Below are 72,089 nucleotides of genomic sequence, written 5' to 3' on the forward strand. Positions count from 1 at the left end.
AAAAATTTGCTTGAGACAAGCAAATTACCTTAACTTTATTTTGTAGTAAGGCTTTTAATGGCCATAATAAAAATTGGAATTTGTAGAGTAAGAGTAAGTCTATTCTGGTTCACCATTCTTTCCCCAATCCTGAAAATTCTGGGATGGTTATGTCCACTCCACCTCTAATTGAGAGGTGACTTTAATCCAATGGGGTAAATGGAAGGGACTATCTTGCTTGGAATTGCAGTCTCCATTTGTTCCTTGGGATGGTCATTGTCCATCATCTCCTTGTCTGTTGTGCTGGGTGAGTCAAATGAACTGGAGAGAATGGGTTACAACAGTGTTGAGATTGAGGGTCCAACTGGCACATGGAAAGCCCAAAGTTTAAATATCTTGGACACACACCTATCAACTCTAGTACTGACTATAGGTTCAAATAGAAAGGGCAGGAGAACCACTGTTAGGGAAATCACAACCGAGTCCAACTCTGTTACACTGGGGTGCTTAAATTCCAAAGTAGGATCCACTGGCTGGGTACCAAACTTCTGAACTGTCTGCCCTGCCTATAGTGTCTGGGTGTCCCCAGAGCCCTCAGGAGCACTGCTAATTGAGGCAATATTTACTTTTGACAGTCAATGAGATCCTGCTCAGATGTGCATAAGCATAAACATTGGAATGCCCTCCCAAATCACTTCGAAGTCTCTTAGTTAAATAAAACTCATCTGTCTTTACCCTTCCCCCTTTTGGTAAAGGTCTTTTTCCAGTCGCACTGCTAGATGGTGCTTGGTAGTAATCCCTTGGTGCCAGGGAGGCTCATCCCAGGAGTCATGTCCCATACTGGGGGAAAGGTAATACATTTATATATTGAGTTTAGCTTAAAGAGAGGCCACATTTAAGCAGCAAGGAGGCTCTCAGAAGGTAACTCTTAGGCACCCTATAATACTAGGCTAAGTTTCAATTTCAAAAGTAAAGAGTCATAGTACTATGATCACAATCAAGGGCCTGTCAATGGTCCACCCTCCTTCACTCATCACTGCCCCTGTATTCAGGGGATTCTTGCTATCCCATTAGAGAATGTGGCAGAGCTAGAGATAGACTTATTGTGATTCTAGCAATAGTAGAACTGTTATCATTGATGTGGAGACAGTGGCCTCTGGAGGTTCTGAGGGGAGAGAGAAGGTTTAGAGTAAAGATTAAAAACACAAGGACCCACTTAATGAAGAAATTCAATAAAAGTGCTCTAAGTAAATTTAAAGCAACAACTGTAATTAGAGACCAGGTGTTTAGATTTTAAAAGAGTCTATTCCACAACTCAAGTAGTCATATTGATGTGCTTATTGAATTTGAAAGATACTCAATAATGACCATTACTATTTTTTGTAAGATTTTATTTATTTCTCTCCCCTTCTCCCCCACCCTCCCAGTTATCTGTTCTCTGTGTCCATTTGCTGTGTGTTCTTCTTTTGTCTGCTTCTGTTGTTGTCAGTGGCATGGGAATCTGTGTTTCTTTTTGTTGCATTGTCTTGCTGTGTCAGTTCTCCATGTGTGCGGCACCATTTCTGGGCAGGCTGCACCTTCTCTTGTGCTGGGCAGCTCTCCTTATGGGGTGCACTCCTTGTGCATAGGGTTCCCTTACGCGGGGGACACCCCTGCATGGCAGGGCACTCCATGCACGCATCAGCACTGCATATGGGCCAGCTCCACATGGGTCAAGGAGGCCTGGGGTTTGAACTGCAGACCTCGCATGTGGTAGACAGATGCCCTAACCACTGAGTCAAGTCCACTTCCTGACCATTACTATTAATAGCCCCCTTGTTATGGAAATTAAGAAATGGGATTAATATATTTAACTGAAAATTCCTTTCTTTCTCAAACAATTGGTTCGGGAAGAACTTTTTGAGAAATCATTTGTAATGTTTTTGAAGGTCTAAGTATAGTGACTGGGAGGATAGCTGTTTTCGTTTGACTACTTACATGAGGAGAACATTTTGTTTTTTTTTTTAATTTAAAAGCTGAGGAATAAGAAGGTGCAAAAGGCAGTCATGTGATAAAAGTGAAAGGTGATATTACAAACAAAGAAACAGAGCTCTAGGTCTTTTTCATTGAGTCATAGGGCTAAGATGAAGTAATTGTAAGTATCCATAAGTCTTCAGGTTTTATTATTTATTTTCAGTTAATTCTATTGACTCAAAGTTCTCTCCTTTAGATATTTGTTGATGTAACACCCACAATTCAAGATACACCTAACAAAGTTTCTGACAAACAGATTTTACAAAAGTGTAGGGGAGCAGTTTTAGCTCAGTGGATGAACTCCTGCTTCTCCTGCTTCCCATGTATGAGGTCTAGGTTTCAATCCCCAGTATCTCCTAAAAAAAAAAATGTGCACATGTTGGCCCAGTGGTTAGGGCATCTGTCTACCACATGGGAGGTCCGTGGTTCAAACCCCAGGCCTCCTTGACCCATGTGGAGCTGGCCCATGTGCAGTGCGGATGCATGCAAGGAGTGCCCTGCCACGCAGGGGTGTCCCCTGTGTAGGGGAGCCCCAAGTGCAAGTAGTGTGTCCTGTAAGGAGAGCAGCCCAACGTGAAAGAAAGTTCAGCCTGCCCAGGAATGGTGGGGCACACACGGAGAACTGACACAGCAAGATGATACAACAAAAAGAGACACAGATTCCCCTGCTGCTGACAACAACAGAAGCCGAAAAAGAAGAACACACAGAAAATGGACACAGAGAACAGACAACTGGGGCAGGTGGGGAGGGGGGGTAAGGGGAGAGAAATAATATAAATAAATAAATAAAAGAAAAAGAAAAAGAAAAAAGAAAAAGCATGTAAACTCTGAATGAGACTATTTTCTCACCACCATTGACAAAGCCCTTAATCACATAGTTGAATAAAATTAGACCTTTATTACCTAAGAATGATTGTTTACACCAAATCAGTAGTAAATCAAGTCTCTGCTCAAAGTCTGTGTAAATTTTCCTCTCTAATCTAAACACAAGATAGGAACATGCCATATTTTTAGCTGCAATTCATGCATAACCCTCAAAGCTGTATCTGTTCCCTTTCTCATTCTGATGATGTCTTATGATTTTATTTAATAATAATATTTATAATATTTATCAATAATAATCCTTGCTTCTGTATTGCACTAGATTCCTTAGAGCTGATGAACACATGTATGTAAAATATATCCATACATCTAGTAATAAAGAACATGCCAAACCATCTGAAATTAAATTAACATATTTTCCAAGCTTTCTTAATAAATATATCAATTTTAACAATTTGACATCATTTCTTTAGAATTTTGCCAATTATAAAACTCTTAAAATTTTGCTCTAGTTGTTAACCTACAAAGTTTCCAATAAAGGAAATTTTAAAAAATATTTCAGATACCTTAATATGCAATGCCATTACATTAAATCTGTTCAAATCATTTACTAAATCTGCATTTAACTAGAAAATTGAATAAAAGAATCCCTGCTAGGGAACAATAAATCCATTAAAATGTATAGAACTATAATGTTGATGAGACATATAGTTTTCATCTCACATATTCAGGGATTCAATCATATTTATAATAGTTCTGAGAGAAATTAAAACAGTCCTGAACTCTTAAAAGGTGTCTGATGAGCAAACATATAATAACCGTAACTTAAAAATAACTCTTTGGCCCAATTTTATTGAATATTTAATTGTCTAATCTGTTTTTGCAGTTAAAAAAATCACAAAGCATATTTTCATGAATCTGTACTCCATTTTCTTGTTTTCTCTAAAGATCTTCTTAATACAAAGTAGTTGTCACAGTATGAATCACTTCTAATAATTGGCAATTTGAGCAAATTGCTGACTATCCTGTAGCTGTTTCAGTATCAGCAGGAAGTTTCATATCCTTTCAACAAAATACAATCATTTTAATAGTTGTATTTTGGTACTCTCCTTATTCACATATTCTAAGTGGGATTAGAATGTTTTAACAATTAGTAGTAATGGATTCCTTTATAAATATCAAAGTTATTAATATCTAGGAAACTGTGGGGAAAAAGGTTAAAATACCTATCTGCTAACTGCTTTACTGTGATATTATTGTATTAATTTAAATAAACGTTATAAACTTTGAACTCATATAGGAAAAATGTTTAGAAAACACTTGAGCAAATTAATAAGAATAGTGAAAAATGTATTTGTACTTTCTTACAAACAATAAGGAATCGGCTTTGGGGAGGATATCAGTCTAAATTACGCATATTCACTTTTTTTTATTATGCATTTTCCCCTTATTTAAAAAACTCATTTGTCTATTCTGAAACTTCTTTATATCATAGGCAATTCCAACCATTTTAAAACACATTTTCAGAAAGTTTTTAAATGGCTGTTACTCCTTATTCCTGTTACACCACCAAAAGTGTAATGGGAATTTTTGTGAAGAAAAACAGAGGAGCTTATGACATTGGTTCCACATTCAAACATTTAGTTTACACATCCATGATATTTGTATCTCTGAATCAATCCTTTAATAGTATTTATTTATTTCTATTTGGAAATGGAATCTTGAAAATAAGTCCATTCTATAACATTTTATACTATCTTGCACACCTGAATTCCTAAATCATTTTAATGAACATTAAATAGTTGAATACAATAAAACTTATATACTTACTCTTCATATAATTGTATGTCTCAGGACATCATACTACTATCTAACTATATGGAACTTTGTTGTTATGTACCTACTTATTTTATTTAATTGTATTACTTTAAAATAGTTATCTGAACAACTGATCTTTTGTATCTTGCACTTCTTCCTATTTAAATTAGTAGGTCATTCATAAATGTCTTAACCATATGAAATGGCCTTTCTAACAATTAGATTATTATCAGCATAGCACCAAAATCGAACAAATACAAAAAAGTGCTAATCATATAATAATATTAATAAGTTTTACTCCACTACTAGTAAGTACTTCTGAGGTTACTGGGATAAATTTTAATATTCCCAAATCCCTCAACAACAAAATGCATATTTATACCCAATGGGAAAGGGGCACTGTCAGTGAGCAAAAAAACATATATAAAGCAACCTCAGCAGTTTTCTCTCTGACAAGCATGTGGGTCTGCTTGTTACCAGCTTTTGGGTTCAAAGTACTGATTTAGGGATGTTTCATTAGACCTAAAGTCTAGCAGAATGGAAACACATATAACATATGCACACAATAGAAAAGCAAGGAGTTAGGTGAGGGCTGGGAGATGGCTGCTGAGTGTGTCCATGCCTTCCTCAGCAGTAGCAAAGTTCTGGGATTGCGTGAGGGATGGTATGCACTGCTAGGAATATTTTTAAAAAGTAGAATCTGCCACACTTAACAACCAGAATAGAAAAAAAAAATTTACAGCAAGTCAAAGTGACAAGATGTCTCTATGCACCTCCAAATATGGCTAGAAATGTTTACTAACACTGAAAACACCCATGTGGTGCCTCTAACTGTATGCGAGAAAGCAGAGGGTGGGTGTTATTCATCTGATGAGTCTGAGAGCTGGAGTACTAAGAAATCAAGTTTGCAAAGATACAAATTCACAAATTGATTCTATACTTGATGAGGGAATTTCAGGAAAAGATGAAAATAGGATAGAAACTCTCAGGCCACAATTGCCTGCATGCAAAGGACTATAGAGAAGGTGGATGTGGTCTTGTTGAGAAACAAAAAGCATAATGTTACAGAAAAAAAAAAAAATGTCTAACAAGCCACTCCTGCCCCTGCTTCTGTAAATCAGCCCATGAGAACATGGCTTTACAGGAGAATATCAAATGAATGACTCCTATCCCCTGCTTCCGTAATCTAACAAACCACTCTGGCCTCCCACTTCTGTAAATCAGCCTACAACCTTGCACCTGCATTCTGCTTCTGTAACCCCGCTTGCAAAATTTTGCCTAGCAACACATTAGCCAATGACCAAATGTCATGCTGATCTCACATAAAATCCTATATAAACTTACGAAAACTGAAAAACAGGGCTCAGAATTTGGAGATTGACTCTCCTCCGGACGCATGCATAATAAATCTGTTCCTGCTCCTCTCTGAGTGCCGTCTTGGGTTTCTCTGCTGTTCAGAACTCCTGACTTTGCTGCAACAGTCTAGGACATCTGAACTTTTAAAATTAAATAACAGACTTGCTTCTAAGACACAGTATTGGCAAAGGAAGATGTGCTGAATGGAATCTAAATTTAATGGCACAGAAATACTAGAAGCAAAGGAGAGTTTCTAGATAAAAGTAGGAATGAGGGGCATAAAAGCAATCTTATAAGGCAAAAGACATATATATTTTTAGCACTTTATTTTAACAAAAGTTAAGGGAACCCAAGAGTCACAAAGCAAGGAAAGCTAGTCGAGCCTATTCTCATCTCTTGAGAATACATTTTTATAAAGAAAATTGTACCTAATAGGGTGGGCTAAAAAATGTATATTTTATTAGTGTAGGTTGCGATTCAAAATAGTAGAGAAATATTTCAAGCATTTTTGGGTCACTTATTACAAAGGTGATTGTTGTAGCCATAAGATTTTTTCCTATCTACAAACTAAAACTTTTATTAGATAATACTTAATTAGAAGGTTAGATTACTAATTACCTGAAAGGTACATTTTGACATTTCTTTGATTGAGACTTATAAACATTTCAAATCATTTAATTTCACCAATCAGATAAATGTCATTTTTTTTTCTATTCAGGGAAACTCATTTTCATGTGACTTAATTTTACATAGCCTTGCATATACCATATCATGCCACCTAAAGTTTATCTACTAAGGTTAATAACTGATATAATTATAGTTGTATTATCTTTAAAATAAATATTATAATGGACTTTGAACATTTTTGATTATTTAGTTTCATGTTGTCTAAAAATGCCTATGTTTTATCTTTCTACAAACACAACTGCTAATTTTGCCCTCTAATAGGGGAGAGGAGATGTTTATTGAAAAGTCATCATAATTTCTTAAGCAAAACAATTTACACTGTTTATAGGTACTCATCCCAGTGTTTACAGAAATTAATTTTAACATTTGATGATTCCCTTATCTGTAAAGAAATGTCAATTAGGCCTTATTTAAAGGAGCTTGAACCTTTACAAGGAAGTTGAAAGTTTAATTGATTTAGAACAGAGGATAGGTATTTGTTTATTTACTCTAGGAGAAAATGAGAACACAAACATTTATTTACTCTACTGATCAGCAGCCTCATTATCAATAAGATCTTGAAGATAGAGGATCAATGAAAGAAAGGGATACACAAGTCAGTGATGTTAGCAAGCCAAGAGGATACTAGCTTCTGCTTCATGTGGGGACATTGTCTAACATTGTGACAATTTTAAAAAGACAGGGAAAAAAGAGCAGTAATTAAAGTATAGTCATATAAATAGAACTGTGCATTTTGTTTACTTTTGGGTTTTCTTGACATATGCTCATATTTCAAATAAAATGAGCAGTTGTATATAATAAATATAGTAAAATGATAAATATTTGATTTGTGGAAGAATAATTTCCTCCAATAATTTTTTTGTGTAGCATGCATCAAACTATATTAAGTATAAAAGAAGTTTTGTGGCCAAATGGGTTATGGGATTTAATACACATTTGCTCTGATTTCTGCAGGTATGACTGTGAATGGACTAAGAATCAATTGACTACTGTCACTTATCCTTAATTATATACAGATATCCATGTTTCTTATCTTCCCTCCATTTTCTATATATCCTTCTAAGGACAACACTGGAATCCTGCTCTGCATTTCCCTAAGAATCATGAGATGGGCTTGCTCACTGCAATTGACTTTCTTAACTTTCTCTTCTCTGTTCAGGGAAAGCTTGTGGCAGATGTGTAGGGCTAGAAGGTATAGATGGAAGAACTGAAAGGCTTTTCTTTGAAACTGGAGGATTGTCCCCACAATGGGTTAAAATATGTTTTCCTTACTTATTTCTTTATAAATAAGAAATTGGGAAGTTCCTGGAAGAGGTCGATGAGAGTTGTTCAAAGTACAATATCTTGGGCTTACTTTTTCCTGATTGGTCTCCCAGAAGTCAAATCTGCTTCTCATACCTCCACAAAGCAGCTAAGGTGATCCTTCTGAGTTTGTGCATATCATTCCTCACTGAAAACCCCCTTCACTCAAAGCGTGGGTGGCCTATGATCTCTCTGTGATGTAACCACCACTATCTTCCCTCATTTACTGCTGCCCAAAAGGATGACTATTATTGAAAAATCAGAAATAACAAGTGTTGTAGAGGATATAAGGAAATTGGAACTCTAGAACATTGTTGATAGGGATGTAAAATGGTGCAGGCACGTGGAAAGCAATATGGCAGTTCCTTAAAAAGTTAAATATAAAATTACCATATGACCCTGCATTCTCACATCTAGGTATATTCTATTCAAAGAGAATAAAAACAGGGTCTAAAACATATACTTTTATACCAATGTTTATAGCAATATTATTCACACTAGTACAAAATCTGGAAACAATCCATTTCCATTAACCAATGAATGTATAAACAAAATGTGGTACATACCCACAATGGACTATCATTTGGCCAAAAGGAAGAATGAAGTTATGAGACATGCTGCAACATGGAAGAACCTTGAACACATGTCCAGTAAAATGAGCAAGTCACATAAGGAAAAAATTGTCCTATATCCCATATTAGGGATGTTAGAAATAGCAAATTTAAAGCAACAGAGAGCAAATTAGAGATTACATGGAGGTAAGGAGGGAACAAGGGAAAGTATTTGTAAAAATAAGAAAAATTTTAAAAGGCACATGTTTAATTTCCTAAGTACTCAAGCAGATAGCATGAAATGGGTTGACTTAAACAATGGGAACTTACTAGTTTACAATATGCAGCCAGAAAATGTCCAAAACAAGGCATCAAGGCAATGCTTTCTTCCTGAAGACTGGCTGCAGCAACCCATGGCTCTTCTGTCACATGACAAGGCATATGGCAGCAGCATCTGCTGTTCTCTCCATTCTCTTCTGGGTTCCGGTACTTTCAGCTCCTTTCTTCCATGCTTTCTCTCTCTGTATTCATTCCATTTATAAATGACTCCAGGAAGAGGATGAAGGGTTATCCTAAATGAGGTGTGTGATACCTTAACTGAAGTAGCCTCATCAAAATGTCCTTACCTACAGAAATGGATTAAATTTAAGAACATGTTTTTCTGGAATACATACAGCTTCAAACTACCACAGTGCATAAGATAGTTCTGACTCATTTAGTGGAAAATATAAATAGTCATTATCGACAGATTTTCCAAATGGTTATATGTTTATAAATCAAAGTTAAGTTTTCCTGACCAAATGCCAAAAAATAATGTCTCCTATAGAGAATAATTAATAAATGTGATTATGCTTTTGAAATTGACTATAATATTAAATAGAAGAGTTCATATCCAATGACAAAAGCATAAAACCCAATACATTTCTAACAGTGTAGATACTTTTATGATTAAAAGGAAACATCAAGGAAGTATTCATAATAAACATAAAGCACATGTATTTGCCAAAATACTGAAAGGAATAATGATTGCTGTGGTATTTTGGTGGGATTATGGGTACCTTTTCTCTTCTCATTCTCCCAAATTTTTCATAATATTGTAGTTTAGTAAAAGGACACACAGATTTTACAGAACAGAGAGTCCTGTTTCAACTCAGTTTTGAGGATTAATAGCAGGATAATACTTGGCAAGTTATTTAACCTTTTAGAGACTCAAATTTATTATCTGTAAAATGGGAGTTAAAAGCATTTACCTCACAGGGTTATTGTGAATACCAAAGATATAACCTTGAAAATTGACTGCTTAATTTATCAAAAACAATATAAATGGGGCTGAGTTAACAATAAGAATTTAAAAATAAAATTTAAATCCTTTCACTTTTAATTCAAACAGTTTAAAAAACATCTCTAAATTTACCAGTCAAGTGTACTTTTTAGCACACCATAACCGTCTTTTCCTGATGATGCTTTTCCTGATGATTCTGTGAGTTAGAATTATTTAAATCCACCTAAAAATGAGAAGAGTGACTCTCTGTATTAGTCAGCCAAAGTGGTGCTGATGCAAAATACCAGAAATCTGTTGACTTTTATATAGAGTATTTATTTGGAGTAGAAGCTTACAGTTAACAGGTCATAAAGCATAAGCTAATTCCCTCACCAGAGTCTATTGCCAAGTATTAGAGCAAGATGGCTGCCAATGTCTGCTAAGGGTTCAGACTTCTTGGGTCCCTCTCTTTCTGGGGCTCCGTTTTTCTCTAGGCTCAGCTTCTGTCTTCTCTTCACAAGACCAGCTGTAGACTATCAGGCAAACAGCTCTGTCTCTCTCCCCCGGGGTTCTGCCATGTCTAAGGAGACATCTCTATTCCTCTATATTCTTTCCCTGTGTGTTCACTTCTCAGGCTCCAGTTCAAAACTCCCAACTCTGTCCTTTATCATATTTTTTCTCTGCAAGGGGCAGGAACTCATCACCCTACTGAAATGACCCAATCAAAGTCCAAATCATATTAATCAATTGAAAGTAATACCTCTGACAGGCAGTTTACAAGCATAATCCAATATCTATTTTTGAAATTCATAAACAATGCCAAACTGCTACACTGTCTAACAGGTCAAGCAACTTGCCAATAGAAATCAGCTAATAAGTGGCTAATACTTTTTTAAACAAATCAATTTTATTGATACATATTAATAAAACACACAATTGATTCAAAGTTACAATCAATGGTATTTGGTATAATCACTTACTTGTGCATTCAACATCTCAATCATTACAGCATTTTCATTATTTCAATAATTATGATAATAAATAAAAACAGAAACAAACAAGAAAATTCTTCATCTCTCAAACTCTGTTTCCCCTACTGTACACAGCTGCTGTTTCTGGCTATTCTTACAAAATTATTTATTTGTTTTATTTATTTATTTATTTTAAAGATTTATTATTTATTTATTTAATTCCCCTCCCCTCCCCTGGTTGTCTGTTTTCTGTGTCTTTTTTGCTGCGTCTTGTTTCTTTGTCCACTTTTGTTGTCGTCAGCGGCACGGGAAGTGTGGACAGCGCCATTCCTCAGCAGGCTGCTCCCTCCTTCGCGCTGGGCGGCTCTCCTTATGGGTGCACTCCTTGTGCGTGGGGCTCCCCTACGCAGGGGACACCCCTGCGTGGCACGGCACTCCTTGCGCGCATCAGCACTGCGCATGGGCCAGCTCCACATGGGCCAAAGAGGCCCGGGGCTTGAACCGCGGGCCTCCCATGTGGTAGACGGACGCCCTAACCACTGGGCCAAAGTCCGTTTCCCTATTTATTTGTTTATTAAGCAATCTTATTGAGATATAGTCACATACTACATAATCTATCAAAAGTATATAGTCTATGGCTTTTTGGATCCTCACATTGTTGTATATTTGCATCTCAAAAATTTTAGAACCATTTCATTACTCCAAAAAGAAAGATTCCATACAACTTAGCATTAATTCCCCAGCCCTACAAAACCACTAATCTAATTTCATCTTTATAAATTGATTTATATTTATAGTTTATATAAAAGGAATCATACAATATGTAGTACTCTGAGTCTGGTCTCCTTCACTCAGTGTAATGTTTTCTTTTTTCTGATATTAAATTGTGTAGTATTAACTTATATTTGTTCAAAGAAAAACAGTCATAATGCAATTCTACTCATATTCATATTTTGCATTATATATAATTCAAATAATGTATTTAGTTCAAAATAGGGCAATCATATCATATTTGTCCTTTTGTGTTGACTTGCTTCATTCAACAAAATATCCTCCACATTCAACCATGTAGTCATATGTTTCACAACTTCATTCCTTTTTATTGCTGCATAATATTACGTTTCATGTATATGTCACAATTTGTTTATCCACTCCTCAGTTGATGGACACCTGGGTGGTCTCCAAATTTTGACTATTGTGAATAGCACTGCTATGAACATCAGTGTGCAGATGTCTATTTGTGTCACTACTCTCAGTTCTTCTGGGTATATCCTAACAAATTTATTGTTGGGTCCCACGGCAAGTCTATATTCAGCTTCCTTAGGAACTGCCAAACAGCCCTCCACAGGGGCTATACAATTCTAAATTCCCACCAACAGGGAATAAGTGTTCCTATCTTTCCACATCCTCCCAACATTTACAGTTTTCCAACTTTCTAATAGTGGCCAATATAATAGGTGTGAAATGATATCTCATTGTAGTTTTGATTTGCATTTCCAAATTGCTAGTGATATTGAAAATTTATTCATGTGTTTCTTTGCCAGTTGTACTTTTTTGGACAGTTGTCTTTTCAAGTCTTTTGCCTATTTTATTTTTATCCCCCCCCATGTGGCTTTTTGTGTGTGTGTTGAGGTGCCTGCTCTCTGTGTCCATTCACTGTGTGCTCTTCTGTGTTTTTGCTGGTTTCCTTTTTTTTGTTTTGTCACCTTGCTGAGTCAGTTCTCTGTGGCCTCTCATATTGTAGATGGGAGCCCAATTGATTGAGTCACAGCCGCCTCCCCTCTTGCCTATTTTTTAATCATATAGCTTGACTTTTTATTGTTGAGTTGCATGATCTCCTTATATATCATGGATATTAAACCCTTATCAGATATGTGATTGCCAAATATTTCTCCCATTGAGTCAGCTGACTTTTCATCCTTTTTACAAAGTCCTGTGAGGTGCAAAAGTGTTTAATTTTGAGGAGGTTCCATTTATCTATTTTTTCTTTTGTGGTTCGTGCTTTGGGTATAAGGTTTAAGAAACTACCTCCCACCACAAGATTGTGAAGATGTTTTCCTACATGTTTTTCCAGGAGTTTTATGGTTATTGTTTTTATATTTAGGTCCTTGATGCATTTTGTGTTAATTTTGTATAAGGTGTGAGATAGGGATCTTCTTTCTTTCTTTTGGATATAGCTATCCAGTTCTCCCAGAACCATTTGTTGAATAGACTGCTTTGGCCCATATGGGTGGGCTTAACAGCCTTGTCAAAACTCTCTTGACTGCATATGTGAGGGTAGATTTCTTAGTTCTCAATTTGGTTCCATTGGTCAATCTCTGTCCTTATGCCAGTACCATATATTTTTTATCACTGGAGCTAAGTGATACGCTTTAAAGCCAGGAAGTGAGAGCCCTCCAATTTTGTTCTTCTTTTTAAAGACACTTTTGACTATTCAGAGCACCTAACCCTCCCAAATAAATTTGATTACTGGTGCTACAGTTTCTGCAAAAGAAGGTGTTGGGATTTTTATTGGGATTGCATTGAATCTGTAAATTAGTTTGAGTAGAATTAACATCTTAATGATATTTACTCTTCTAATCCATGAACCTGGAAAGTCCTTCCATTTATTTGTCTTCTTCAGTTTCTTTTAACAATATTCTGTAGTTTTCTGAATACAGGTCCTTTATGTCCTCCATTAAGTTGAGTCCTAAGTATATGATTGTTTCAGTTGCTATTATAAATGGAATTTTTTTTTCTGATTTCCTCCTCAGAGTGCACATCAGTAGTATATAAAAATGCTATTGAGACGGCAGACTTGGCCCAGTGGTTAGGGAGTCCATTTGCCACATGGGAGGTCCGCGGTTCAAACCCCGGGCCTCCTTGACCCATGTGGAGCTGGCCCATGCGCATTGCTGATGCGCAGAAGGAGTGCCTGCCACACAGGGGTGTCCCCCATGTAGAGGAGCCCCACGCACAAGGAGTGCACCCCATAAGGATAGCCGCCCAGCACAAAAGAAAGTGCAGCCTGCCCAGGAATGGTGCCGCACACACGGAGAGCTGACACAACAAGATGATGCAACAAAAAGAAACACAGATTCCCATGCCACTGACAACAACAGAAGAGGACAAAGAAGACACATCAAATAGACACAGAGAACAGACAACTGGGGTGGGGGGGGAAGGGGAGAGAAACAAATAAAAATAAATAAATCTTAAAAAAAAAAACGTTATTGAGCAATGGACGTGTTCCACAAGATTATGCAAGGATGGATATAGGACATGTTAAATTGCACCAAAAATGTATAGGGACCTATAGGCTAAAATGTAAATCATAATGTAAAACATAAGATAACTAAAAATTTAGAAAATTGTATAGTCTAAAATATAAACCACAATGTAAACCCAAGTGTAACCTTGTTTGAAAGCTATTGTCTCAATATCTGTATATCAGTTGCAGTAAATATAGTATGAGCATTTAAAAAGATTATTACTGAGGAAGGGACAAAGTGTCTAATGTTGAATATGTGGGAATACTGTATATTGTATATTTGAATTACTGTGGTCTAAAACTTTTGTGAAGACAAGCTTAATAATTAGGAAAAAGAAGAAAAAGAAATGATGTAGACACTGAGGAAGAGATGGAAGAAGTTGCCTTGCCAATGTGCATACTGGGCAACACTTACTGCTGTGATGGAAGGCGAAACATCAAAAACAAAGCTTTTTAATTTTTTAATTTTTTAATACCCTAATTTATTTTTACCTTAATTTTTCTAAATTAGTATGTATTCTATATCTAACCTTTAAACCCATCACTATATTCCATTTTACTATTAATGAAAACTGGCAATATATTGGGCTTCATTTTCGGTGAGGTTTTAGACCACAGAGGGGTTCAATGGTGGTGAGGGAGGAATACTAGTGTGGGGTGCCATTGGTGGGGGGTGCATGGTTTGGAGGGAGTTCTCCAGGGCATATGTGTGGGGTGCATAAAAATGTTTGGATATTTTCATAGTGGTTACTGTTGGGAATGATGACTGGGGGAGTGCTGAGTTCCTGGCCGGGAGAGCTTTGTCACATTCCCTAATGGAAGAGAAACAATCTCCTGAGTGCAATGGCTAAGACTGATAAGGAAGGGTGGTCTACAAAGAGCCCTTGATGCTAATGACTATGCTGTGAGCCTGTGCACCTGTAATAAGAACTAAGCCTAGAGCTGCAGGGAGCCTAAGAGTTACCTCCTGGGAGCCTCTATGTTGCTCAAATGTGGCCAGTCTCAAAGCCAAACTCAGCTTTGCCTTCCCCTCAGTGTGGGACCTGACTCCTGGGGATGAGCTTCTCTGGCACCGAGGGATTACTGCTAAGTACCAGCTGATGATGTGGCTGGAGAATGACCTTGAATAAAAGGGCCAACTCAGACCAGCAGAACATCTCAACCTACATGTAATATCAGGAGTTAAAAATGCTTTTTGACCTTGAATAAAAGGGGGAAATGGAAAGGACAAATGAATTTATATGACAATGAGTCTCCAAAAAAGAGCCAGGAGGTCATCAGAGGGGTCACCCTTATGCATACCTCAGCAGAGTCCCAGAGACAGCTAAAGTAGATACAACTCCAGGTATTGGTTCTTCCGAGGGCTACAAAGACCCACAGGTTTTATGGTCATGGCAGATGGACTTCAGTGCCATGTCAGTTGGCCCTACTTTGGAGTTTGTGTTCCTGAGTGTGATGGAGTTGGACTCAGATGTGATCTTTGTTCACAAGTCTCTCCTGTTACTTTTATTGGACCTGCGGTTGGTGCTGGAGTTTAGTGTATAGTCAGGGGACCTGAAACTCTGGACTGTTCATGTGATAGCCGGGCCCTGAGCCTCAACAGAATTGTAACTCCTATACTCTGGTTTATTGGACTTACCCCAACCAGTTAACAGGGAGGTGAAGAAGGTCAACCACCACACCAGGGAGCCAAGAGTGCCTACAACTGCAAACAGGAGAATTGCATCCATCATCCAAGTGGAATCTAAGCACCCTCTCGATATAGAGGTGGAGTTTACATAACCATCCCAGGGTCCACAGAATAGAATAGAGTATGGATTAAAGTGGACTTATTGATATTCTATTCTGGAACTATTGTTATTAGTAATGGAGGTAAATGTAGCATTGAGATGGAGAAAGTGGCCATGGTAGCGGCTGAAGGTGGGGAGTGGGAAGAAGAGATGTGATGTGATGTGATGTGGGGACATTTTCAGGACTTGGAGTTGTCCTGGGTGGTACTGTGGGGACAGTTACTGGACATTGTGTGTCCTCCCATGGCCCTCTGGGTGGACTGGGGGAGAGTGTAAACTATAATGTGGACCATTGACCATGTGGTACAGGAGTGCTTAGAGTTGTATTCACCAAGTGCAATGAATGTCCCATGATGATGGAGGAGGTTGTTGTTATGGGAGGAGTGGGGTGAGGGGGGTGGGGAGGTATATGGGGACCTTATATTTTTTTGACTATAACAATAAAAAAAAACATAAAGACAAAGAAATTTTAAAAACACTATTGATTTTTGCTTATTAATTTTGTATCCCACCACTCTGATGAACTCGTCTAATAATCCTAGTAATTTTGTTGTTGAGTTTTCAGGGTTTTTTAGATATTATCATGTCATCAGTGAAGAGTGAAAGGTTTACTTCTTCCTTTTTTTTTTTAAGATTTATTTATTTATTTATTTATTTATTTCCCCTCCCCCCCTTGTCTATTCTCTGTATCTATTTGCTGCGTCGTCTTCTTTGTCCGCTTCTGTTGTTGTCAGCGGCATGGGAATCTGTGTCTCTTTTTGATGCATCATCTTGTTGTGTCAGCTCTCCATGTGTGCAGCACCATTCCTGGGCAGGCTGCACTTTCTTTCACACTGGGCGGCTCTCATTATGAGGTACACTCCTTGTGTGTGGGGCTCCCCCACGTGGGGTACACCCCTGCGTGGCACAGCACTCATTGCGTGCATCAGTACTGCACATGGGCCAGCTCCACATGGGTCTAGGAGGCCTGGGGTTTGAACTGTGGACCCCCCATGTGGTAGATGGACGCCCTAACCACTGGGTCAAGTCTACTCCCCACTTCTTCCTTTTCTATTTGGGTGCCTTTTATTTCTTTGTCTAACCTAATACAGATGCAAAAATTCTCAAAAAAAATACTTGCAAACAGAGTCCAAAAGCACATTGAAAGAATTATACACCACAATGAAGTGGATTTTATCCTAGGAATACAAGGGTATTTCAACACAGGAAAATCAATTAGTGTAACAAACCACATTGATAAACCGAAGAAGAAAATTCATATGGTTCTCTGGATTGATACAGAAACAGCATTTGACAAAATGCAGCACTCTATCTTGATTAAAAACAACAACAAAACACTCCAAAAGATAGAAATATAAGGAAGCTTTGTCAAAATGGTAAAGTGCATTTATTGAAAACCCACAGCTAGCATCATACTCAAGGTTTAAAGCTTGAGAGAGTTCCAGCTGAGATCAGGAGCAAGACAAGGATGCCCACTGTCACCATTATTATTTAGTGTTGTGCTAACAATTTCTAGCTAGAGTAGAAATGACTTGAATCCAGGGCTTTGAGATTTAACTCCTGCTATCCCAACAGCTTTTACCTAAACTACACAGTAATGGCATATTAAAGGAAGGCTTATTATTAGGGAAGCTCCTTGGCAAACCGACTGACTCAACTCAGGTGTCATCTGAATCTGCCTCAGAATTCATGTTAGAGGAATTCTGTTGCCCAAGAGGAGCTGGGAAAGGAGAATTCCAGCTCTCCTCTGCTCAATTATACTGTATTTTCTTTATTGCTTGCCATGTCCATTACCCAAAGTTGGGGTAGAAACAGCCTGTGAGGTAATATCCTTGTATATTCTGCATGCAAACATGAGCAAGAACCTCTTATCTTTCAGGTCACTCCCTTAAAGCTGAAGCCCAGAATCTATGTCTGACATTTTGTTTCTGTCTGTTAGTATTTATCCACAATGCACTAGAAACAGAAGGGCCTGGTTTTGTGTTTCACCTTCAGATCACCTTCATAAGCCAAAAACCTGTCCTATTACTATGCTATGAATGCCATACTTTGAGTTCTACTGTCCAGATTATTGTTATATAAAATCTCTTAGAACACCTTTGCTCACTCTTGTTCTCTACAAAGCCTAGCTTTCCATCATATTGCCTTGAAACAATGTCATATGGAATATTAGAAAATGAATATTATTTTTTCATTTTATACTTCTGTGACAATCTAAATCTCTTGTATCCTCACTCTTAGTTTGACTAGGAAAATGTCACATTCTGGAAAATTCAAATGAGAAATTCATATCAGTGTGTTTCAAAATATTAGTTCAATTAAAATAACTGTTCATTACATATTAATTTTCTAGGTTTAAATTTAGAACTACCATGTTCGGCTATAAGTTCCACTAAACTGATTAGTTTTCCCAGTTCAGACAGTCACAGTTTTCCTATGTAGGGGACCCTCATGAGTTTCCTGGGTTCTTATTACTCAGCACAAAGAATGGAATTCCATACCAAGATAGCTCAGACAAGGTAAAGAGCTTTATTAAGCCAGCAGAGGCCAGGAGAGTAAATCTCAAACCTGCTTTCCTGAATAATGGGAGTAGCAGCATTATATTGGCTTGTGTAAGGGAGGGATTTTGTGGTTTGGAAAGATGGACATGTAAGAGTTTTTGCAAGTGGATTCTTACTGTGTATACTCTCTGCTCTAGATTGCATGCTCAGAAAATGGTGTCTGAATCCCACACAGAAGAGAGAATTTGCTATCATAATGAACTTAGGTTTAGCTAAGGTCACTTAACTATGGTACCGAGTTTGTGCTAAATGCTGTAAAGTCCCAGCTTGTTGTTGACTAAGTTCTGAGGTCAGCTACTAACCACAGCTACAAAACATACTCTACCTTGACTGGCTGTTTCCTAAGTGGGTTATGAGTCAGGGAGGACAGGATACATATGGGCTACAGGCAGGAACAGGATGCAGGTAAGTAGAGTCTGGCACCATTTCTTATGCAAGACCCATGTTTATAAAAGAATTGGCAACACTTTCTTACAGGGAGGGAGGGGGCCCCTCCAATTATTGCACTATAGGGAATTCTCTTGTTTCTCCTCAGCACTAGGCATGGTTGACATTATTATTTTGAGAGGGGAAAATAGCTTATTGGAAGTAATAATTTCAAGCAGAAGGCTGATAGATAGACTACCCTTTTGTATATGTTATGGTCTCCTTTTATGGCTTCTTCCTGCTCCCTGAACCTAGAGCTGTATTCATGAAAAATGATGATTAGTTTCAAAACCTGCTTCCTACGTTCTAACTGCTCCCACACAATTAAACCATTTAACTCTCTTGATATAAATTGTTTACACTATGTTCTTTAATTGTTAGCATCATATTTTTTAGTACTCACTATGAAAATTAATCAGTTTGGTCAATGAAGTGCTCATTTATTGTCAGCTGTCTAACATTCATTATTATCCTCCCAGATGCTCAATTTGATATCCATTTTTATCTCATGCATTCATTTTCAATATAATGAATATGGGCAATAATAATCCCAGACAATTAGCATCTCTTAGCAGCTTCAAACAAATCACCCCACCACACTATAGTTTATATGTCACCACTGGTGCTTATTTTCAAGTATTCAGAAAAGATTCCTGAATATTCATGTCTTTTTTTTAACTTGGAAAAAATATAATATTTGGCACAATATTGGCATGAACTCTCATCTAGAAATTAAGAGATCTGAGTTTTCTTCTGTTTCTAACAATGAAATATGTTGCCTTGGTAAAGAAAGAAGCTTGAAGAAAATTTGTTTTCTTATTCCTAATGTGAGGAGGTTGAATTATATCATTGTAAAATCCTTTCCTGTTCTTTAATTCCATGATTCTATTTCTTGCAGTTATTTCTCCAATTATTTAAACCAAAATTATGATTGTGAGCAAAGTCTTTCAATAAGTGAAAGTGTAATTCATTGACCCATTTATTTACTTAACAAATACCTATTGAGCACCTATTGCATTGAAGAGAGATTTCTTCCTTGGTATAGAGGAGAATAATGAATGCCATACTGCTCATACCATGAAGAAGCCTGTGTATGTTTAGAGAATGCATCAAAAGAAGATTAACTTGATACTACATGGGGAATAAACTAAGCACCAAATTGACTTAAAATATTTTGAAGATGTTTTAGTCTGCAAAAGCAACACAGACTTCAAATTCTTATTTTGAAATGAGCTAAGAAAACTGTATTTTATCATTGTGTCTGATTGATTGACTAACCTATGTGTTCTAGAATTGTATATTGTTTGTGTATTATGTAACAAAACTACTCCAAATGATGCTAAACAGTAATAAACCAAATAGAAAATAAATCCTAATATCTGCACATGCATTTATACTTCCTGGGATACTATTTCCTGAATCTTTGCATCACTTTTTCCCTCAATTCATTCATCACTGGACTGTAATCTCCCTAAGGGCAGGATGTCTTAGTTTTCCAAAACTACTATAAAAAAAAATCACACAGTGCTTTGGCTCAAACAACAGGAATTAATTGACTCAGGGTTTTGAGATTTAGAAGAAGTCCAAAATCAAGATTTCAACAAGGGATTCTTTCTCTCCAAAGTCTATAGTGTTCTGTTGCTGACTATCAGCAATTTTTAGGGTTCCCTGGCTTGCATTTCTGCCTCCCATCTCATGGCAATGCCCTATTCTGTAGTCTCTTCATCCAATTTCTATTGACTTCCTGCTTCTCCTTTTATCCTTTTCTGACTCTGACTACTGGTTTCTTCTCTTTGTAAGGCCTCTAGGAATATGGATCAAGTTCCATCTTCATTCATTCAGGTCACATCTTAACTAAAATTGGCTTCTTCATTAAGTCTTATTTACAATGGGTTTACATCCATTGGAATGTGGCTTAAAGATCCAAAATGTATTCACCAAATGCAATGAATGTGGCACAATGATGAGATTGTTGATGTGGGGTGTGGAGTGTGGGGTATGGGGGAACCTCATATATTTTAATGTAACATTTTTTGTGATCCATGGATCTTAAAAAAAAAAGGAAAATTTAATAATAATAAAAAAAGAGCATGTCTCAATTGGGGAACATAAAGAAGGTGAGGAAAGAGAAAAGTCAAGGGTGACTCCGAGATTATTTACCTGAGTAAATTGGTGATGATAGTGCCAATTCCAAAAACACTGAATTTGAAAACCAAAATTTCTGTTTTTACATTTTACATTTTAGAATTCAGTTATGTATAAAAGTGAATGTATGGAATTAGCATTTGGATGTATGAAGCTGGGAACCTGTTGAGGTTGGAGATAAAAATTTAAGATTATTCAGTGTATAGATACCATGTAGAGTCATGACACTTTAGTGCAATCAATTGGGCACAGAAATTGAAAGAGAAAATAAGAAATGTTAGTTAGTCACTGTGTTATAAAGTAATAAAAAGTATACATTTCAAGAAACAAATTGATTTGTTTATACATTTGGGTTTAAATTAGAAACTAAAGCAGGAGGTTGCCATGTGGTAGGAAAGTCAAGGACAAAAGATCATTGGCAGCCAACCCTAGAATGCCACAGTCCTGGAGTAGAATGCATTGCTTAGATGACTCCTTGATTTTGGACATCTCTTAATCTTCAAAGAGGTTCAAGGAGATAGTACAGATTTCTGGCTGACTAGGATGATTGTGTTAGATGTTTCAAATTACTGTTCCCCCACAGGATCTTTGAATGACTACCAAAAATGGACAGTTATCTTCCTCAAAACTGCAACAAACAACTAAAGGTTTGTAGTAACTGGGCAAGTACCGAGTAAAGAAAACACAGCTCTAAAAGTAGTAAGAAGCAGAACACATCCTGCAGTTTGCCCACAATCCAAGCCTTGGACCATGTAGTTTTCTTGTTTTCTTGTTCCTTAATAAGCTCTTTGCTCCCTTGCCTACCAAAAAAAAAAAAAAAATTGAAGTGGTTGAAGAAACTCATGGTGCCCTTGTTGACCTTCTATCATCCCCTCCCTTGAACAGCATGGAATCAGTTTGAGCTCCCATTATAGGTCCCTGGCTTCAGAGGGAGCAGAGTAATACTTATGGGTACCCTAGTGCGCTTGTGTGTTGGTGGCAATCAATTGTGTTAGACCGAAAGAATAAACTAGGAACATCATCTCTGGCTTACCTTTGAAGAACTTGCCCTGTAGGCAAAAGCAATTTGCTGACAACTAAAGCAGGAAAAGAAACAAATTGAAGTTCCTTAGGACAAAGGATAACCTGTTTCAAGTCATATAATAAAGTGCCTTGGAGGGTGAGAAAATCTGTTTCATGTGAGTATAGGGGACAGTCACATTACTGTAGAGGTGAGAATTCCTAAATCCATGATCAATTGCAAAGCCAGGACAAGACACAGGCTCACAGAAGATGGAGAGGACCCTGAATTTCACATTAACTGTGGCTGATCTCTGATATGAGGGTTAAACTCTGAGTGAAAATACCAGTCAATGCTCAGCCTATTTGAAAAGACTCTGAAAGATGACTTTTGCTTGGGTTTGTTTATTTTGGTTAGCTCTTGGCTCTCAAGAAAATATCATATCCCTAAATGGATAGAAACATAAGGAACATACAGTTCAGAGACTAAATCCCAGAATTAACACTTTAAAATATTAAAATTTACAGAGTGCAATAAAAAATTACAAGACAAAAAGTGAGAGGGACTTCTGGGAAGATAACATCAAAGTAGGTAGGCAGAACTCAATCCTTTCACAAAGAACAACTGAGAAAAGGCAAAAAGCAACCCAAGGGAACTGTTTTGGGAATCTGCAGAACAGGAAATTGCTGCACATCATCCAGGAGGGAGTGGGACAGAGAGACAAAAAGGCCAAAGGAACCCTTGATTTACTCACCCCCATGGCTGGGAATGGCACATGTATCACACCCTCAAGGCAAATAAACTTGGTAAAATCCCTGGCTCACTGCGGTCAACTGAGTGGGAAAGAACTTTCCCTGGAGGGACAGGGGCCTGGCAGGGGGTTGCGAGTGGTTTCTTTACAGTGATTTTGATCAGCTGAGGCCACTTTGAATCTCATAAAAGACCACAGCTAGCACTGTAATGGCCCCAGGGAGAGGTGTATGGGGATCTGCTCAGGCAGCCTGTCATACCCAGCCCCTGAGAGAAAGGAACTAGTTTTGGGAGAGGGCAGAAACAGGCTCCTAACAAGCCCAGCACAGGCAAATTGTTAACAGTCTAACTTACCCAAGGAACAGGGGTGGGAAGAGCCAGATAAGCTTTCAAAAATCTACTTAACCTGTGGAACTGTTATAGTTAAGTGTAGGAATTCTTGCCTTGCATATATGAGGTAATTGATTCAATTCCTGGTACCTCCTAAGAGAATGTATCCAGAAAGTGATCTACAGGATTATCAGACAACCGGTTAGCACCTTATAACTGGGTACCTCGTGTGCAGACGTCAAGCTGCAGGGTGATTGATTAATGAGGACCAGAACCTGAGAAGCACTCTAGGGGTCTAAGAGGGAAGTCTGTTTTTCCTGGTTTTTTTGTTGTTGTTGTTATTGTTGCTGTTTTCTTGTTTGTTATCTTTTCTCTTTCTTTGTTTCCTTTCTACTTCACCTTTTTTTTCCCTACTTACATTATTTCTTCTCTTTCTTTCATGTTTCCTTCTTTGGTCTCCTTTTGTTTTTCTTTCATTCTACCTCTTCTTATTTGGCCTTCATTTTTTCTTTCTCTTTCTTCTCCCCCACCCCCTTCTTTGATTCTTATTCATATTTCTGACCTTTTAATTCATTCAATTTTTTTCTATTTTGTTTCTTGTTTCATTTTTTTATATTCCACCTTTTAAAATCTTATTCCTGTATTTTTTATGATTTTTTTTGCTCATATTATTTACTTTCCTAGCTCTTGTATGGTTCCTCTACTACCATTTTTATTATTACTATTATTCTTCTTCTCTTCTTATCTCTTTCCTTTTCTCTGGACCTAGTAATTTTTTCAAGGGAACACGGACAACTGAAAGGATTTAGAATAAGAGGAACCAAGTATCAAAAAGAAAACTTACCACACACATGCAAAACAAAATAAAACCTTAGAATAGAAAGAGAAGCTAACACACCGAATAAGCCCATCAAGATAAATAGATTTCTAGACACCAATAAAAAACTACAAGCCATACAAAGAAACAGGAAGACATGGCCCAACCTAATGATCAAACTAAAAAGTAGGAGGAGATGTGGAACATGGAAAAACTAATCAAGGCTGTCCAAACAAATATCATGAATCAACTCAATGCAGTGAAAGAAGAGATAACAGATATTAAGAAGACACTTAATAAACTGAAGAAATTGTAAACATACATAAAAGTTAACAGATATGGTAGTGATGAATGGCAAAATGCAAGAAATCAAAAATATACTGGAAGCATGTAACAGCAGACTTGATCAGGCAGAGGAATGCATCAATAATATTGATGAGAGTATATCTGAAATCAGATAGATAGTAGAAGAGATAGAAAAAGGACAGAAAAATCCAGCAGGACCCCAAAGATTTGAGTAACAGTGAAACACACAAAAACATAAACATTATAGGCATCCCAGAGAGAGAAGAGAAGGGAAAGAAGGCAAAAGGAGTGTTGGAGGAAATAAAGGCTGAAAATTTCCTAACCTTTTGCACCACATGGATGTACATGTTCAGAAAGCACAGTGCACCCCAGCAGTATATGTACTAACAAGTTTAATCCAAGACATATACTTACATATTGTTGAATGCTCAAGACAAAGAGAGAATCCTGAAAGCAGCAAGAGAAAAGAGATCCATCGCATAGAAGGGAAGCCCAATAAGACTAAGTGCTGATTTCTTATCTGAAACAATGGAGACAAGAAGACAGTGTTATGACATAGTTAAGATGCTAAAAGAAAAAAGCTGTCAGCCAAGAATTCTGTATCCAGCAAAGCTGGCATTCAAAAATGAGCGGGAGTTCAAAATATTCACAGATAAACAGAAATTAAGAGAATTTGTGGCCCTGCTTTCACCCACCGAGTGTACGGCAGCAGCTGAGGACACCCGGCCAGCAGCCCACAGCATGGATTCGGACTCGGGAGAGCCCAGCGATGGGAGTCCATAGGCACAGCGGTCCCGATGTCTTTAGTTCAAAGAGCCTTACCCTTCAAGCCCAGAAGAAGATTCTTAGCAAAATATCCAGCAAAACTGTGGCCAATATGTTGATAGATGACAGACACCAGCAGTGAGATCTTTGATGAGCTCTACAAAATCACCAGAGAGCACACCCACAGCAAGAAGGAAGCCCACAAGATCATGAAAGACTTAATCAAGGCGGCAATCAAAATTGGAATCCTCTACCAAAACAACCAGTTCAACCAGTAGGAGATTATTATCATGGAGAAGTTCAGGAAGAAGCTGAACCAGATCGCCATGACCGTCATCAGCTTCTATGAGGTGGAGTACATCTTCGACAGGAACGTGCTCTCCCAGCTTCTGCATGAGTGCAAGGACCTGGTGCATGCCCTGGTGCAGGGACACCTGATGCATAGGACCCACAGGTGCATCAGCCATGTCTTCAACCACCTGGCTGATGTGGAGTTCCTCTCCACCCTCTACAATCTGGATGGGGATGGTAGGACCAACCTCAAGAGGATTTGTGATGGAATACATAAATTGCTAGATGAGAAAGTCCTTTGAATGCCTTTCCTCCTTCTGGACTTGGCTACTTTAAAGGTACAGCACCCAGTGTGGTCCAGGTGAGAATCAGGAAAACCAGAGGAAGCCCATGTCAGAGATGTCAACATTCTGTTCTAGTCATTCTTCTGATGCTAATGCTGTCCTGAAATCAAGTATATGTATCCCTGGAATGCTCTGAAGAGGTCTGTACTTAAAATCACCTTTGTTTGCTAGCTCAAAAAATATTTAATCCATTCTAAGCAGTAAGGCTGCTCTGCTACATTAAGGTGAGGTCCATTTAATAGCTCACCTTTGGAATGGAAGGAGACCTGACCAGGAGTGAGGAACATGGATTTGGTTCCCAGCTCCACCAGTTATGACCCTGTCTTCTTTATCCTGGAACCATGATGCCTGCCTGCCTGCCTACCTCACAGGGCTGTTGTGAGGATCAAAAGAGATGATGTATATTCCTGCTTTCCAAAACTCTAATGCAAGGACTTACTATTTTCTTTCCTAGTATGAAAGAGATAAACCTTGACCTAGACTACTAAGCAGAGGAGAAGAAAAGAATAGTATCTAATAGGCTGGGTTTGCAATCTATCTCTAGATGCACTGTTTCAAACAAAATAAAGACAAACCCAAGGTGTGAAAAATTATAGCTTCAAATTAGGAATATACTTTCATAAAAGCCCTGTTTTTTAGGACTTAGATGTACAGGTCTGTGATCCTACAGAGGGAAACTTTCCATGGGGTAGGGTGGGCTGTGGTGGGGGAAAGAGTTTCTCATCCATAGTGCAGAAGCAGAAAAGCACTGTGCTACTGCAGAACTGGCCATGCCCCATCTGAGAGGCACCATCCATGAGGCACTGGGAGGGTTTATTTGGTATACGTGGGAGAATAGGACAAAATGAACACCTGTCCATCCTTCCTGGCCCTTCACAGTCCTTTTATGCTATTTTCTCTGGTTCATTAATAAATTGAAACTACTCTTCAAAAAAGAAAAAAAAAAAAGAGAGAGTTTGTCAGCAAGAAGCCTGCCATTCAAGAAATACTGAAGGAAATTCTGCAGTTTGAAAGGAAAAAACAGAAGAGAGTTGGAGGAGAGTGTAGGAAAGAAAATTATTGGTAAGAATAACTAAAAGATAAAAAGAGAAATAAAAACAACATACAACATATATAAACAAACCCAAAATATAGTTAATGTAACTAATGCCTTGACAGTAATAACATTGAATGTTAATGGATTAAACTCTCCAATCAAGAGACACAGATTGGCAAAATGGATAAGGAAACATGACCAAACTATATGTTGTTTACAAGAAACTCACCTTAGACCCAGGGATGCAAGGAGGTTTTAAGTGAATGGTTGGAAAAGGATTTTACATGCAAACAATAACCAAAAAGGGTTGGAAGTAGCTACACTAATATCAGACAAAATAGACTTTAAATGCAAAACTATTGTAAGGAAAAAAAAAAAGAATGTCACTGTATAGTAATAAAAGTGGTAATCTATCAAGAAAAAATAGTAATTATAAACATTTATGAACCTAACTAGGTGCCCAAAAATACAGAGGCAAACACTGAAAAAACTAAGTGGAGTAATGGATGCCTTTACAATTATACCGGGGGACTTTATTACACCATTTTAACCATTAGACAGAACTTCTTGGAGAGGGTCAATAAAGAAACAGAGACCTCAAATAATACGTTAGAAATTCCAGAACTAATAGACATATACAGAGCATACACCAAAATAAAGCAGAATATATATTCTTCTCAAGCACACAAAGATCATTCTCTGGGATAGACCATATGCTAAGCCACAGAACAACTCTCAGTGAATTCCAAAAGAATGAAATTATACAAAGTAATTTCTCTGACCACAATGGATCAGAAAGGACTGGAGAACCAGATTAGGCACAGAGATATGGAAGTTAAATAGCACACTCTTAGACAATCAGTGGGTCAAGGAAGAAATTGCAAAAGAAATTAGTAACTATGTTGAAACTAATAAAAATGACAACACAATGTATCAAAACCTATGGGATGCAACAAAAGCAGTGCTGAGAGGAAAATTTATAGCAATAAATGATTACATTAAAACAGAAGAAAGAACTAAAATCCAATACTTAACTGCAAACCTGGAAGAATTAGAAAAAGAACAATAAACTAATCCCAAAGCAAGTAGAAAGAAGGAAATAACAAAGAATAGAGCAGAGCTAAAAGAAAATGAAAATAAGAAAGCACTAGAAAGAATTTAAAAAATCAAACACTTTTTTTGGAGAAGATTAATAAAATTGACAAATGCTCAGCTAGGTTAACAAAGAAAAAAAGAGAGAAGAAGGGAATAGATAAAATAAGAAATGAAGAAGGCACTATCACTACTGATCCCACAGAAATAAAGAGTATCATAAGATAACTATATGTGAATTATACAACATGACCAAGTAAGTTTCATCCTTGGTATGAAAGGATGGTTCAACATAAGAAAAACAATAAATGTAACATTTTTTTTTCAAAAGAAAAAAAACACAATTATCTCTATTGATGCAGAAAAAGCATTTGACAACATACAGCACAATTTCTTGAATAAAAACACTTCAAAAGTAGGAATAGAAGAAAACTTCCTCAACATGATAAAAGGTATATATGAAAAACCCACAGCTAACATAAGTTTCAATGGTGAAATGCTAAAGTCTTTCTTTCTAAGATTTGGAGAAAGACAAGGATGCCCACTCTCACTGCTGCTATTTAACTTTGTGTTAGAAGTACTTGCTCAAGCACTTAGGCAAGTAAAAGCTATAAAAGGCATCCAAATTGGAAAGGAAGAAGTAAAAAATTTTCTATTTGCAAATGACAACAAAGCTATTTGCAACCTACAACAAAGTTTCTAGAGCTGATTAGTGAGTTCAGTAAAGTGGCAGGATATAAGATCAATGCACAAAATCAGTAGCATTCCCATACACCAATAATGAGCAATCTGAGAAGGAAATCAAGAAAAAAATCAATTTACAATAGCAACTATGGGAATTAAATACCTAGAAATAAACTTAACTAAAGATATAAAGGGCTTATTTGCAGGAAATTATACAACATTTTTAAAGGAAATCAAAGAAGATCTTAAATAATGGAAAAATATTACCTGCTCATGGATTGGAAGACTAAACATTGTTAAGGTATCTGTCCTACCCAAACTGATTTACAGATTTAACACAATCACAATTAAAATTACAACAGCATTTTTTTAATGAATTCCAAAATCTAATTATGAAATTTACTTGGAAGGGCAAGAGGACGTGAATAGCAAATATTAAAAGATATATTGAAAAAGAACAAAATTGAAGGAAACACACTACCTGATTAAACATAATACAAAGCTACAGTGGTCAAAACTGCATGGTATTGGCACAAGGATAGACATATTGACCAATGGAACAGAATTGAGATTTATGATATATATCCTCACATATACAGTCAACTGATATTCAACAAGGCCACCAAGATCACTCAAGTGGGAGGGAATGGCCTCTTCAACAAATTCTGCTTAGGGAACTGGATATCCATATCCAAAGGAATGAGAGAAAATCAACATTGCATGCCCAATTCAAAAATTAATTCAAGATGGATCAAAAATCTAAATATAAGATCCAAGTCCTTAAAGATCTTGGAAGATAATGTAAGAAAGCATCTATAGGTTCTTGAAGTAGGAAATTGTTTCATAAACTTTACACTCAAAGCACAAGCAATGAAAGAAAAAATAGGTAAATGTGACCTTCTCAAAATTAAAAATGTTTGCAGTTCACAGTAGATTGTTGATAAAGTGAAAAGGCAACCTATGCAATGGAATAAAGTATTTGGTAACAGTCTATTTAATAAGAGCCTAATATCCAGCATATATAAAAAAAACCCTATGTCTCAAAGATAAAAAAAGACAAACAACCCTATTAAAAAATGGGCAAGAATTTTGAATAGACACTTCAGCAAAGAAGAAATACAAATGGCTAAAAAGCATATGAAAACATGCTCAATATCATTAGCTATTAGGGAAATGCAAATAAAAATGGCTATGAGATATCATCTTATACTCTTTAGACTGGTGACTGTTAAAAAAACAGTGGATTGGACAACCAGCAAATGATGACAGAGTAAGGAGCTCCTAGAGTCAGCTTCTGCTGCAGGGCAGTTAGTAATTATCCAGAGCTATTTAGAACACCTGTTTGGGGGCTCCAGGAGACCAGAAGAACATCCTGCAATGTATTTGAAAGAATGGAAGTAGGAGACTGTCCATCTGCAGAGATTTGTAAGTAGAGCACTCCATGCCCTGGAGGCTGGTGCCAATCCCCCACTGGAGGCACAAGCCACCTCAGGAGCTATTCTGTGGCTGGAATTGGAAGCTCCACTTCTCTAAAACAGGGGAGAAAGAGTTGGCACCAACTTCAGCTACTGATTAGTAAATTCAGTTGGATAAAGTATAATCTTAATTACAACTAAAGTTTGACCCTGTCCAATTCAGAAAAGGTTGGTAGCTGCCATGTTACCTCCATCCCTGGCATGAGAGAAGCAGGGTGGACTGAAAAGCACAGTGCTGGTAGGGGCCAGCTGCTTTCCATCCATATCAGACTGCAGCTCTAAAATAAGGCCCAGCCCCACCTACATTAGGGAAGAAGCTGTGGGGTACTGCACCAGCCTCTCCAGGAAAATACAGACCATGCTGCAGAAGCCAGTGATCATCCTACTTTGGTGGTGCAGGCTGCTTCAGGATCTATTCTGAGGCTGAAGTTGGAAGAAGGAGATGATTGGCCACCAACATCAGCTACTTATTAGTAAATTTGTCTGGCTAAAGTATAACCCTAAGAACAGCTAAAGTTTGTACCTATCCAAGTCAGAAAGAGACTGGTAGCTGCCATTTTGACCCCACCCCCGCATGAGGGGAAGCCAGGTTAACTAAAAATCACAGTGATGGTAGAGATCATTTTTTCCCACTCAGACTGGCTTACAGCCTAGCCTAGGCATCAGCTCAACCTCTAGTAGGGAGGAAGAGGGAGGGCCCTGCAGCAGTCTATCCAGGTAACTGCAGATACATTTGGCTGGCACAGAGTGAATAATTGGAAGTCTACTGGGCACCTGCAGTCATTTTGGATGCATACTGCATAGACTGCTGCCCACACGTACAGCTCCATCTCCACCCCAAGAAAGGGGAGAAAAGAGTGTGAATCTTCATCAGTCTCTCTGGGCAACTAGAGTCTAGGCCTTCATGACTTGGATTATACAGCTGTGGCTCTGTCTCTACCTCTGGCAAAAGAGAAGGTGGGAAGAAGCTACATCAGTCCCTGGAGCAATTAGGGCAGTTTGAGCCTCCACAGCTTATAGCACCAACTACATCTTTGGTTCCTACACAACCAGCAGGAGGAAAGGGGCAGAAGCCCAAAAATAAAGAGAAAAACTGCATCCAGAAAAAATACTCTAGGAAGCCAGATACCAGGACACCAAGAAAAAATTACAATCCATGCCAAGAAACAAGAAGCTGTGGCCCAGTCAAAAGAAGAAGATAAGCCTCCAGAGGATATAAAAGAGGTGAGACAACTAATTATAGATGTTCAAACAAATCTCCTTAAAAAATTTGATGAGATGGTTAAAGAGATTAAGGATATTAAGAAGACATTGGATGAACACAAAGAAGAATTTGAAAGCAAACATAGAAAAATAGGAGAGCTTATGGGAATAAAAGGTACAATAAATGAAATAAAAATACACTGGAATCATATAATAGCAGATTTGAGAAGGCTTAAGAAATTATGGGTGAGCTTGAAGAAATGGCCTCTGAAAGTGAACATACAAAAGAACAGATGAAGAAAAGAATGGAAAAAAACTGAACAAGGACTCTGGCAACTAAATGACAGCAAAAGGCATGCAAACATACAGGTCATGGGTATCCCAGAAGGAGAAGAGAAGGGAAAAGGGGCAGAAGGAATATTTGAAGAAATAATGGTAGAAAATTTCCCAACCCTATTGAAGGACATAGATATCCCTATCCAAAAAGTACAACATATTCCCATCCAAGAAAGTCTAAACAGACCAACCATGAGACACAAACTAATCAGAATGTCAAAGGCCAAAGACAAGGAGAGAATTCTGAGAACAGCAAGACCAAAGCAAGCACAACATATAAGGGCTATCCAATAAGATTAAGTGCTGATTTCTCACCAGAAACCATGGAGGCAAGAAAACAGTGGTCTGATATGTTTAAGATACTACAAGAGATAAACTTCCAGCCAAGAATCTTATATCCAGCAAGGCTGTCTTTCAAAAATGAGGGTGAATCTAGAATATACACAGATAATCAAAAACTGAGAATTTCTAAACAAGTGACCTGATTTTCGGGAACTACTAAAGGGTATGCTAGAGCCTGAAAAGAAAAACAGGAGAGATGGGCCTGGAAGAAAGTCTAGAAATGAAGATTATATCAACAAAAGTAGCTAAAAGTCTCAAAAGAATGGTGAAAATAAAATATGACAGATAAAATTTAAATAGTCAGGAATAAACTTAACCAATGATGTAAAGCACTTGTATTCAGAAAACTGCAATTCAAGGTTAAAACAAATTTTAAAAGCCCTAAATAACTGGATCAACATTCCATACTCATGGATTGGAAGACTAAATAACATTAAGATGTCAATTCTTCTCAAATTAACATACAGATTTAAAGCAATCCTGATAAAAATTCCACCAGCATTAAAGAAAAAACTGAAAACACAATCATTAAATTTATTTGGAAGGGTAAGGGTTCTGAATAGCCATAAACATCATAAAAGGGAAAAGTGAACCCTCATCTCCAGGCTTTAAATCATAATACCAACCTATAGTGGTAAAAACAACATGGTACTGGCCTAAAGACAGACACAAGAGACCAATGGAACCAAAATATTTTGTTCATAAATGACCCTCACAGGTATGGTCAAGTAATTTTTGACTAGCTTGTCAAACTCACACAGCTTGGGCAGAACAATCCATGCAGCAAATGATGCTGAAAAATTGGACATCCATAGCTGCAAGAAGGAAAGAGGACCCCTATATCACACCTTATCCAAAAATTAACTCAAAATGGATCAAAAAAACTAAACATAAAAGCAAGAACCATAAAACTTCTAGAAAAAAGTTTGGGAAAATATCTGCAAGACCTGGTGGTAGGTGGTGGATTCTTAAAGGAGATAAGAGAAGTACTGAGTGGACTATTGATGTTTAATGTATGTAGAAGTTTTAATTAGCTTTACTATAAAAGTGTGGAAATTATAGAGTGGGTGGTAACACACAGTAACAGCTAGTTTATAAATGGGGATGTGACTGAAAATGGTAGTCTTGTTATGCTAGAGAATAATCTAGGAACTGGATATGACAGTAAAGCAAGGGTTGGATGAGAATTGTGGTTGATGATACAGATGCAATAGTGTCTTTTGTTAGCTAGAGCAAATGTACATCACTACTGCTGGGTGTTGGGAATGTGGAGAAGCATGGGAAAAATGCAGCTGGAGAGAGCTATGGACTGTGGTTAGTAGTAATAATATAATATTCTTGCATCTATGTGAAAGATGTACTGTGTTGATAGTGAGGCAGTATGGAAAATATGAGCCAAATGTACACTATGGACATGGTAACAATCAGATGATATTATTTTATCTGTAGCAAATGACACATCACATTGTGGTGTATGGATGGAGGGGTGTTGTTTGGGATTCTGCACATGTGCATGGTTGTTTTATAAGTTTACAACTTCTGTCATAAAAATATATTTAAAAATAATAATATTTAAAAAATAATAGTAGGGTGGGTGGGAGAAAAACACACCAAATGTAAGACAAGGACTAGGATTAGTAGTGTAAGATTTTGACAATATTCTTTCATAATTTGCAACAAACATCTCATGACAATGCAAGGTGTTGGTGGACGGTTGATGTATGGGACCCCAACTTTTACTATACATGTAATTATTTATGCTCATATATAAATGATATAAGATAATGATAAAAGGATTGGTTGGGGTAAAAATACTTTACTACTAATATTTTGACAATGTTCTTTAATCATTAGTTTAAAAGGTTTAACAACAATGCAAGTAATTGGTGGTAGGGTGAGTTATGAGAGTCCTCTATGATGTTATATATGTTTGTTTTGTAAGTTCACAACTATTATTATATACTTATTGTTTATGCATGTTTATATATGAGTGATATACTTTAATAAATCAAAAAACAAACAAAAAACCTTACTACTAATGATAGTCTTTATCTTAATTTGGTGTATTTTCCTCCAAACCACCTTATTATTATTTTTTAAATATATTTTTGAGAGAAATTGTAAACTTACAAAACAATCATGCATATGTGTAGAATTCCCAAACAATAGCCCTCTATCAACACTCTTCCCCATGGTGGAATATTTTTACAGATTATGAGATAATATTATCCAATTATTACCTGACCCATAGTGTACATTTGGCACACATTTTCAATATTCTCCCATTATCAACACAGTACATCTTTGGTATAGATTCAAAAATATTGAATTATTACTGTTAGTCACAGTACATACATCACTCCAGTTGTATTTTTACCATGCTTCTCCACATTCCCACTACACCATCCTTCAATAATCATGTACATTTGCTCTAGCTTACAAAGGCACTCTTGCATCTGTACCATCAACCACAATTCTCATCCATCTCTGGGTCTGCTGTGCTTTCCAGTCCTAGATTATTCTCTAGTATTCAGTCAATTGGCATTTATATCCCAAGACTATCATTTTCAGTTACATCCTGTATAAACCAGCTGTCACTCACTCTAATCTGTTACCATCAACTCTGTACATTTCCACTCTTATACAGTAAAGCTAACTAAAACTTCCACATACATTAAACATCTGTAGTCCTTCTCAGTCCTCCTTTTATGTTCTTTAAGAATCTACCACCTACCACCAAGGCTTGAAGACATTTCCCTACATTTTCTTCTAGAACTTTTATATTGACTTTGAGTTAACTTTTTTATAAGGTGTGAGATATGGCTCCTCTTTCCTTCTTTTGGCTCTGGGTATCCAGTTCTCTCAGCACCATTCATTGAATGGAATGTTCTGCTTGACATGGGTGGGTTTGACACACTGGTCAAAACCCACTTGACCAGACATGTGAGGGTCTGTTTCTGAACCATCAACTAGGTTCCACTGGTCTATGCATGTCTTTATGCCAGTTACCAGGCTGTTTTTACCACTATAATGTGATTTAAAGTCCAAAAAAGAAAGTCCTCCAACTTTACTTTTCCTTTTTAAGATGTTTCTGGTTATTCAGGACCCCTTTCGCTTCCAAATAAATTTGATAATCATGTTTTCCATGTATTTAAAAAAATGCTGATGGAATTTTTACCAGGAATGCATTCAATCTGTATATCAGTTTGAGTAGAATTGACATCTTAATGATATTCAATCTTCCAATCTGTGAGCGTAGAACATTAATCTAATTATTTAGGTCTTTCTTAATTTCTTTTGACAAAGAGTTGTATTTTCTGAATACAAGTAATTTACATCATTGTTCAAGTTTATTCCTGAATATTTGGGTTTTATCTGTCATATTTTATTTTCACCATTCTTTTGAGACTTTTAGCTACTTTTATTGATAAAATCTTCATTTCTAGACTTTCTTCCAGGCCCATCTCTCCTGTCTTTTCTTTTCAGGCTCTAGCATACCCTTTAGTAGTTCCCAAAAATAGGGTCACTTGCTTAGAAATTCTCAGTTTTTGTTTATCTGTGAATATTCTAGATTCACCCTCATTTTTGAAAGACAGCCTTGCTGGATATAAGATTCTTGGCTGGAAGTTTATCTCTTGTAGTATCTTAAACATATCAGACCACTGTTTTCTTGCCTCCATGGTTTCTGGTGAGAAATCAGCACTTAATCTTATTGGATAGCCCTTATATGTTGTGCTTGCTTTGGTCTTGCTGTTCTCAGAATTCTCTCCTTGTCTTTGGCCTTTGACATTCTGATTAGTTTGTGTCTCAGAGTTGGTCTGTTTAGACTTTCTTGGATGGGAATATGTTGTACTTTTTGGATAGGGATATCTATGTCCTTCAATAGGGTTGGGAAATTTTCTACCATTATTTCTTCAAATATTCCTTCTGCCCCTTTTCCCTTCTCTTCTCCTTCTGGGATACCCATGACCTGTATGTTTGCATGCCTTTTGCTGTCATTTAGTTGCCAGAGTCCTTGTTCAGTTTTTTCCATTCTTTTCTTCATCTGTTCTTTTGTATGTTCACTTTCAGAGGCCATTTCTTCAAGCTCACCCATAATTTCTTAAGCCTTCTCAAATCTGCTATTATATGATTCCAGTGTATTTTTATTTCATTTATTGTACCTTTTATTCCCATAAGCTCTCCTATTTTTCTATGTTTGCTTTCAAATTCTTCTTTGTGTTCATCCAATGTCTTCTTAATATCCTTAATCTCTTTAACCATCTCATCGAATTTTTTAAGGAGATTTGTTTGAACATCTATAATTAGTTGTCTCACCTCTTTTATATCCTCTGGAGGCTTATCTTCTTCCTTTAACTGAGATTTAGCTTCCTGTTTCTTAGTGTGGATTGTAATTTTTTTTGTTGGTGTCTTCGCATCTGGCTTACAAGAACATTTTTCTGGATGCAGTTTTTCTCTTTAGTTTAGGACTTCCTATCCTTTCTCCCTTGTTGGTTATGCAGTAGGAACCAAGCATGTAGTCTGTGCTATAATCTGTGACAGGGATCAATGAAGTGTCTTCCATCTTTCTCCCTTTCCAGGGGTAGGGACAGAGTCACAGCTGTGTGGAATAATCCAAGTGCAGGCCTAGACTGTAGTTGCCCAGAGAGACTGATGAAACTTCACATCCCTTTCTCCCCTTGCCTGGGGCAGGGATGGAGTTGCAGGTGTGGGCAGCAATCTATGTAGTACAGATCCAAGATGACTGCAGTTGCCCTGGTAGATTTCTGATTTTCAGTCTATGCCAGCCAAAGTTATCTGCAGTTAGGCTGGCACAATGCTCCTGAGTCTCCTCCTGCCAGAGGCAGAATTTAAGCTCAAGCTAGGACTGCAGGCTGATCTGCATGAAAGAAACTGGTTCCTGCCAACCCTGAGAGTTTCAGTCAGCCCAGCTTCCCCTCAGGCTGGAGGCAGAGTCAGAATTGGGGCTACTGTCTTCTTTCTGACTTGGGCTGGCTCACTCCCCAGCTGTTACCAGGGTTATATCTTAGGCAGCCGATTCTTCCCATCAGCAGCCAAAATCGGCAGCCAACCATCTCCTCCTCTCCTGTTTCTGGGAAATGGAGCTTCCAATTCCAGCCTCCACAGCTTGGCCAGTAATATCCCAGAGAGGCTGGTGCTGGTCCCCGTAGCTTCCTCCCTGCTGGAAGTGGCATTGGGACCTAGGCCAGAGCTGTAATATGATCTGGATGGAAAGAAGCCAGTCCCCACCAGCACTGGGGTTTTCAGTCTGTCCCACTTCCCCTCATGCCAGGCACAGAGTTAAGATGTCGGCCCAACCTCTTTCTGACTTAGACAGGCTCAAACTTTAGCTGTTCTCAGGATTATACTGTAGCCCACTGAATTTACTCATCAGTAGCTGAAATTGGTGCCCAAATGTCTCTTCCTCCCCTGTTTTGGTGAAGTGGAACTTTCAATTCCAGCTGTGGAACACTTCCCAAAGTGGCTTGTGTCTCCAGTGGAGGATGGGCACCGGCCTCTGGGGCGTGGAGTGCTCTACTTATGAGTGTGCTTTGCAGATGGGCAGTATCCTCCTTCCAATCCTTCAAGGATGTTGCAGAATGCTCTTCTGAACTCCTGGAGCCCCCAAACAGGTGCTTCAGCTATCTCCAGAGAGCCCTGGGTGTTTGTTAACTGCCCTGTAGCAGGACCTGACTGTAGGAGCTCCTTACTCTGTAGTCATCTTGCTGGTTCTCTTAGTAGTAAGGTTTTGACAATATTCTTTCATAATTTGTAACAAATGTCTCACAACAATGCAAGGTTTTGGTGGAGGGCTGATGCATGGTACCACTGTGTGATGTTATTCATGTTGCTTTGTAAATTCACAACTTTTACTATATACTTATTGTTTATGTCCATGTATAAATGATACAAATATAATAATAATAACAGGTTGGGTTTGGGGAAAATATTTTGGTTAATTATAATATTTTGAGGATGTTCTTTGATCATTAGTTAAAAATGTTTAACAACAATGTTAGGTATTGGTGGTAGGTGAAATATTAGAGCTCTGTATGATGTTATGTATGTTTGTTTTGTATGTTCACAACTATTTCTATACACTTACTGTCTATGTATGTTCTTATATGAGTGATATACTTTAATAAATTTTAAACAAAAAACAAAGAAACAGAGGACTACAAGTGTTGGAGAAGATGTGGAGGAAAGGGAACACTTATTCACTACTGGTGGGAACGTAGAATGGTGCAGCCATTGTGGAGGAAAATTTGGTCGTTTTTCAGGAAGCTCACTATAGAACTGTAATATGATCCAGCAATTCCACTGCTGGGTATATACCCAGTAGAATTGAAAGCAGGGACACAAAGAGATATATGCCAGCCAATGTTTATAATGGCATTACTCATTATGATAAAAGTTGGAAGCAACCCAAAGATCCATCAACAGATGTATGGATAAGCAAACTCTGGTATATATGTACAGCTTACTTAGCTGTAAGAAGGAATGTAGTATTACCACACAGGATTTCATGGATGGATCTTGAAAACCTTATGTTAAGTGAACTATGCCAGGCACTAAAGGACAAATATTACATGACCTCACGATATGACTTAAGACACTCACAGAGCTAGAGTCTGGAAGATAGGTTTACAGGAGACAAAATAAGTAGAGAGTGGTGAGCTAATGCCCTATGGACAATGTCTATAAGGCACAAGGGTGTGGTTGGGCAGTGGATGGGTGTGAGAGGGGTGCAGTGATGTGATTGGGTTCAGCAGTGCTGGTCTGTAATAGGATTTGGGGGCTGTTGGCCTATCCATGGAAGTGGGGGGAAGGTTGGAGGAAGTAGCAGGTAAACTCTGGTGATTTGTAGGCCTGTGGTTAAAACTACAATGTTGGGAAAGTTCTTTTGACAAGTATGGCAGGGGAGGGTAACTGGTGTAGGGTGTTGAGTGTGGGGGAATATACTGGACAGGGCAAACCTAGGTCATACTTCTATAGTATATATATGCCATAGTGTGTTTTCTCTGGGTGGAGACCCACACAGAAAACAAGAAAATATTAAACTCACATCCTGGGGACTCCCACTATGTTCTCAATTAGAGGGACAAGAATCCCTAGAGATCTTAGGCAGTGCCTAATAAAAAGAGAAAAAGACCAATGTTTCAAGCCCTCAATATTAATGAATATAAACATTCTTATTCTTCAAAAATTGAAACATTGGTAACCACAGGTCTGAGGTGAGGGGGAGGAAAGAATAAAATAGAACATAGGACATTTTTAAGGTATTAGATATTCTGCATTATCTTGCAATAGTGGTCACAGGTCATTTTAAATTTCATCAAAACCTATAAAAGTATACAGTCCAAAATGTAAAACATAATGTAAACCATTGACTGTGGTTAGTAACAATGCTTCAATATTTGTACATCATTTGTAACAAATGTACCATCTGCATGTAAAATGTTATTAATAGGTGAGAGTGGAAAAGGGGGAGGGCATGTTGTATATGGGAATCCTCTTTATTTTCTATGTACCTTTTCTGTAACATAAGGCTTTTCTGAAAATATAGTGGAAAAGAAGATATGGGGGCAATATATGGAAGAAATTGTCAGTGTATATGCAAGACAACAGAGCTTACAGTGATGAAAGACACAATGTATAAAAATGTTTATATTATTTCAATCAAAAATTTTTAATGGATTTTATTTCTAATTTTTTGAAACTTATTTTCTTATTGAATTTATTTGGTTATTTTGTTGGTTTCATTCTCGGAGAGGTGTTGGATCACAAAAGCGTCACAACTTTGTCAGGGGTGGATCACTAGTATGGGGTGTGAATGATGGCAGGAAGTGTGGGAAGCAGTACACTTGGGGCATGACTCTAAGACATATGAATATGTTCAATTGTTCAAGAGACATTGTCTTGGTTGGGTGGAGATCTGCACAGTAACTGAAAGAATTGGCATCCTGGGATGAGCCCTACTACTTTTCTAATGGCTTGGCAAGAATCTTCCAAATATAAGGGCAATTCCTAGGGAAGGAAGACAGACCAATATGCCAGTCCCTTAATATTGATGACTTTACCTATAAACCTTTTCCTGTGAAATTTTAACTTAGCCTAATATTATATATTGCCTAAGAGTTATCTCCTGAAAGCCTCCTTATTGCTCAAATGTGGCCTGTCTCTAAGCCAGACTCAGCATATAAGCACACTAGCTTTCCCCTAGCATGGGGCATGACTCCCAAGAATGAACCTCCCTGCCACTGAGGTTATTATCAAGGACCGACTAGTAAAGCATTTGCAAAAAGACCTTGACCAAAAGGGGGAAATATCAAATAAAAATGAATTTTTAGGTCAGATTTCAAAGTGAGTTGTGAGGTCATTCCAGAGGTTATGGTTATGCATATCTCGGCAGAATCTCATTGGCTGCCACAGTAAATTTTGCCTGACGTAGTGGGGCTTCTGAGGACTCTAGAGACATCCAGACACTACAAGCAGGACAGACAAGCTCAGGAATTCAACACCCTGTCAGTAGGCCTTACTGTGGAATTTATGCTCCCTAGTGTAACATAGTTAGACTCATTTATAGTTTCCCTACATATGGTTCTTCTGCCCCTTTTAATTGAACCTATAATTAGCACTAGAGTTGTTAACTATATGTCCAAGAGATTTAAATCTTTTTGTGTTCATATGCTTGTTGAGCCCTGAATCTCAGCAGAGTTGCAATACCTACTCTCCAGTTGATTGGACTCACCCAGGGCAACTAACAAGGAGCTGATAATGGAAAATGCCTATCCCAAGGAACAGAGAGTGTTTGCAACTGTAAGGAAGATAGTTTCATTCATTTGTTCCCCCCATGCATCTTAAGCCCCCTTGCAATTAGAAATAGAGTGGGCATAACTATTCCCAAATCCTCAAAATTGGGGATTAACAATTGGCTAAGTAGATTTATTATTATCCTATTATAGACTTATCATTATTCTAGCAATGGAAAAACTTTTATCATTGATATAAAGGTAGTGGCACCAGAGTTTCTGGGGAGGGAGAAGGAAGAATAGGAGTAACATGGGGGCATTTTCAGGACTTTGGAATCGCCTGCATGACATTGCAGTGACTGATACAGGCCATTGTATATTTTGTCATAACCTACAAAACTGTGCAGAAGACAGTGTAAGCTATACTGTAAACTATAGTCCATGGTTAGTAGCAATTCTTCAATATGTGTTCATCAATTTTAACAAAAGTACCACAGTAATTAAAGATGCTGTTAATGTAGGAAAATGTGTGAGCAGTAGGGAATGGGACATATGAGAAACCCCTATATTTTTTATGCAGCATTTATGTAATCTAAACTTCTTTAAAAATAATAAATAAAAATGAAAAATATAAATTACAAACAATGAATCAGGAAATGACCCATTCAAAGGAACAGGATAAAAATCTAGAAACTATCAATAAGAAGACCAGACTTTGGATGAACTAGTCAGAAACTTTGAAAAAATGATCCTCAGTATAATCAAGGAATTAAAGAAAAATACAGAGAAAAAAATAAAAAAAGATATTAGGAAAACAATGAATGAACAATATGAGGAGCTCCAAAGAGTTAGAAAATTTTAAAAGAACCCAGTTAAAAACAAAATAAGAAAAATATTATAAATATCCTTTATGAATATATATAAATCCTCAACAAATTAGAAACAAACTGAATCCAACAGCATATTAAAAGAATTGTACACCATGATCAAGTTGGAATTATCCCAGGTAGACTAGGGGGTTCCAACACAATAAAATCAATTGGTGTAATTGATTTTACACTAATTAGTGTAATTAGTGTAATAACCCACATTAATACATTGAAGAAGAAAAATCACATGATGCTTTCTATTATTATGGAAAAGGCATATGACAAAATCTAGTATTCCTTCTTGATAAAAAGTCTTAGAAATCTAGAAACAGAAGGAAATTTTCTCAACATGATAATGCTATAGCTAACATCATGCTCAATGATGACAGAATGAAAGGTTTCTCCTAAGATTAGGAACAAGAAAAGGGTGCCCACTGTCACTTCTAGCTAGAGTAAATGATTCAAGAAAAAGAAGTAAAAGGCATCCAAATTGACGTGTAAGAAGGAAAACTTTCTCTAATTACTGAAGAAATGATCCTATGTATAGAAATTCCACACAAAAGTTACTATAGCTAATAACCAAATTCAGCAAAGTAGTGTCATACAAAATAACTGCCAAATCAGCAGTGTTTATATACACTAGTAATTGACAATATGAAGAGGAAAATATTAAAAAGCCCAATGTAAAATAGCACCTAAAAGAATAAATTTATAACAAATTTAATCAAGGGCATATAGGATTTATATGCAGAAAATTATAAAACTTTGCAAAGAGAAATCAAAGGATACTAAACAGATTGAAAGACATTTCATGCTCATAGATTGCAAGCCTGAATATTTAGGGGTCTATTCTACCAAAAGCAATTTATAAATTCAATGCAATCCCAATGAAACTTCCAACAAACTTCTTTACAAAAATGGAAATCTAATCATCAAATTTATAGGAAATGGTAAAGGCCCTCAAATGGCCACAATCACATCAATTGTAACAAATATACTACAGTAATGAAAGATATTACTAATACAGGAAAATGTGTGTGCGGGGAAAACTAGGGTATATGGGAATTCTCTATATATTTTCACTGTAACTTTTTCTTTTTTTAAAAGATTTATTTTTTATTTCTCTCCCCTCCCCCCCCATTGTCTGCTCTCTGTGTCCATATGCTGTGTGTTCTTCTGTGACCACTTCTATCCTTATCAGAGGCACCGGCAATCTGTGTTTCTTTTTGTTGCATCATCTTGTTGTTTCAGCTCTCCATGTGTGTGGCACCATTCTTGGGCAGGCTACGCTTTCTTTCATGCTGGGCAGCTCTCCTTATGGGGCACACTCCTTTTGTGTGGGGATCCTCCATGCAGGGGGCATCCCTGTGTGGCATGGCACTCCTTGCACACATCAGCAATGCGCATGGTTCAGCTCCACATGGGTCAAGGAGGCCCGGGGTTGAACTATGGACTTCCCATGTGGTAGGCAGATGCCCTATCCACTGGGCTAAGTATGCTTCCCTGTAACTTTTTCATAATCCAAAACTCCTTTAAATATAAAGTTAAAAAAAAAATAGCCACAACCATTCCTTAAAAGTATGAATGAAGTTGGGGGACTCAATCTGGTTTTAAAATGTATTATGAAGCTACAGTAATCAAATCAATAATATATTGACTTTCAAGAAGATGGCTTCAGAATAGGTAAGCAGGACTCAACTCTCACAAAATTAATGGAAGAAAGACCTGCTTTGGGGTTCTTTAGACCAGGAGAATACTGCACACCCCCAAGAGGGTGAGGGACAGAGAGACAAAGAAGCTGAAATGAAAACCATGAGTAACTAACCTCCATGGTTAGAGAGCTCATTCATCCCCTCATCCTCATGGTGAACAGTTTGGATAAAAACTGTGACTTGCTGCAGTCAACTATCAGGGGAACGGATGTCCTCCTCCTGGGAAGTAGTAGGGAGCAATGGAAGATTGGAGAGTGATTTCTATTCAGTGAATTTGGCCAGAAGATCCTGTTTTAAATCTCAGCTACACAAGACCAGGATCACAGGCAAGTGGAGGTTAAAAGAGTCACCTCCGTGGAAAGATTCACCAAGCACCATATTCTCGATAGCTGGAAAGCTACAAGTAGAAAAATTGCTTTTAGATGCCTGTTGCCCCCTTGATCTGGTTCACATTCCATTAAGGAGGACTGACCCTATTTTGATAACTTTAGCTGGGCAATGTTAAATTCTTAAAATAGGTTGAACCAAAACCAAAAGAAGAGCCATGACACAAAACAACTAGGCATGAGAGAAATTGACTATCAGAGTAAACTCATCAACCTATTCAGGTGTTTAGACATCAGCAAAAAATTTCAAGCCATACTATGAAAAAGGAAGATATGTCCCAGCCAAAGGAACAAAACAAAAATCCAAATGAGACATGGGATTTGACAACTAATTAATGGTAATCATATAAGTCTCCTAAATCAATTCAAGGAATTGAAGGAAATATGATTAAAACCTAAAGGATATTAAGATTGCACTGAGTGAACATAAATAACAACTTGAAAGCCTTCAATGGAAAGTAACAGAACTTATGAGAACAAAAGACACAATGGAAGAGATTAAAAATACATTAAGTGCATATAACAGCAGATATGAATTTATGGAGGACAGATATAATGAAATCAAGAGCAGAACATGTGAACTTGAAAAGTGGAGACCAGAAAGAGAAAGGAGTGGAAAAAATGCAATGGAACTCAAGGAATTTCATGATGATATGAAATGCGCAAACCTATGCATTATCAGTGCTGCAGAAGGGAATGAGAATGGAAAAGGGCAGAAAGAATGTTAGAGGATATGATGTGCTTAAGGTACTGAAAGAGGAAAACCAGCCAGACAAGAATTCTGTATCTAGCAAAACTGTCCTTCAAAAATGAGGGTGAGTTTAAAGTCTTCAGAGACAAACAAAATTTGAGACAGTATTTTACCAAAAGACCAGATTTACCAGAGATACTAAAGGTAGTGCTACAATCTGAAAGGAAAAAAAACAAGCTTTAGAGACTTGGAGAAGAGTGTAAAAATGAAGATTATTAGTAAGGGTAACTTAAAGGATAAAAAGAAAGAAAATAGTAAGATACAACAGAAACCCAAAAGATAAAGTAATACCTTTACAGTCATAACATAGGAAATTAATGCATTGAATTCCCAATCAAAAGACATAGACAGAATGGATAAAAAATATAAGCCATCTTTATACTGTCTGCAAGAGATTCATCTCGGACTTAAAGATACAACCAGGTTGAAAGTGAAAGGTAGTGAAAGAAATTCCACACAAATAATAAACAAAAAATATCTGGAGGAGCTATAACAGTATTGGTCAGAGTAGATATTAAATACAAAATTATTATGAAAATGAAGAAGGTCATTTATTAGTAAAATATATTTTATTAATAACAGGGGAAATTCATCAAGAAGAAAGAACTATATTAAATATTTGTGCAGCTAACCGAGTGTCCCAAGATACATGAGGCACATAGTGGCAAAACTGAAGGGAGAAATAGATGTCTCTATAATAGTAACTTGTGAATTTAAATTTAACACTCTCAGCATTTTGTAGACTATATGGACAGAGAATAAATAAGGAAACAGAGATATTGAATAATATAATAAATGAACTAGACCTAAAAGACACATAGAATATTACACCCCCAAACAGTAGGAAATACATTCTTTGCAGGTGCTCAGGGATCCTCCTCCAGAATAGAACATATGTTGGATCATAAGACAGGCTTCAATAAATGTAAATAGATAGAAATTATATGAAGCACCCTCTCTGATTATGATGGAATGAAGGTGGAAATCAATAATGGGTGAAAAAGGGAAAATTCACAAATATATGGAGTTTAAAAAGCATTATTTTAATAATCAGTGGTCAAAGAACAAATTGCAAGAGAAATCAGTAAATATCTTGAAATGAATGAAAATAAGAAAGCAACATACAAAAACCCATGGGAAACAACAAGGGCAGTGCTGAAAGGGAAATTTATAGTCCTTAATGCCTACAGTTAAAAACAAGAAAGCTTCTATCCCAAATAAATATCCTTTACAAAACTAACCAATTTCTGGTATTTTGCCTCAGCATCCCTTTGGCTGACTAATACAAAAGGATACTATCAATAACTCTATGCCAACAAACTAGACAATGTAGACAAAATGGGCAAATTTCTAGAAACACACAATCAACATTCACTGACCCTAGAAGAAATAGAAGACCTTAAAAAAAATCGCAAGCAAAGAGATTGAAACAGTCATTAGAAACCTTTCAAAGATGAAAAGCATGGGACAAGATGGCTTCACAGGTGAATTTTACCAATCAATCAAAGATGATCTAATATCAATCTTGCTCAAGCTCTCCCAAAAAGTTAACAGGAAGGAACATTAACAAGCTCATTCTATGTAGCAACATCACCCTAATACTAAAACCAGATAAAGATACTACAAAAACAAAAATTACAGACCAATTTCTCTAATTAATATAGATGCAGAAATCCTCAACAAAATACTTGCAAACTGAATCTGAAGCACTTTAAAAAATGATACACCACAGCCAAGTAGGTTTTATTCCAGCTACAGTAAATAGGCAAGATAAAGAAATAATAGGCACCAAAATAGGAAAGGAAGAAATAAAAGTCACTATTCATTGATGATATTATTCTATATCTGGAAAATATTGGAAAATTCAGAACAAAACAGCTAGAACTAATAAACAAGTTCAGCAAAGAGGTAGGATTCAAGTTTAATATGGAAAAATCAATAGTGTTTGGCTATACCACTGAAGGTCATTTGGAGGAGGATGTCAGAAAAAATGTATTTTATATTAGCAACTAATATGAATAAAATATTTATAAATATGTACCAAGGACATAAAAGAACTGTAATCAGAAAACTACAAAATATTACTAATAGAAACCTAAGAAGACCTAAATAATTGGAAGGACAGACTATGCTCATGATTTGGAAAACTAAATGTAATTAAGATGTCAACTCTACACAAACAATTCAATCCCAGTACAAATCCCAAGAGCCTTTTTTTGCAGAAATGTAAAAGCCAGCTATCAAATTTATTTGGAAGGGTTAAGGGACCCTGAATATCCAAAAAGATCTTAAAAAAGAGGAGTGAAGTTGGAGTACTCTCAGTCCTGGACTTTAAAGCATATCACTTAGTCAATGATAAAAACAGCATGGAACTATGGTACTGGCATAAAGATGACACATTGACAAGTGGAACTCAATTGAGAACTCAGAAATAGACCCTCACATCTAGAGTTGAGTGATTTTGGACAAGGTGGTTGCATTAGTCAGCCAAAGGGGTGCTGATGCAAAATACCAGAAATTAGTGGTTTTTATAAAGGGTATTTATTGGGGTAGGAGCTTACAGATACCAGGCCATAAGGCATACATTAGTTCCCTCACCAAAGTCTATTTTTACATGTTGGAGCAAGATGACTGCTGACATCTGCAAGGGTTCAGGCTTCCTAGGTTTCTCTCTTCCCAGGGCTCGCTTCTTTCCAGGCTTAGGGTTCCTTTCTTCCTGGAGCTTCAGCGTCAAACTGCAACATCAAAAACCCCTCCAACTCTGTCCTTTGCCACATCTTTTATCTGTGACTCCCCACCCACCAAAGGGTGGGGATTGAATGCTCTACTGGCACAAGAGGTTTACCTGATTACTTAATCAAATAAAACTCTGAATACAATATAATCTAATATGCCCAGAGGAAAAGATCAGTTTACAAACAACCTAATATTTCTTTTTGGAATTCATCAATAATATCAAACTGTTACAATGGTCAAGCTTTCTCATCTGGGTCAAAACAGTCTGTTCAACAAATAGTGCTGGGAGAACCAGATATCCATATCCAAAAGAAAGAAATAAGACTCATCTCTCACACCTTATACAAAAATTAACTCAAAATAGATCAAGGGCCTAAATTAAAAAGCTTCAACCATAAAACTCATTGAAAATAATGTAGGAAAACATCTTTAAGATCTTGTTGTGGGCAGTAGTTTCTTAAACCTTACACACAAACCACGAGCATTGAAAGAAAAATAGATAAATGATACAGTCTCAAAATGAAACACTTTTATTCTTCAAAAGACTGTGAAAAGAAGGTCAAAAAGTGCCCTACTCATTCAGATAAAATATTTGGAAGCCATATATCTTACAAGGATTTGAAATCAATGTTTCATAAAGAGATCATACAATTCAACTACTTAAAGAGAGCAATCCAATTTAAAAAATGGGCAAAATACTTGAATAGATATTTCTCCAAAGAGAAAATACAAATGGCCAAAAGGTACATGAAAAAAATGCTCAAAATCACTAGCTTTTAGGGAAATGCAGATCAAAACTATATTCAGACACCATTTCAACACCTTACAGAATGGCCATCATGAAAAAAAGCAGAAATTACAAGTGTTGTAGAGGTTGCTTAGAAATAGGAACACTTTATGGAAGACAGTTTAGTGGTACCTCAAAAAGCTAAATATAGAACTGCTGTTTGATCCAGGAATCTTGATACTACTAATAATTATAGCCTGTGCATAAATTCAAAATTATCTAATTCTGTATCCAAATGTGCCTACTCTTCAGAAATCCAATTAAGTAATATAGGCCCTATAGGCTTTGACTGCATGTATATTCAAGGTTGCATCCAGATAGAATGTGGGCAATATGTTAATTCAAGCTTACCTGGAATGTGGAGGATTTGCTAATTCAGGATATCTGGTAGTTAGTCTAACAGTTAACTAACAAAGGAAAGTTGTTTTCTTTCATAAAAGCACCATTTGACTCCCTATCCTATATATAAAAAGGGCCCCAAATTCTATATGGGGCTCAGATTTTGGGATGAGAAGCTCCAAGCCTGACCAGTCATAAATAAATCTTTTTTTTCCTTCCCAAAATTATTCCTGAGTCCTGGACTTTCTATACACAAATAATTGAACCTCTTTCAACTTCTACAACATTTTGGGGGGCTCATCTGAGATTTGCAAATGAAGGCCAGAGGAGATAGCACTTCACTACCCCTTCTGGATTCCTGAGGAAGACAGGAGGACTCAGGTGAACCCCAAATCTGGGTGTCCCTGGATTAAGTTTAGTCGAGAAAAGATGTGGACTCCCCCAGAATCTTCCCAATGAAAATCGAGGGCAATGGAAAGTCTGGATAAAATTCTGGGATTGAAACAAAAGACTCCAAACATGGAAGAAGGTAAGACTCCCCAGGGAGCATAGTGTCAGGAAAAACCCTAGCTTTAGATGCTAGGAAGAGGAGCCCAATCAGCTTCCAAGAAAGCCCCCAGTACCTCCAGAAATTTTGGGGGAAGCTCTTCTCTCTAGGTCTGAAAAAAAAAAAAAAAGGAAAAAGAGAAAAAGCCTGGTGTTTCGGGTTTGTCTAACTGCATTTTAGAATTTGGTACTGGTCTTGTCTCCACTGAGGTAGTGAAGGCTTGATTATAATAGGAAAGGATGTTTATAGGTTTGAGTCCTAATGTCCTGGCTACAGGAAAATGAATCAGCTTTCTAGTGAAGCTTGGTCTGGGTATAAAGTTAAACAGTGAGAAAAGTTTAGCTGGGAGTCTTTTATCTTGGCGCTGAATTGCAGATAAATTTGCTTTGTAAACAGCCAGGGTAAACAGAAAATCCTGTTAAATTTTAGTCTTGAAATTTCTCTCTTTCTAAGGTTTGTAACGGTTGCAGGGGCAGCTGTGTCCAGAAAATATAGAGATTGTGAGTCAGATTGATAAGTCTTGTGCTTCTGTCTGTGCTCAAATGCTGGTGTTGGATTGTGTAATTATGTAAAGTGGTAACCTTTGGTTAAGCTGGAACCCTCCCTTGCCATTGGCAAAGGAGTGAACTGATTATAGTTTATAAGGCAAAACCACAGCATCTAAATGTTTACGCATGCTCTGCTGTCTCATCTCTGGGTCTGTCCCCTAACTGGGGCTTGGGGGATGTCCATTTCCATAATGTGCACCCAAGTTTATTGAAACTGGCCCCAGTCAGGGTGGCTGGGTCCCCGGGGAAAGGTGCCAAATTTGAAAGATTCTTTCAAGCCATAGCAGACAGCTGGAAAGGGGGAGTGGCTTGCCCCTTTCCAGTGAGTCCGTGTGCCTTCTATTCATAAGCCACCTTCCTATTTAATCACTATGCACCTGACTGCCTGGAAGGGGGAAGGTGAAGGGGATGCAGAGCAGGATCAAAATAAATGCAATAAAGTTCCCTTCCTAAGATTCAAAGGCCAAAATAAATTTGCATTCTGCCCAGGATCTGGTTTTCCAAATCTCTCTCCCTGTGAATCTATGTAGAATGCTTTGAAATGTTTTAAAGCTGTATACTTGTCTGAAGGAAAGAGGCTATTGCTTGAAAACAATAGACCTCTAATCACTTGATAGCCCTTTTAATGGTCTGGCTGGGAACATCAGCAATAAGGGTCATAAAACTGCAGGAAAAGAGAAAGGATAAACCTCAACTTTAAAATCTATGTTTGGCTTTTGTCAGTTTGCTTGTGCCTAAGAATTCACGGTAAAAGTCAGTTTAAAAATGAATCTTTAAATGCCAATACTGTCTTGCTGATGAAGTAAATGTATAACTCACAGATGAGAATTTGTTCCATTACTAGGACAAGGCAGAACTTCATAGGATTGTTACTAATAATTTTCTTGTGACTTAATTAATAAAGGTATCCTTAACCTTAAGGTAAAAACTTAACAAAAACTGTAACTAAGAGTTAAGACCATTTGTAGATGCATTTACATTATAAAACAGCAGAAAGATAATAACTAAAATTATAACTGGGTGAGTTTAGCCTACCTATTATTGTGAGTGTAAATTCTAAACTACCCTTACCTTCATTTATGGTCACTTCAAGCCTAGCCTCACCCCTTGCCTTTGCTTATGGTTATTTCAAAGCAGCTTCTGTCCCTATAGCCAGGGAAAAGCAGACATGAGACATCCCTCTATCCTGTCCTACTGGTATTAGTAATCCTGCTTTCTTTCATAATTCCAAGTGTGGAATAAATTGCTTCCTGGTGGAATTCTTTACCCTTAGTGTTGAATGTCCACTGGGGTCTTTTTATCTCCAAGGAGGCCCCCTTGGAGGCCCCTTGCCTTGACTGTCATGGTTCCTAAGAGTGGCAATTCATGAGAGAAACCAGTCTCCCTGAGGCTTCAATAGCCTCAGTGAATATACGTAGAATTAGTCTTGCTCATCCAAAATCTGCTAAAATCAAAATAAAACATAAAGTTCTGAAACAAAGGAAAATTGTATTAAAGCATTGGGAATATTTTGGTTACAAGCCATTAGTCAAGAAACAAATTTTTGTGCCAAACTGCATGGTCATAGTGCAAATTAAGAAAAAATAAAACCTTTTGGGAGTCTTTCAAATGTTTTGCAGTCACACTTACTTTGTAAAAAAATGAAAGTTCTAAGAACTAAGTTATGTTTCTGTGTCAAATAATTCATGTCTGCCTATTTGCTCAAATTGTTGGGGTTAAATATGCAGTCATATAAGTAATATATATTTCTAAAACCCAAATTAACTAAATAGTTTATAAAATAGTGGAAATTATAAGTAACATCAATGAGTTGTGTTTCTGTGTCTAACTCTATTTGTGTCTGCCTATTTGCTCAGTGTATATCTTCATACATTGGTATTAAAATACCAAATTAACGTTGGGGTTTAAGATATATTTAGGGGATTTGAATCTCTGGACTGACAATGTGATAGACAGATCCTGAGCCTCAACAGACTCCAGCACCTACAATCTGATTTATTGGACTTACCACACTCAGCTAAGATGGAGGTGAAGAAGGACAACCACCACACCATGGAGCCTAGAGTGATTACAACTGAAAATGGGAGGATTGCATCCAGCATCCAGGTGGAATCTGAGCCTCCTCTTGACATAAAGGTGCAATGGACACAACCAATCCAGTGTCCACATAGAAGAGGTGGCATTGGATTGGGAAAAGTGGACATAATGGACAAAGGGTATGGGGAAAGGCAGGAAGAGATGAGAGGTGGAGGCGTCTTCGGGACATGGAGCTGCCCTGGATGGTGCTTCAGAGGTAATCACCGGACATTGTAAATCCTCACAGGGCCTACATGATGGAATAGAGGAGAGTATGGGCCATGATGTGAACCAATGTATATGAGGTGCAGAGGTGCCCAAAGATGTACTTACCAAATCCAATGGATGTGTCATGATGATGGGAACGAGTGTTGTTGGGGGGGGGGAGAGGGGGGGTGGGGGGGTGGGGTTGAATGGGACCTCACATATATATTTTTAATGTAATATTATTACAAAGTCAATAAAAAATAAAAAAAATTAATAAAAAAAAAAAACCAAATTAACAAATGAAAATTCTTAAAAGAGCTTTATTCAAATTGTTAAAAATTAAATATGCAGCTATATATGTGAATAAATATTCCTGGAGCCCAAATTAGACTAAGCAGGATGGAAAGGTCATATAGAAATCTGATTATAGGAACTATTGGGAAAGGGCCTTCTCTTTGCAAGAGCTTTGAGGGAGAGGCTGGGTGTGCCAGATTAAAACTATTTTTTAGACTAGGGAATTAAGAATCAGTTTGTCCTATACTTCCCTAGTTTAAACCTTTTAGCAGCCTTAAAATAAGGGTGGTTAATAATTCTATTATCAAATTTCAGTAAGTAAAAGAAAGTCCATAAAAGCTATGGAAAGATCTTTCCTAAATTATGATTAAACAAATTATGCAATTATAATATATTTTGGAACCCAGTAGTCAGTATGCTTTTAAAATTATTCACAATTTCAGAACTTAAACAAAGAAAAGAGTTTTTAGCTTCCTGTATGGAAAGGAAAGAGAACATTCCTTGCATAAACTATAATGGTTTCAATTTTATTTAGCTTGGGTGTACTCTCCCTTGGTTTATAAAATACCCATTTAATAAATTAACATTATATGTACAAAATCTTTGGAGTAATGAAAATTGTAAGTTCATGTTAGTGAAATTAAGCTAAAGAAAATTGTAGATATGCTCTGTTAAATGAATAAAGTAAACTTCTTTAGTTGATAATTGTAATTTAATAAGTTTATTTAAATGTACAGTAACTAGTTTATGTGGTTGTGTTTAATTGTAAAAAGTTTGTAAAAACATCTTCCAAACTGAAACATTTAAATGGTTCTAGTTCTAGAAGTCATTGTTAACTAAAAACCTGGATGGGTATTGATGGCAAAAAGTAACTTTGTGGTAATAAAACCTGTCTGAAAGTCACAACAAGGTACATATTTAAGTAAATGGTCATTATTTTGATTCCATTAGGAATCTTGCATTTTCATTTTAACAATGAAAGGTAGTTTTTTCCCCCCTCTATTACCAAAGTAAAAAATCTACTATTATCTTCATGGTAAAATAGTATAAATAAACAAAGTCATTTGATATATGATGAGTTGCATTAAAATGTTTAAAATATGTAAAACAATGGATAAACTTTAACATTGTCAAACTCTCTTGTGCATTCAAACCAGGCCTTGAATACATTACAGGCTGCCTCTCCATGGGAGTTATTGCCTAGGCTGATCATTGACCCCAATAATAATAGAAATATTTACTATATCAGGCCTCTGCTTGTGGTCCTGAAGTCGACGGAAACTACATTGCAAACTACATTGCAGTTTCAAACTCCTGCAGCAGCCCATGATGGCTCCATATAGCCAAATATACAGTGGATATCGCCTCCAGACTGGCACTGTTCCATAGTGCCAGAGAGCACTATGCACTAGGCTAGATGCTGAAAACTGCCTTCTTGGCTTCTCTCTAAGATCAATGAAGCTGCAGCTTGCTCACTGCATGAAGAACATATTGAGAGGAGTCATGGTCACCAGAGAACTGTAAGTAAAACTTAAATACAAATTGGCATTATGGTCTGCTCCCATGGAGAGATAACATGTAAAGTATTACAAACCTGAAACTTAAAACTATTAATTGCAACTCAGAATCCTTACGCATTAAGTAATACATTAATTAATATTAAGTGCTGTACCTTTATCCTGTTCCAAATATATGACTAATTATAATGTTATCTTTTCTATTCTAAACCATGTACAAAAGTACATTAGACATGTTAAACTCCTGGTAAACTTCATTTCCTAAACAGTTAATGAACATGTCTATAAAATAAAATAGCCATCTTAGATAAAAAACAACGGGGCCACCAGGGGCTTGCAGGTAACCAGTTAATTAATGCCAGGCTCAGCCACTCTACTACTCTACTGTATTCTACTGTGAAACGAGGCTTACTTGCTAGTGATGGGTCACGTATTGGACAGTAAAAATTACAAGGAATTGTATAATTAAAACCAAAATGTAAAAAAAAAAAAAATTCATTCTGTAGTTCTGGCCACTCCCACAGCTGAAAACTAAGAGAATTTCCAACTTGGTGCTCTAATCCTGAATGACACCAACTACCCAAAAGGTGCCAATTCACAAGAAGCACCTGACAGAGCACATGAGTGTCAATCATTAAACAGCCTGAAATGTGTTTTCAGAACAAAGCTAAGTACCTAATACTGTTATCTCAATTTCTCCCTGAAAATAATAACTTAAAAATATATATATATATACTGTTCCCCACCAACTCTTTAAAAGGGTGCCATCTTTATAGGCACTTAACCTTGTCTACCTCTGTAATCCAATGTTCTCTTTTAAAAACAGGTATTCCAAAATTTTGTTTGTTTCTTTCAGAATGAACATCTTATTAACCATATGAAAACTTCATCCAGCTTCATACAGAATGCCAGATCCATCTTCCTCCAGTTAAAATAAAGTAACAAAGTTTTTACACCTTGTTAGGTAATGACTACAATCCATGGCCAGCAGGAAGCAGTTACAGAAAAGAGATCATCTCCCTTTAAGATTAAACACATAAACTCTTTAAGGGTAAAATAAAATTAATAGATGGATCTGGAGCCTGGTGGGAAATGACATAAGTGCTAGTGGCCCCCAGGATGACTGCTGAGGGCCCCCCCACCCCCAGAATTCTGTTGTCCAGAACAAGAGCTTCTTCTGAAATCAGGATGGGCCCAAATTGTACCCAGGAACTTTGTCTTTAGGCCCTCGCTGAAAAATTAATGAGTGGGGTAATCAATCAAAATGCAGGCAGCTGCCCATCTCATGTTTCTATATACATACCAGTCAGTCCAGGGGGACTCTGACAACAGTGATGCCAAAGCTTAATGGACTTAAGCTTGGCCGCAAAGGGGGGAATATAATATAGCATGTGCATAAATTCATAATTATCTAATTCTATATCCAAGTGTACCTACTCTCTGGGAATCCAATTAAGTAATATATCACCTATAGTCTTTGACTGCATGTGTATTCAAGGTTTCATCCAGATGGAATGTGGGCAATGTTAATTCAAGATTACCTGGAATGTGGGGATATTCTAATTCAGGACCTATCTGGTAGTCATTCAAATACTTAACTAACAAAGAAAAGTTGTTTTCTTTCATAAAAGCATCATCTGACTCCCTACCCTGTATAAAAAGGACCCAAAATTCTATTGGGGGCTCAGATTTTGGGATGAGGAAGTCCAAGCCTGACCAGTCATAAATAAATAAATCTTTTTTTTCCTTCCCAAAATTATTCCTGAGTCTTGGCCTTTCTATATGCAAATAATTGAACCTCTTTTGACTTCTACCACACTAATACATACCAAAAAACCTGAAAGCAAGTAAGTGAACTGATATTTGCACACAGATGACTATTATTCACAGTTGCTAAAATATGGAATCAACCTTAGTACCCATCAATTGATCAATGGCTAAACAAATGTGGTATAAACATACAATGGAATACTATTCAGCTATAATAAGAAACCAATTGGAAAACACATGACAATATGGAGAAATTTTGAGGATATAATGTTGAGCAAAATTAGCCTGATACAAAAGAGAAAATATTATATGATCTCACTTTTCTGAACTAAATATGATGAATAAGATCATGGAGGTAAACTCTAGAGTGTAGGCAACTAGGAAATAGAATGTGGACTGAGAATGGGAACTGATGCTCAAATTACATAGAATTTTTAGTATGGCTTATGGTAAAAGTATGGAAATGAATAGAATTGGTGTTAACATGTTATAGTGAGTATAATTAGCACTGATGATTTCTTAATGCGATTGTGGCTGAAAGGGGAGGTCTGTGGATGTAGAAATCAATTGAAAGGAAATAAAGAATAATGTAGGGTATGTATAACATAGCGATTTCAGTTGTGAGTGAAGATTGTGATTAATAGTATAAATATAAGAATGTTCTTGGGCGGCAGACTTGGCCCCAGTGGTTAGGGTGTCCATTTACCACATGGGAGGTCCACGGTTCAAACCCCAGGCCTCCTTGACCCATGTGGAGCTGGCCCAGGCACAGTGCTGATGGGCACAAGGAGTGCCCTGCCACGCAGGGGTGTCCCCCGTGTAGGGGAGCCCCACGCGCAAGGAGCGCACCCCATAAGGAGAGCCGCCCAGCGCGAAAGAAAGTTCAGCCTGCCCAGGAATGGTGCTGCACACATGGAGAACTGACACAACAAGATGACATAATGAAAAAAAAACACAGATTCCCATGCCGCTGACAACAACAGAAGTGGACAAAGAAGATGACTCAGCAAATAGACACAGAGAACAGACAACCGGGGTTGGGGGGAGAAGGGGAGAGAAATAAATCAATCAATCTTTAAAAAAAAAAGAGTGTTCTTTCATGAAGTGTTAAGAATATGGAGATACACAGGAAAATTACAACTAACGTAATTTATGGATGATATTTAACAGTAATATATATGTATATATATTTTAAGTCTTTTTTGTATCTTTTAGTTTTTTAAAGATACATAAAAATTATGGGGGATTCCCATTTGACCCGCTCCCTACCCCTCCCACATTTTCCCACACTGACAACATCCTTCATTGGGGTGGTATATTTGTTACAACTGATGAACACATTTTGGAGCATTGCCATTCAGCATGGATTATAGTTTATATTGTAGTTTATAGTCCCTCCCACACTTTTTTGTAAGTTATTACAAGATATATAATGGCCTGTATCTGTCATTTCAAGGTCATTCAGGACAGTGCCATAGTCCTGAAAATGCCCCCGAATTACACCTATTTTTTCCTCTCCCTTCCTTCAGAACCTCCAGTGGCCACTGCCTCCACTTCAATAGTAAAAGTTCTTCCATTGTTAGAATCACAATATCTATAGTAGAATACCAGTAAGTCTACTCTAGTCCATCATTCATTCCCCAATCCTTAGGATTCTGAGATGGTGAGGCCCACTCCACCTCTAATTGAAAGGGGGCTTAGATCCCATGGTCCTGATGGATGGTACTATCTTGCTTGCAGTTGTAGACTCTGTTCCTTGAGATGGTCATTGTCCATCAATTAACAAGGAGATCCTAGTTAGTTGTCCTGGGTGAGTCCAATGACCTGGAAAGTAGTTTTTGGAAATCTGTTGTGATTCAGGGCCCAACTAAGTGCATTGAAAGCTCAAAGATTTAAGTCTCTTGGGTATACACCTATCAACTCTGGTGCTAACTATAGGCTCAAATAGAAGGGACAGAAGAGCCATGCATAGGGAAACCACAACTGAGTCCAACTCTGTCACACTGGGTAGCATGAATTCCAAAGTAGGGACCACTGGCAGGACACCAAATTTCTGAACTGTCTGCCCTACCTATAGTGTCTGGATGTCTCCAAAGTTCTCAGGAGCCCCACTATGTGAGGCAATATTTACTTAGTTAACAGTAATATTGTAATATTTGGCAGTAAAGGCTAGGAAGATATTATATCATTTCTAACAGGTAACTATAGAGGGATAAAATGGGGTATAGGATTTTTCCTTTTGACGTAATGAAAACATTCTTAAGTTGACTGAGGTGATGACAGCAGAATGATGATGAAAATGAGCATCACTGTGTATATACTTTGAATGGATTATACAAAATGTGGTGCTGTATAACACAGGGAATCCAGTATTGGGAGATGAAATGTGGTTAACAGTACAAATATGAGATAATTCTCTCATTAACTCTAAAATCTGTATAATACTAATACAGCATGTTAGTAACTGGGTGGGTTGGGGGAAAATACACACCAAGTGTAAGATAAAGGCTATAGATAGGGGCAGTATTTTGACAGTGCTATTTCATAGTTTGTAACAATTGTTTCACAACAATGCAAGGTGGTGGTGGTGGTAATGTATGGGACCCCTTTATGATTATATGCATGTTGTTTTGTAAGCTTACAATACTTACCCTGTACTTATTGTTTATGTATGTTCATGTTTGAGTGATATATCTAAATAAATTTTATTGAAAAATAATGACAGAGAAATGTTATACTGACACACTGATAGACATATAGATCAAAGGAATCAAACAGGACAGTTCAGAAATAGACCCTCATTTATATGGTCAATTGACTTTTAGAAAGGCTGCCAAGTATATTCAATTGGAAAAGATTAGTATTTCCAAGAAATGGTGCTGGGAAAACTGGAGGCCCCCTATTTCACTGTATATCCAACAACTAATTAAAAATTTTTCAAAGACCTAAGTATAAGAAGCAGGGCTATAAAACTCCTAGATGAAAACATAGAGAAGCATCTTCAGACCTTGTTTTAGGCAATGGTTTCTTAGACTTCACACCAAAAGCTTGAGCAACAAAAGAAGACAGATAAGTGGAACTTCATAAAGTTAAAAAGTTTTGTCCATGAAAGGACTTAATCATGTTAGAAAAAAAACAATCTACGGAATGGATAGAATAATTGGAAATTGCATGTCTTATAAGGGTTTAGTATCCAGAATATATAAATAAACCCTAAAACTCAACGACAAAAAGACTACCCAATTAAAAATTGGCAAAGTATTTGAGTAGATGTTTTCCCAAATAACATATACAATACTCCACATCATTAGCTTTAAGGAAAAGAAAATCAAAACTGCAATTAGATGCCAGCCATTTCATACCTCCTAGTGTGACTACTATTTAAAAATGTTGGAAAGGACATGAAAAAATAGAATCTCTCATTCATTGTTGGTTGGAATAAAAACAGTTCAGTTGTTTTTCATAAAGGTAAATATAGAAATACCATATGACATGACGATCCCACTTAAACATATGTAGACAGAAGAATTGGAAGCAGAGACTTGAACATATATTTGCACAATGATGTTCATAATGGCATTATTCACAATTGATAAAAGGTTGAAGCAAATCAAGTGTCCATCAACCAATGACTGGATAAACAAAATGTGGTATATATAAACACAATGGAATATTAATCAACCATAAAAAGAAAGAGTTCTAATACATAATGGCAATATGGATGACCCTCAAAACATCATGTTGAGTGAAATATGCCAGACACAAAAGGAGAAATATTGTATGATCTCACTGATATGAAATAATTAGAATAAGCATATTCATAGAGTTGGAAACTAGAATACAGGTAACAGGGGCCAGTTGGGGTTAGGGAATGAGGAGTTAATAATTGATGCAGAATTTCTGGTTGGATTGATGGAAATGTTTGGTAATGAATGGTGGTGATAGTAGCACAACAGGTGGACATAATTATTATCACTTAATTACATATTTGGATACGGTTAAAAGAGAAAATTTTAGTTTGTATATATGTTACTAGAAAAAAATCTTTAAAAGCAGTAAATAAGACTTTACAACCCAAATAGTGAACCATAATGTAAACTATATACCATAGTTAATAATGCAATTATTATAATATTCTTTCATCAATTTTAACAAATGTACTATACTAATGTAAGTTATTAATATTGGAGGTAAGTATATGGGTACTCTTTATTTCCTTCACTATTATTTTGTATGCTTAAACTTTCTAAGAAAAAATTTAAAACTTAGATGAATTTTATTTCATATATCCCTCTTATTTATAAGCCTGTGGCTCAGAATGGGAACTATTCCAAAGAATTGGAAAGATAATTAGGGAAAAAGCAAAAATAAAAATTTTTGCAGAACGGTGAGAAGGGGGAAAAAATAGGACCAACATTTTTTGCCTATTCATTTTTACTTAAATAAATACCTCAAGCACTTTGTCTCCTTCAGATTAAAGCTTCTTTCTTTATTTTAATTTTTTCTATAACCCATAAAATATTTCTCTGTGAAGAAGATTATGGTGTTTAAATTTTTTTTCTCTTTTTGAAGAAATGGAAAAAGTTACTGTGAAATGAATTATGCTTTTCAACAAATGACAGAAACATTTTTTAACTAAGTTGGATGGAATATATGCTGCTAGCTATGCACTTTTGAACTGTAGGGGAGGAAGGGCAACAGAAGTTAAATTGCATATCCAGATATGTATCAACCATCATCAAAAATAGTCACATTCCCCCTGATAGTTGGGACCTGTGACTGTAGGGTTTTTGTCTGAGTGCTTCTGGAGAAAGATAGACTTGCAAAATATTTTGTAAGTAATAGGTCACTTGTAAATGAAGGTAATATTAAATGTTTAGTGCTGAAGTTCAAAGTCATCTTTATGTTGAAGCATTGCCCTATTGATATTGTCTATAATGTACATTCATCTTAGAAATGTAAATGATGTAGCCATATTTGGGAATTAATGACTCAACAATTCCTTTCCCACATATGCCACATAAATTATTTCAGAGATCCATAAAGAGACATGCATAGGCATATTCATTGCAGCTTTACTTATGGGGTCACCAAGTTGGAATATAATATCGCTTCCATCATTGAGAAAGGAAGTAGGTAAAACTCGGTAGATACATACATTAGAGCAATTAGAAAAAAACAAACCATATGTACAAAAAGCAATAAGGATAACTCATGAATCATAGTAGTTGGTATAAGGAAAAGAAACAAGAGGAATAGATAATGAAATGTATAAGACAATACAGTTTACTTAGACTTGTATGAATATAAAACATTTTGTAAAACAAAGTGTATATTAAGCACAATTAAATATTTAACTCTTTTAGAGGAGGGGAATGGGATGGAAATAGGGTACTTGACCAGAAAAAAGATAGTAATCTCCTAAATAGTAGTACAATGCATTAAAAATAATACTGGTAGTCATGAATACATAGCTGGTATTTAAACTCAGGGAACTTAATGAGAGTTCCCTATGTAGAGTCTATAAATAAAGAAAAGAAATTGTCCACAATATAACCTGTAGCACTATGAAAATTTAGAAGACAGAGAATATGCAGCAAAGTAAACTGAGGTATGTGTACAGAACTGACAATAATAGCTAATACTTACTTAACCCTTACTATGCCAATCATTCTTCTAATTCCTTATCATGATTAACTTATTTAGCCCTGGCAATAATATAAGTTAAACTTAGCCTCATCATCAGCCCCAGTTTAAAGATTTGGGAAACTCAGACAAAGTAAATATTTCTGAAGTCACATTGTGAGTGGCAAAATCAGGCTTCAAAACTATGAAGATTTGCTCCAGAGTTTATGGACTTACCCACTACACTATGCTGTTTCAATATTTGATAACACAAAACCAATGGCTTAGAATCATAGATGCATAAACAAGAAAGTTTCCAAATGGAGGCAATGGCCAACAGTTTCAAATGTTGCTTTAGGTAAGATGAGAAGAAAAAGAGAGATTAGGAACTACACGCAGCAAAATAAGCAATAAAATCAGTTGACCCGATAATTTTACCAGGCTCACAAATTGAGCTTCTTCAGAATCTGCTCATCCATTACTTATTTAACTGAACATTGAATTAGAGGCACAAACTCAAAATTCACCCACCAAATACAAGATTGATAAGAGGGGCTAGAAAATTAGAGTGAAGAGAAAAGAGAAAATACAGGAGAGAAGAAAAAGTAAATGAAGATGCTAATTAGAATAATTGGACTTCTTGAAGAATACGCTCCTCAATGTCTAGATGTGGCAAAGGAGATTAGGGGTCTCAATGATTGCAGAGGAAAAAACCCTGTTTAGGGTGCTCAGATACCCTGAGGCTTTGAATGAAATGAAAATCTGATCCCAGAGCAGTTCAGTATCCTTAGAAGACTTTATAGTCTAGAAGTAGGGGATAATATCAGATATTAATATTGTTTACCCTTAGCCATCAGAGGAAGATAAAACTACATTTAGTAAGCTTTCATACACATTTTATAAATAAATCTTTCAAAAATATAGGGGGCTGACACTCAAAATTGACTGGGAATGTGAAAATAAGAACACGAAACTCTCCACTGAAATCACATTTGATAATGAAGGTGTGATAATAAGTAATACTAAATTCCAATGATATGCTTTAGGAAGACTTTTAATTCTAAATATGTGGTGCATATGTTCATAAATCATTCAAGGAGGTTTTGACTGAAGCCAAAAAAAAAAAAAAAAAAAGAAAATCTGTAAATCTGTAGAAGTTATTTAATGTATAATAAAGAAGACAGGATGTACCCATAAATTTATAAAACAAAGTTATGTAAACAGAGTAATTAAAGGGAAATATTTGTGATATGTAATTACATGTGAATAGGAATGCATATGAAGATTAATTTCCAGTTTGTTTATCAAGAGATTTTGTTACATATAGTTGAGGTTGTATAGCAAAAAGGAGTGAAACACTTTATAAAAGAGAGGTCATTTCATAAATCCAAAAATACTGTTATTTTTAAAAGAAGTGGATCTAATTGTTGCAGCCTTCAAATAGGGAAAGCTACAAATGAATAAATTAATGAATAAATTAATAATTTGCTCATTAAGGACAACTAAGGTTCCTTATAGAAAACTTGTAGGCACAACCAGATTCCTTGGTAATGAGTATTTTGCTCCTTATATTTAGGAATCACTTCACAGAGAAGAAAAGTAGCTGCCACCAGATTAGTATTTATAGAATAGAGTTTAGGATATTCATTGGCTCTGGAGTCAGCCTGCCTGGTTCTGAATCCCATTTCTGCAATTTATTAGAAATGTAACATTTCTGAATTATTTCACCTTTCATGCCTTTGTTTGCTTTTCTGTAAATTCAGAATAGTAGCATTTACCATATTTATTGTTGTGAATATTAAAACATCTTCTCTGTGTGAAGCATGCAGAATAATAACTGGTACTTATCTATTATTTAAAAAACATGTGTAACCTCTGTAATGCCCTGAATCATGTTGAGATCTCTTAGCCATAAAAATTCTTTTGTATTTAATGTTTCCTCCTTTTGGTTACAGTCCTTTTCTAAATATATCATTGGTATAATTAACACCTTAGTGCCAGGGAGGCTTATCCCTGGAAGTGATGTCCATGTTGAGAGGAAGATAGTGAGTTTATTTGCTGAATTTGGCTTAAAGAGTGGTCACATTTGAGTAAAAGGAGGTTTTTAGGAGGTAAATCTTAGGCAAAGTTTCAATTTTACAATAATAAGGTTCATCCATATAAGCATTAATATGGAAGACCTGGCATATCGGTCTGGTTTCTTTTAATAGGCACTGCCAATGCACTCTAAAGATTCTTGCCACTCTATTTGAGAATGTAACAGGACTCTGCAGGATGGGAGTTTAATATTTTATTGTTTATTGTGTGGGGCTCCTCCCACTGAGATAATACTCTATTAGCACATGAACAAGTCTCAGGTAGATCTCACTAACTGCCACAGTAAACAAAGCCTCATATAGGGGTGCTCCTGAGAGATCTAGAAAAATTGGCAACCCATGGGTGGACTTTAACCTAGAATATGTGATAACCTATTTCTCCATTCTAAGAGTTAGGTTCATTTATAATATTCTTACTCATGATTCTTCTACCACTTTTATTTGATCCTATAATTAGCATTATACTCATTAAATATATGTCCCAGAAACTTAAATCTTTGGTTTACTTATATGCTGGCTGAGCCCTGAATTTTAGCAGAATTGCATCCAACACCTACCCTCCATTTCATTAGACTCACTCAGGATAACTAACAAAATGATGGACAAGGCCTATTCCAAAAAAACAAGGAGTATCTACAACAGTAAGCAAAACAGTTCCTTCTATCCGCCCCATAAGCTCTAAGCCCCCTCTCAATCTGAAAGAGTGGGCATCACTATCCCTCAAGACTGAAGAAAGAATGATGGACTAGAATAGACTTACTGTTATTCTATTATAGACTTATTGTGATCATAGCAATGAAAGAACTTTTATCATTGATGTGAAAGCAGTGGCCAGTGGAGGTTCAAAGAGGAGGGAGAGAGAAAAATATGTGTAATTTGGGGGCATTTTCAGGATTTGGAAACTGTCCTTAATGACATTGCAATAACAGATACAAGCCAATATATGTCTTGTAATAACTTACAAAAAAGTGTAGGAGAGCGTGTAAACTACAATGTAAACTATAATCCATGCTGAGTGACAATGCTCCAAAATGTGTTAATAAATTGTAACAAATGTACTGCACTAGTGAAGGGTGTTGTTAATGTGGAAAAATGTGGGAGGGCTAGGGAGCAGGTCATATGGGAATCCCCTCTGTTTTTTATGTAACATTTATGTAATCTAAGTTTCTTTAAAGAAAAATAATAAAGTATATTTAAAAATACTTATAAAACTGTACAGTGCAAGGTGTAAACCATAATGTAATCATAATTGGTTAATAGCGATGCTTCAATATCTGTTGATCAATTGTAATAAATGTAACACACTAATGTAAGATGCTATTAATAGGGGAAAATGTGGAAAGGAAGAGGTGGGATATATTGGAATCCTCTATACTTGTGATGTAACTTTTCTGGAATCCAAATCTTCTTTAAAAATAAAGTTTATTATTTAAAGATAGAAAGCAGGTAAGATAAATAATTTCTACTGCTGTCATTGAAACTTATACATTTGCCATTATCTTAATCATTTGAATTGGTGAATATATCACATAGTTCACACCAGCATCTATTGGAACATGTCCCCTTTTCCTTTTACAAAGAAAATATTATTAATCCTAGTCTTTATATATAAACCTAGGGTCACTTTAAAAACCAAGGAATCCTCAAAAATTAGGTAGGTTGGCAAGGGCAAAAATCAGTATCAATAACAACAGCAACCAAAAATTGCTTCAGAGCAGGCAAATAATCAGATCTAAGTCATACAGGTCAAGGCAAGCAAGGATACATGGTGTTGGAAATAATATTTTAAAATTAAGTCCCAGAAATTTGGTCATTGTTTAATCCATTTGCAGATGATCAAATTGATAATAAGGATAGTGATGGCTGGTGTTACAGGTGTAACTCAAGTTTCCCCAAATGGACAGAGAATAAATCATTGACAAGACATTAGAAAACAATACCTAGTCTTGGTAACAATAACTGTGCCACTCATCAATTTAGTTTTACAAAGAATGATGATGCCATCAAATAAATCAATTTGTAATTATCACACATGAAAACATTTTATTCATGTCAATCTCAATGACACAAAATTCTCAAAAGATGCTATGGCTGTGTTTTAAGTAGCTGTAAATACACTTTTTAAAAAAGGAGACTACTAGGGAGTCCTTAAAGTCCAGAAAAAGAACTCTTAATTGTAATTTTTAATGCATCCATGTTTTAATGGGAAATTACTGCTTGCACGATGAAACCATCAATCACAAGTTCAAAACTAACAGGTGAGAGAAATTTCGAAAACTTACTCTATTTAACTGCTGGGGAATGACAAAAAATTGTGTGCTGTAAAGGTATAGCCAACAGATTTGGAAAAAAATACTCAAGCTAAAATCCTGATCCATCATTAATCATTTGGCTGAACTTGACCAAATCATTTAAACTCCATCTCAATTTCCTTTTTTTTTGTGAGTCAAATGCTTTCTATAGAGGTATGGGGGGCAAGCCAAGGAGTGTTTAGGTATGATTTGTTAACAGTATAATATTCCAGAGATATAAATCATTGTTACATGATATAGCAGACCTTTATATAGTTATGGGATTAGCTCAAGTAATTATACATGCTTGAAATATAAATGTTTTCTATTGGTCAATAGATTTTTTTACTCTCTCCTACAATAGACTGATTCCAAAAGAACAAAATATTTTTAAAGTGCACTATCTAATAACTATCTAACTTATGGACATATTGTTAAACACATTTAGAAAAGAACTATCAGATTTATTTACATAATCTTACAAATTTTCCTACGTACCCCTCATGTCATATAGCATTGATTAACCCTGCAGTCTAAATCATCTCACAGCCACCAGGGCATATAACTGTTACTGAGTGAAATGATATACCATATAATTAACCATCCAAACCAGGTTACTTTTGGTAAGAAAGAGGGCACTAAAAATAACTAGAATTATATTTTCAAAAATATTTTAATTATCAATATTGTTTTACTATTCTGGGATATTTAAAATATATTTCAATTGTTTTTCACAAAATAAAATTCTTTTTAAAATTAAAATAGACTATATCCATACATATGAAGGCAAATTTTATTATAATACTCCATTTTTACTTCTTGGATATTAAAAATGTGAGAAAATAAGTATTGTTGGGACATATTCATGTAGATTAATTAGCTTCTTATATTTATCTGTCTCTAACACTATGTCATGGGTATTTTTCTGAAAATTTTCTAAATATTATTTTATTAATAAAATTGGAAGCAATATACTTCAAATTGTTTTTTATTGCTCGTACATTCTTTATTCATTCATATCTTCATTTGACAGTTCTCTGGGTTATAATATTTTGATTGATAAAATATTGTCTGTATAGACACTGAAGTACCTAGCAAGTAGAAAGCAAACTGTATTAAATACAAGTTATCTCAAGTCTCATATTTTCTGTGTTTATATATATATAAATATTTTCATGGCTATGCATTTTTGCCTCCAAAGTCCCTTGCTTTCACAACTATTTTTATGAGTGTTACATGCAAACTCTCTACTCATTTTTTCCTACTCATTCAAATTGGACTCCAGAATGTAAGTATATATCCCTAAATATTTAATAGATGGACTTTTTCTTCATATGTAGAATTTTCATTAACTGAGGTTTTGTGCTTTGTCACTTCAATGCATGAAATATAACCTTATTTTTAACTATTTGTAGATTTTTATTATCTTGTAAGGACTAATATTTTATAAAAAATATATTTTCTATTTGCATTTGTATGAATTATACTATTAATATGACGTGTATTGGTGATAATGGCAATATCGATCATAATGCACTAGTAGTAATACCATTACTATTTTGAGGATTATATGAAATAATTCAAGTTAACAGTTTAACACAATTTCTGTCCCATGGTAAAAGTTCAATACATTTTTGCTGCAATTGTTAATTCTCTAGTTAATTTTATCAATTTAGCATGGATTTACAATTTTTAATCAGTAAATTTATTCTTTTTATTAGTTTATAAATTCTATTTATATATTAAGGTCATTAATCTTTGTTTTACATGCTATGTTTTCCTGATTTATTATATCCTAACTTAATGGATTTTTTTCTTGCCAGGCACTGATGTTACATTTGTGTGCAGTCACATGTATTAATATCTTAATTTATGATTTATATTCCTGTTTTCAAAATGAGAAAATTCTTATTTATCCTAAGTTATATAATCATTTGTCAATATTTTAATGTAACATTTTACTCTCTTTTTTTTTTTAAAGAAGCTGTAGATTACATAAATGTTACATTGAAAATATATGGGATTCCCATATACCTACCCACCTTCCCTCCCACACTTTCCCCCATTAACAGCATCTTTCATTAATATGGTAATTTGTTGCAATTAATGAAGACATATTCAAGCATTGCGACTAACCATGGTTTATAGTTTACAATATGTTTTACACTTTGCACGACACAATTTTATAGGCTTTGACAAAGTGTATAATGACCTGTATCCCATATTGTAATATCATGCAGAACAATTCCAATACCCCCAAATATCCCATGTTATACCTATTCTTCCCTTTCCCTTTCCTCAGAACCTCAGGTAATCACAATCTTTATATCAATGTTACAAGTTCTTCCATTACTAGAATAAAATAAGTCTACTTTAGTCTATAGTTGCATTCTTCCTTTATGTTTGTTCATGCTTCAATCTTGAGGATTTGGGGATGGTGATGCCCACTCTACTTCCAATTGAGAGGGAGCTTAGATCCCATGGGGCATATGGATGGAACTGTCTTGCTTGCAGTTATAGATACTCTTTGTTTTGGTGGATGGACATTGTCCATCATCATCCTTTTGTTAATTGTCTTGAGTGAGTCCAATGAACTGGAGAGTAGTGTTTACAGCAACTTTGCTGATACTCAGGGCTAAACCAGCATAGCAACAACCATTTACCCCTCTGTTGTAAGGTAAGAAGTAATTTACCTGTAATTTCAGTACAGTGTATGAAATATGGTTTCACTTTTTTGGGAGAAATGGTCAGCCAAATGTATCACTGTAGAAATCTATTTTTTACATACTCTTTGAGGTATTTTAGTATATATTAATTGATATGCATGTTCTTTATTTCTGTCTCATTATATTTTACTGGTTTGTTTGCCTATACCTGTGATACTACCACAAAGTATCATCATTTTATTTTTTCAAAGTTGATTATGATAAGTCTGAAATAAAATTTTCAAGATGAATATTCTAAAGTATGCAAAAGGTACAGTTAGAAAACATGTGGAGGTTCACACTAGTTATATGAAGTTACAGACAGCTATTAACATGACATAAACTGAGCTCGTGAAGGCAGGGGGAGCTTTGGAAGTGGTAGGACTGAACTCATACTTTCTTTAGCTTCCAGCTACTTTTACATTCCTCTAGTCGAAATTCTGATTGTAGAATTTATAAATGAAAGGTTGAAGGTAAAATCAGTGAAATGAATCCAACCTTTGCCCAAAAGAGATTTCATAGCTAATTCTATGTTGTAATTTGACAGTAAATTATCAATCAAACACTACAAAAATAAAGCATGTTTTCAATTTCAATTAAAGTATATTCTTTTGTTTATTTTTGATTGTCTCTTTTTTAAGGTACATAGATCACAAAAAATGTTACATTAAAAAATACTGTGATCTTTGTTCATAAGCCTCTCCTGTTACTTTTACCGACCTGTAGTTGGCACTGGGATTTAGTGTATACCCAGGGGACCTGACTCTCTGGACTGACCATGTGATAGCCAGGCCCTGAGCCTCAACAGACTTGCAACTCCTACACTCTGGGTTTATTGGACTTATCCCACTCAGCTAACATGGAGGTGAAGAAGGTCAACCACCACACCAGGGAGCTAAGAGTGCCTACAACTGAAAGCAGGAGAATTGCATCTAGCATCCATGTGGAATCTAAGTCCCCTCTTGATATAGATGTGGAGTGGACACAACCATTCTAAGGTCCACAGGATGGAGGAATAGAGTATGGATTAGAGTGGATTTACTGATATTTTATTCATGAACTATTGTGATTAGTAATCGGAGAAAATGTGGCAGTGGTGTGGAGAAAGTGGCCATGGTGGCTGCTGGGGATAGGGAGTGGGAGGAAGAGATGTGATGTGGGGGCGTTTTCAGGGGTTGGAGTTGTCCTGGGTGGTGCTGCAGGGACAGTTACCAGACATTATATGGCCTCCCATGGCCCACTGGGTGGACTGTGGGAGAGTGTGGGCTATGGTGTGGACCATTGACCATGAGGTGCAGTAGTGCTCAGAGATGTATTCACCAAGTGCAATGAATGTCTCATGATGATGAAGGAGGTTGTTGTTATGGGGGGAGGAGTGGGGTGAGGGGGGTGTGGGGTATATGGGGACCTCATATTTTTTTAATGTAACATTAAAAAATAAAGACAAAAAAAAAGAAATTCAGAACTATACTAATAACATAAAAAAATATATGAGGTTCCCACATACCCCACACTGCCCACACACTCCTCCCACATCAACAACCTCTTTCATCATTGTGGCACATTCATTGCATATGGTGACTAAATCTTGGAGCACTGCTGCACCACATGGATTATAGTTTACATTGTAGTTTACACTCTTCCCCAGTTCATTCAGTGGGTTATGGCAGGGTATATAATGTCCAGCATCTGTCCCTGCAATATCATTTAGGACTAATTCAAGTCCCAAAAATGCCCCCACATTTCATTTCTTCTCTTTTTCCCTCTCCCTGCCCTCAGGAACTACCATGGCCATTTTGTCCAGGTCAAAACTACTGTTTCTTCCATTACTAGTCACAATAGTTCTATAGTAGAATACCAGTAACTTCACTCTAATCCATATTTTATTCCTCCATCCTGTAGACCCTGGGTTGGTGATGTCCACTTCACCTCTATATTGAGAGGGAGCTTTGATCCCACATGGCTGGTGGATGTGACTCTCCTGCTTGGAGTTGTAGACACTCTTGGTTCTCAGATGGGTGGTTGAAGTATATTCTTAAAAACAAAATGAACCATGCTAAGATTTGGCATGGCTTTTATGAGACCTGCCTTTAGTTCAGGATGACATATGGAAAAGCAAGATAATTCACTGAAACTAATCTTATGTTCCTTATATTTAAAGAGCAAATCCAAAATCAATTCTACTTTAACTGACTGATTTGAGATAAGGATTGCATATAAATGCTGAGTCAGCATTCAAGATAACAAACTATATTTTTCATTCTCAGTGTAGATTGACAGTCACTAGATGAATGCAGTATGATTGATCCTAGTTCTTATTCTAATAATTATTCATTCATGTCTAAATGATTGCCAAGGAAAAAACTGCTTCCTGACTTTCTTCTATTTTTAAAATATCTCCATTGCCCTAAAGTTTGTTTCCTAAAATTTTCGATTTTAGCATTCTAAATATAATTGCTATAATTCTTATTGTATTGAGAAATTTGACAACTTATCTGAAAAACTTCCTGGAATAATAAGCAAATTTTAAAAATATACCAAATGTAAGATATTTGCTATAGTTTATAGTAATGTCTTGACAATATTCTTTCGTAATTTATAACAGTTGTTTAACAGTAATGCAAGGTATTAGTAGTCGGATAATATACGAGAGCTCTCTATGATGATATGCATGTTTTTTTTGTAAGTTCACAACATTTGCTATATACTTATTGTTTATGGATATATATATAAATATGAATGATAAATATTAATAAGTTAGAAACAGCTATTATTAAGGGATGTTCTTTTGAAGACATTTTCCATGAATTTTATAGATGATAGCTGAGTTTATGCAGAAAAGATACTGTATGCTACTGAATTTGATCACTTACTTCTGCATGACTCTTCCCCCTTTGACTCATGTGAACTGACCTTACCTGTCTAAACTTGGCTTTCTCTGTCTCTTCTCTAGTGTATGGGTAACTATTCTTTTCTAATAAAGTTGGCATTGTCTAGCCTAAGACTTTTAGAAGTGTTGGAAAGATTACACATATTGTTTCACCAACTCATGCCTAAAGAAGGAAGAATGACTTATGCAATTAAGATTCATAAAATCTCTTCTCCCCACTTGATCTTTCTTTCTCTTACTTCCTTTGTATCTGCTTCTATGGGATCTAGCCTTAGATTCTGATCCCTGCTAGACATAATTATGGGTACCTGTTTTCTTACTCTGTCTTCACAAATGGTTCTGTAAGAATGGGACTCTACATTGAGCGTATATGCTATTAAGTGCAAAATCTCCATTAGTTTGAGTTCCAAAGTTCAATTATTTAATGATTTGAGGAGACCATAAGATTACCTGGCTGTGGCCTGCATCTAACCCACAACTTCACATTCAGTCTTTATAGGTTCTAAATTATTGATATTAATTCCAGGACTCTCTGCCTTCTCTTAGACTCCAATGTTTGATTTCTCAATTGATCTGAACTCAGGAGGAAGGGTGTGTTATGTATATCTAGTAGAGAGAGGCCAGAGATGATGCTAAACATGCTATGATACAAAAAACAACCCTCCACAATGATGAATTATCTGGTCCAAATGTCTGTAAGGTCAAAATTGAGAAATTACGATACAGTTTAATAAACATTAGTTTGGGCCCGAAAGGAGACAAGTGAGCACTAAGAAGGTCTAAATGACCTCTACCAAGAAGTATAGTATGTAAGTGAGTATCTGTACCTGAGGTCCTTGTGAAAAAACTTTGTTATTGGTTAATGTTCTTACCCTCTTTGCTGTATCACCTACCAGCACTGGCTACCTTCTACATGTTTTAAATAGGTAAACCTTGTTTGTTTACCTAGATTTTGTTTGTGTTTGGTCACTGCATTAGTCTAGAACTCATTAAAATTAGTTTAATTTTGCAATATGCATTTTTCAATGTGGTTGAAATACAATTTGGTGGGAATAGCAGGAGTTAAATAAAGTTTCCAAAACCATTTTAGCTAGATATTTGTGAGGAAAATGGCAGAGTGATCAATAAAAGGGAAATATAATTATATCTTGATATGAGTATGACTTGCTGAATACCCACAGTATGATAGAAACAAAATAATACAAAAAATGTTGTAATGTACTAACTATTGTTATTTGTTCTAAGGAAAAACATACTTAGCCAAGAGTGGGAACTGATATGACAAAGATAAAAGTTATAGATTCTGAGGCTCACTGCACAGCAATTCCTGGACTGTTATAAAGGACCTACAGTAAGTAACCTTTGTGTGTGTGTGTGTGTGTGTGTGTGTGTGTACAGTTAAGGAGGCATATATATTGCAGTGATGAAAGGGAATAAAGTGATTTTATTACATGAATTCACTTATTGGATGTAGCTGTTACTCCAAT

General features: G+C 36.4%; 1 pseudogene; it reads left to right on the top strand.

The window, feature by feature from the left end:
- The first annotated feature begins 24,864 nt into the window (after window positions 1-24,864).
- On the top strand, window positions 24,865-25,523 carry LOC101438821 (tumor necrosis factor alpha-induced protein 8-like protein 3 pseudogene; annotated as a pseudogene).
- The last annotated feature ends 46,566 nt before the right edge of the window (window positions 25,524-72,089 follow it).

This window comes from Dasypus novemcinctus, chromosome 1, assembly GCF_030445035.2.
Source record: "Dasypus novemcinctus isolate mDasNov1 chromosome 1, mDasNov1.1.hap2, whole genome shotgun sequence".
Lineage (NCBI taxonomy): Eukaryota > Metazoa > Chordata > Mammalia > Cingulata > Dasypodidae > Dasypus > Dasypus novemcinctus.